Source organism: Phragmites australis, chromosome 11 (assembly GCF_958298935.1).
Source record: "Phragmites australis chromosome 11, lpPhrAust1.1, whole genome shotgun sequence".
Lineage (NCBI taxonomy): Eukaryota > Viridiplantae > Streptophyta > Magnoliopsida > Poales > Poaceae > Phragmites > Phragmites australis.
The window spans coordinates 24,929,164-25,001,252 of record NC_084931.1 but is presented as its reverse complement, the minus strand read 5'-3'; the positions used below and the strand labels follow the sequence as shown (position 1 = coordinate 25,001,252).

General features: G+C 43.8%; 2 protein-coding genes across 2 annotated transcripts; both read left to right on the top strand.

Moving 5' to 3' along the window:
- Positions 1–23,241: 23,241 nt before the first annotated feature.
- LOC133884845 (potassium channel AKT2-like) lies at positions 23,242–29,231 on the top strand. The gene is made up of 9 exons (XM_062324419.1): positions 23,242–23,749; positions 23,869–24,087; positions 26,349–26,565; positions 26,643–26,960; positions 27,053–27,292; positions 27,406–27,723; positions 27,823–28,005; positions 28,111–28,777; positions 28,869–29,231. Exons 1-9 carry the CDS (start codon positions 23,559–23,561, stop codon positions 29,027–29,029), a joined length of 2,514 nt encoding a protein of 837 aa, XP_062180403.1. The 5' UTR covers positions 23,242–23,558; the 3' UTR covers positions 29,030–29,231.
- Positions 29,232–55,809: 26,578 nt separating this feature from the next.
- Positions 55,810–58,568, top strand: LOC133883975 (uncharacterized). Its single transcript, XM_062323387.1, has 3 exons — positions 55,810–56,322; positions 57,227–57,345; positions 58,048–58,568. Exons 1-3 carry the CDS (start codon positions 55,915–55,917, stop codon positions 58,193–58,195), a joined length of 675 nt encoding a protein of 224 aa, XP_062179371.1. The 5' UTR covers positions 55,810–55,914; the 3' UTR covers positions 58,196–58,568.
- The last annotated feature ends 13,521 nt before the right edge of the window (positions 58,569–72,089 follow it).

The window sequence follows — 72,089 nt, the reverse complement described above, 5'->3', positions numbered from 1 at the left end:
AGGATGCACTACTCATACCTGCCACCAACATTGGTAGACGTGAATTAGCCAAACATTGCCTCTTCCATTGACAGAACCTAAAAAAGTAGAGTGAGTACGAAGGTACTTGCAGGACTTAATCCATATAGAGCACATATAAATAGGTCGGCTCCAAGGATTATGCATTGAACCAATAGCAAGAATAAAGGCCACAAGGTTAAGTAAATTTTTTATGCGATCGCAATATAGACATCTATGTGTGAGCATCTAACTTAACCAAACTACCATTCTAACCTACAATTCCCCACATGAACATGCATGCAACTGAAACCATAATAACCATGACTGTAAATAGAACCATCTCAACCAACTCCCACATACCAAACCCCAATCCACAACTCGTGACTCTACAACTGCTGTAAATGGACAGAAGCATGTTTATAACCGAGAGCGTAACAATTCGAATTGTTCTGACACACCGTAGGGGGTACATCTTTACCCACATGAAACAAGGATCATTCGGCTTGTGCTACTCTCTAAAGTACACACAAGGGGTACTCGTGACAGCCTTTCTCATACTCGGAACCACCACTAGCACATGCCCCTATAGCACCGGGGTTACCGCGCGTAAGTCCCGCCATGCTCCGGCTCCCCGACACCTTGCTTCTCCTCATTCTTTTTCTCTTACGCATCATAGGGCTGCAAGGCAAGTGTCAGCATGACGTATGATAATCGGCTTACCTTACTATTAGATAAACATGTGTTTAGTACAGAAAGTGCTGGAGCCAACTACAACAACGATCGATGCTTAAACGACGCAAGTGATCTATGGTGTCCGAGCTCTTCTTCCGACCTACTTAGGGGAACTCCACATCCGAGCAGGAGAAACACCCCTAACACCACCCACATATCTCCTCATCATCACAACTCATCCATCTTAACCTTGTAACCATTATTGTAAACAGTAAGTAAACCCTAGGCTCGCGAACAACGGATGCACCGTCGCTCGACTTCTACCGAGGACCTAAGCAGTGCTAAGCATTTCAATTACCTTTGAAACTAGACACCAATTACATAAAGGCTACAAGGATATGGATGAACAACAACTCAAGGTAGAGGCAAAGCAATCAACTTAGGTTCTACCCATACAAACCTGACATCGACTCACTGATCATGCAATATACATAGAGCATAATTTATCAAATTAAACTCCATTCAATTTGAACCAAAGGGTGCAATATGCTTAGATGCTTGTTTTTTTGCTCTGGTGCCTATCTGACGCTACCCGCACAACACTTGCAAAATTCTGATAGTTCAGCGTTGTCCTTGATCGCGCCCGCGTCATGCTCTGGTCCTTCTGTCACTAATGAAGAATGTGTGCAATGATGAGCATGAATGAAGTGCAAAGATGGATGCTCCACAGTGCATGACAAAGTGGAGATGCAATGCATTGTGACATGAAATTAAAGCATTAAGGATTTCCTTAATTTATATTATTGTTAAACATTCAAAATTCATGGATTTGATTAAGCTTGAACTAAGTTTAAAACAAATTATAAGGTTAACTATGTTTAACATGAGTGTGAGAATTTCTAATGAATATGGCACAAAATAATGAGATTAACAAAATTGACCTCATCAATTTTGGGGTTACCAACAATGAATTATGGATTAATAAAGCTTAAACCTATTTTATTAACCAATGAAATTCCAGTACATATTTAATAGCTTCTAGTATTTTTAACATTTAGATTATGATCATACAAACCTAACAAAATTGGCTTCACAAATTTTGGAGCAACTTTCAATTTTCTATGCAATTTGGAGTGTTTCAGCCGATTAAACAATACAAAATTAAACCTATTTTGATTTTTCTCTGAATTTCTGAATTAAACAAATAAATAAAAGGGCTAAAACCCTTTTTCACCCTAGGTCTGCTAGCCCCTAAGATGAGCAGTGGGACCGGTGCTTGACTCGGGTCAAAATCGGCCAGCGCCTTACCGGCGGCGAGGGATGACCATCAACTCGGCCAAGGTCACCAACAGGACCAGCACAACCACGTGGACACAACGGCGTGACTCGTGGCCAACAGGCCTGGTTGGTAGGTGGCCGGTGGCAGCTCGGTTGCCACGGAAAGCCGAACCAACGACGCACCGCAAGGGAAAATGTGCATGCACTAGACTCCTTGGGGGATGTGGAAGCTCACCATGTCTTGGTTGGACCGGAGAAGTAGCGGTCCGGTAGGTCGACGATGAACGACGGAAGGAGCAGCGCTAGTGACCCCTTCCTTAGCTCCTCGTTCCTCAAGCTCGAAGCTCACCGGGGCACACGGGATTTGGGTCGGTGGCCACTGTGCCATGCACTGCGCTCTATGTTGTGCTTGTCCGGGAGGAGCAAAAGAGTGAGGGAGATAGAGAGCAACAAGAGAGAGGGGAGAGATAAGGGTGTGGGCGCTCTGTCTGGAAGGTGCCCGGGTGTGACTCGATGGCGTGATGGACTGGTCGGCCTCCAAAGTCCACAAAGTCGGTGGACAGAGAGCGCTGAGAGGTAGGGATGGGCGCGATGAACAATAGCCAACCAAGGAAAATGTCCTCTCAATTTGCTCCATCCAAGAGAAAGCCTTCCCAAGCTCCAAATTTTTTTGTGTGAAACTAGAATCCATGTGCAATCCATTTTAACTTGATTACCCCAAAAATCTTGAGCCAAATTTGAACTAAAATTCTTCAAACATTCAACCTTTCCTAAGTTTTTGTAATTTTTATGCCTTCAAAATAACTCCCAAATATTTGGGAAAAATTACTAATATTCCTCACTTATAATGGACTAATTTCTAAAATTGTTTCCAACCCTATGTTGTATAGAAATATTGTGAGTTGCTTCACAAGACATGAATTATTATTTAACTTAACCATTTTGGGTAAGCTTTAATTGAATTAATTACATGCTCAACACTTCAATTATGATGTTAATGGTGCTCAATTACGTGCTTACAATCTTTGGTATGTCACACAAACACTCAAGATCCCAGGCCCCAAAGGTGTCATAACTGTCAAAGGGGATCAGCGTGTCGTGGTCAAATGTGATAAGTAGAGCTTGGATATAGTCATGCACTTCTGTTGGACAACAACTACTTCAAAATGTGCGGAGTCGAAGCGCCAGAAGCATCAAGCCATTGTTGAGGTTGTGGATTCTAAGTTTGTAAGTCTTGCTGGCACTTCCAAGTCCAACGAGGCTGCCAAAGGAGATTACAACGACGGTGATAGGGACAAGAAGATTGATGATAGTGTCAAGGCAATACCCGTCGACCCGTCTGAATTAGCCAGGATGATCAAGATAGTGGTTGACCTTAATCCAAAATAGGAACTCTAGCTCATAACTTTCCTCCGGGTGAACTAAGATGTGTTTGCATAGCAATCTTCCGATATGCCCGGGGTCCCTAGGGAGGTGATTGAGCATCGACTAGCTGTCAAAACCCGACGCCAAACCCGTGTTGTAGAAGCAATGAAGGTTTGCAGAGGATAGGAAGCAAGCTATCCAGAATGAGCTCGGTAAACTCCTAAAAGCGGGCTTCTTTGGAGAGGTCCATCATCCTACATTGCTCACAAATCCCGTCCTCATGAAGAAACCCAATGGTAGGTGGAGAATGTGTGTCGATTGTATCGACCTCAACAAAGTCTGTCCCAAGGATTCTTCTCCTCTTCCTCGCATCGACTAGATCATTAGCTCTACAATGTGCCCTACTGTGTTTTCTAGATGCCTATTCTAGGTATCACCAAATTAGCATGGGGGTGGAGGATGAGGAGAAAACTGCTTTTCTTACTCCCTTCAGTGTATTTTGTTATGTAAAGATGCATTTTGGTTTAAAAAATACTGATGCTACTTACCAATGGTGTATTCAAAACTACTTACAGGCCCAGACCAGGCACAATATTGAAGCTTATGTCGACGATATTGTAGTCAAGTCTAGAACCAAAGACTCATTAATTAACGACCTCAAGGAGACATTCAACAACCTCAGGAAGTATCGTATGATGCTCAATCGCGAGAAGTGCTTGTTTGGCGTTCTGTTCGGCAAGCTTCTCAGCTTCATGGTGTCAAGTCGAGGAATCAAGGCTAATCCACGTAAAATTGAGGCGCTCAACCAAATGCGGTCACCTCGAACACTAAAAGAAGTTCAAAAATTGACATGATGCATAGCAGCCCTTAGTTGATTCATCTCCAGGATGGGCGAGTGAGGGATGCCTTTCTTCAAGTTGCTGAAGAAACACGACCAGTTCAAGTGGACAGAAGAAGTGGAGAACGCCTTCTAGGATTTAAAAAGTTAAGTATCATATTCGTTAATTCTAACATCGCCTAATGAAAAAGAGGTTTTATTTTTGTATATTGTGGTGACCCCACAAGTGGTAAGCACTGTCCGGGTGGTCGAGCGGGAATGTCCCAAGAAAAAGGCCAAGGTCTAGAAACCTGTTTACTACATGAGCGAAGTTCTACACAACGCTATGCTGCGGTACCCGCAAGTGCAAATGTTGCTATATGCAGTCTTGATGTCTTCCTGGAAGGTACAACACTATTTCTAGGCGCACAAGGTCACTGTTGTGACAATGTATCCACTGAAGGATGTCATACACAACAGGGAGGCTACTGGACAAATCGCATAATGGGCGGTCGAGGTCAATGAGTTTGACATACACTACGCACCGCGAACAAGCGTTAAGTCAGGAGTACTAGCGGAATTCTTTGTTGAATGGACAAGCATCGAAGAAACAAAGACAAGTATGGTTGAGGACCACTGGACGCTCTTCTTCGATAGATCACTCATGCTTCAGGGCTGGCATTGTACTTAAATCTCCAACGGGCGATGAACTCAGGTACGTTGTTCGATTAAATTTTAAAGCTTCCAACAATGTTGCAGAATACGAAAGACTGGTAAACGGGCTCTGCATAGTTTCATCACTTGGAATCAGTGACTTCTCATGAAAGGGGAACTCATAGCTAGTCGTAAACCAGGTGCAAAAGGAGAACCATTTCTCGGACGACAACATGGCAGCTTACCTGAATGAGGTGTGAAATCTTAAGGAAAAGTTTGAAGAGCTAGAAGTACCACACATTAGAAGGAGTGATAACTTTAGTGCGGATAAACTTGCTAGACTCACTTCTTCTCGAGCACCAGTGCCCATGGGAGTTTTTGTTGAGAAACTCCTCAAACCATATGTCCCGACAATTTGGCGAACGGATGTTGCTCAACTCACCAGTAGTCTGGTCAGGTCAGCGAGACAGAACTTGTAGACACGGTAGTTACGCTACTTGAACGTGAGCTGACTTGGATAACCCCATTCTGAGCCTATCTTGAAGGTCGAGAGGTCTTTGATGATGATGCGTTTACAGAGAAAATTGCTCATAAGTCCATGCTATATGCTTTGGTAGACGACAAGCTCTACCAAAAGGGGAGTAATATAATCTTGATGAAGTGCATCACTCAGGAGGTAATAAAATATTGCTTGATATCCACGGAGGCATGTGTGATAATCATGCGTTTTACCGCACCTTGGCCGGAAAATCTTTCCGCTAGGGATTCTATTGGATGACTGCCCTCCCATATGCTTCTGAGCTGGTCAAAAAGTGCTAAAGCTGCCAATATTTTGGAAGGCATACCACTCGGCCAACCCAAGCTCTGCAAACAATTCCTCTTTCTTGAACTTTCTCCGTCTGGGGTTTGAATATCCTGGGACTGGGGTTTGAATATCCTGGGACCGTTCCAAGGGTCCAAGGTAGTTATAAGTTCCTATTCGTGGCTATCGACATGTTCACTAAGTGAATTGAGGTCGAAACCATGGGGAAGATAACCACAGAAGCGACTAAGAAGTTCATGAGGAGCGTAATTACTCGATTCAGAATTCCGCATTAGATAATTACAGACAATGGTAGCCAGTTCAAAAGTGGGACCTTGTTTTGGTTCTGCGAAGAATTTGGCATAAGAACTTGTTTCTCTTCAGTAGCTCACTCTCAAAGTAATGGTCAGGTTGAGCGCGCCAATGGTATAGTCTTGCAGGGTATCAAAAGTCTACTCGAAATGATGGGTGAAAGAGCTTCCCTCGGTACTATGGGTCGTTCGCACTTCTACTAATAGGGCCACCGGTGAAACTCCTTTCTTCTTAATCTACGGAGCAGAAGCAGTGCTCCCGACCGAGTTAAAGTATGGATAGCCTTGAGTGGAAAGTTACTCGGAAGAAGAGTAAGAGCAATCACGAGCGAACAATATCAATTTACTCGGGGATCATGATAGAGCATCCATTCGAGTGGCTAAGTATCAACAAGCATTGCGTAGATATCATAATCAAAAAGTCCAACTCAGGACACTCGCTGCTGGGGACCTTGTTTTACAAAAGGTGCAGAAACAAGCTCAACGTCATAAGTTATCACCTAAGTGGGAAGGGCCCTATATAGTAGTCGAAGTAACTCGACCTGGATCAGTAAGGCTATCTACTCCAAACGGTGAGATACTTGAAAGCTCATGGCACATTGACCAACTCCGTCAATTCCATCCGTAGATAAGGTAAGCCAAAGGTAAGTTCATTACATTCTGATCAGACTGACTGCCCTATTACATATTGTTAACAGAAAGGATTCGCCTAGCTTTTGCAAATAGTGAAGATCCACCACCTCCAAGAGTTTAGAAGTATGTGGACCCCTACTTGCCCTTAAACAAGTCGAGGAATCTCTTTTGTTCCTCCGTAGAGTAGTACTGATTGTCCTAGGGATCAGTCATAAACCAGCGTAAGGGCCAGGGAAGGTGGCCGAGGTGAAGACCCTGCTGGAGCTATTGATCGGTGCTAACGATGCCGAGTGGCCCTTCGCGGGATGCGAAGATGATCTGTCGGTTGTTGATGGAGAAGATGACTGCATTTTCTTCACAACCGGAGGTTTGGCGGTTCCATCACCGAAGACCTCATTGGTTGCCAGGTCGATGATCATATCAAGATCACCACCATCTCCATCTCCCTCCTGTGCAGCTCCCGTCGCTGGCTACTATGCGGGTTGCGGGTGAAGAGTCGATGACCTCTGACGGATATTTTGTTCCTTCTCCTCTTAGGCCTTTCGATAAAGATTCCTCCTTGTAGGAGGAAGCAATGATGACACCGGGTGGAACCATGGCGAGAGGCTTTGAGGCTAGAGATCCTACTCCTTCTATTTCTGAACATGACTCGGGTGATGACTATAGAGGGGAAGCCATAGTTTCAAGCTCTACAAGTTTCTACTGGGCAATGGGCAGGGAGAAAGGAAGAAGACATGGTGAAAATAGACAGCCTTGGATGTACCTATTTATAGCTGTGGAAATGGGTCATAATGCGTAAATGGTGATGTCAAGATCCTATAGAATTTGGCATGATGACGAGGCCACCTTGGTCGTGTGACGGGTTGGGCGGAAGTCGAGGCGCTGCTGAGGCGTTATGACTTGTCTAATCTCTGCAAAGATGGGTGTGGTGTCATTATGACACGTTAAAATCAAAGGTTAAGGTGAAAACGAGCACAAACGGGAGTGGGTTTTTAATGCTCACATACATGAATATTTGATTTTCACTCAATGACCATAATATAATTGATGTCGTACGCCCGGGGGCCCATACCCTCGAGCATGTGGTCGAGAAGAATGAGTCGATGCTTATGCTATACTCTCTGCTTGATCCGGTCATTAGCAAAGAGTCGGGGGGTTACATCATGTATTTTTTATGCTTATAATTCACTCTCTATTTAACTATCGCGTTAACTAGAGAGTTGGGAGTTACATTATTTGATGAGTGTGCTTGTGCTCCATTTTCTACTCAAACTGAGTTATTGAGCGAAGAGTCAGTGGCCACATCGAGTATATTATAATTATATAGCTCTACTCTCTGTCTTGATTATCACATCAAATAGAGAGTCGGGGGCTACATCGCATACTTTTGATGCTACAGCTTTACTCTCCGGTCGATCTAATCATCGAGCAGAGAGTTAAGGGCTACATCGTATATTTTCGATGGTATAGGTATGTTATTTCTTACTCTATGATCGAGTATGTTTTCCTCCATAACCAAAGAGTAGAGGGATACATAGTATTACCATATTTATTCAATAAGGATGTACTTTTTGCAAAAGTTTATTTGGTTTTTCATCGACTGCATTGGATAGAACCAGCAGAGGCATATGTTGGGTTGATGACGGACAACTACACCTTATAAGGCATAACAGCACAAGTGATTGTCAGACATCTCACGCCTAACGGCTAACAATGTTCTAAAGTTCTAGTCAATTCTATGTATGTCTCTATCGAGTTCATGTCTGTGCGCTGGTCAAAGTGCAAGCCGGTGAAAATTTGCAAAAAGTACATCATGTTATTCCTGTTTCTAGTGTTATACTAGTCTTTTTCTCATTATTATGGTTGCTTTGCGTTGTTACTCGAAGGCCAACACATCTAATCATCTATCTAGTTGAGTTTTCAGGTGTTAATGGATATTTGGTCAACTAAACGCGATGATGGTTACAACATTTACTAATTAGTATTTGCATCTACTTGTGCTAACTCTGTCTCATCAATAAGGAAATAGTAGGCAATAGCATAATAGACAAACAAAATACAGTAATGTTTACAGACATCCCCAAGTCACGGAACAAGATTCAAATGTTTCAAGATAAGTTAGTTAGAATGGGGAACATTGAATCCACATCAAAAAAAGGATTCAAAACCATGATCTCGTAGTTGAATCGGCAACATGGGAATTCCTCACCAGATGTAGGCCTCTAGTCAACCAAATCATGATGAGGCACTATCCCTTCAACCTTAAGCTCCTTTAGCCTTGATTCTTGCATTGACGAAATCGCTCAAACTTCAATCAAGTGCTTCATCTCGTCTATCTTCTCGGGGGAGGCGCGAGCAATTTTCACGTCGGGCTGCTTCTTCGACGAAGAAGGAGCAGAGGTCTTCGCAGGGGAGCCAGAATCCATGAGTCTAAGTTTTCCAACAGTGACGTGTGTTTGGGTGGAGAAAGATGGAGGCTTGTGAGAGAAGGTTGAGGGTGAGAGCGATGAAAAATTACCACAGTTAAGGTTTGTACAGATAAATAGCCAAAAAAAAAATCACCTTTTTGGTAACCACCCCGTCTCTGTGGTGCCTTGATTGACGTGAAAGGCGGGATGATGGCGTTGTGCGAATCTCTTCACTCCCATCTACGCACATTAAATGCTTCTATACCCAACGTTTCAAATTTTGATGGTTTTTTTACTCTACTTAGCGTCAGGTTCAATTAGTCGAGTTTAGTGCTTTTTTTTTGCGTTTGAGTGCAGTTAACAGTAGGGCGCTTGACCCAATTACGTATCCACTCGATATTCAGAACATGATCTATTTCTTCTCAATTCTTTTGACTGCAAGCCTAATCTACCTTACTTGACCAAGTTTAGACTTGCCAATACTCGAGTGGACACTTGTAGAAATCTTTCCTCCTGAGTAGAGTTAAGGGGCTACTATCGAATATCTAACTATAGGGTAAAGAGTACATTATATATGGACAGGGTATATCATGCACATGTATAACAACTCCGGATACTATGAAACTGAATCTGCGGTACCTGATACAGCCAGAAATCTAGAAGACGCATACTAGGAAGGTCTCGATTGGTTTCCCAACTTGAAAAATGACTAGTATCGAAGTCAGATTTATCTGCTTTGTTGTGGTAGACAAGATGAAGGATTCTCTATCGACTACGGCTAGATAGGAGATGGCATATTAGCCCTATATAAAGCGGGGACCCAGACCCCCAGAGGGCAACAGAGAAAACTTAGGCATCTGCAACTCGACGCAAGCACTAAGGCCATAGGAGATACTCGGTGACATCATCCTTAGATTAGTTTAGATCCAATCTATTCCCTGTAATAGGTCTAGACATATTGCTAGTATTCGAGAGAATATATACACACCACCATCCATATAAGATATAAGGTATTACTCTAACCGAGGACCTGAACTTGTCTAAATCGTGTGTCTCGATTCATGTTCAATCCCTAATCTCGAAGGTACCCCAGCCAATTATGGATGTATTATCAGGGACAAATCTTTGACACTTACAGTAAAGAAAAAGGGATTGAACTGCATTTTTAGATAATGGGAAAGAAAATCCTAGCCTCCGCTTCAGTGAAGTATTATTGCGGCTGGGTCGGGCGTTCGACCCCCGACTCTCGCACGCCCTTGTAGAGGGGACAGATTTATTCTTGAATGGATTTCTTTCGAAGAGCCTCAAGTGCATGTGGATCACAATGAGAGCCTGTGTTATGTGTGGTGTGAGTTCAGATGCTACAACTTGTATCAAGCGTTGAGGCTGAAAAAAAGTAAATTTTAAAAATCTACAATTATTTTGACATATGTTATAGAAAATTATAACTTCTTGTACCTATTTCAAAAACCTACAACTATTTTAACGTATGTTGTAAAAATTATAATTTTCTCATTATGTACCCAACTATCATGCTCTATATCATGTAATATGAGGATTAACTATATGTCCACCTGTTGCCAGAGGATGACTGATGAGCCCGCGATGAAACAGTTATAATTTTTTATAACATATATCAAAATAGTTATAGGTTTTCGAAATAAGCATTAAAAGTTATAGTTTTTTATAACATATGTAGAAATAGTTATAGGTTTTTAAAATTTATATAAAAAAATACCACAGGTAACCTTCAAGCCAGTAGCGAAAAGCCTGCGGGATTTCTTGGCTAATGTTCGGTCAACTGTCTCATTCTGCTGTTTGAAAGTCAATCTCAGCCGTCAAATCTCATTTTTATTCTGGCACTGCAGATTAATTCGCTTTACCTTCTTGCGTTTCGGCGAACCAATCTTATCGTGCACCGAACGTGTCAATCTGATAGTGAAATCTATCGCTTTGTAAAGCTGGAAAGGAAAAATTTTAATACTCGTAGCTGAAAACCAAAATTTTTCAGGGACGACAAACTCTTGTGTGTGTATATATACTCAGGCTCGATATATAGTTAATCTCATTACAACTAAAGTATATACTACATTTTAATATGTATATACTGCCTTTTAAGATGTAAATACTATTTTCTTATATATGTATACTTTTTTATAAGTGAAATTTATATTTTCTAATATGTATATACTACTTTTAAGATGTATATATTTATTTCTGAACATCTATAAGAGAGGAAGTATGTATAACTGGAGTACAGAAAAGACTTCCTTATAACTCTTATTTAACTTGAATTTTTTTACACAATCGGAAAAAGCTAGAAAAACCATCCTGCAATTGGAAAATATAGTAATTTTACTCCTACTACTGAAAAAAATAGAAAGTGGGCTATCCTGCTAGCGTTTAAATAGTGGTTATCTTCTTCTCTCCCCTGTAATCCCTCATAAACCACTGCAGATCTCTAGATCCGATTTTGTAGCCAATGCCGGTGAGGGCGATTTGAGAGGGTTGTAAATCCCTCTATCTCGTTGAACTTTCTCCCCGATGTTCACCGATGAGCCGAGATGGCATCCATCGGTGCAAATGCTCTCTCCAGTCTCCACCATCGACCAAATCGACGTACTCGACGGCGGAGGCATCGTGGGTGCATGCGCTATTCGCCCGTGTTCGCGCACCTAGACCTCGGCGGGCACTGCCATGGCGGCACAACCCACGATTCTTGTAGTGCTTGATGGGCAAAGTGGCGGCATGATGGTTATCATTCCCTCATCATCTCCTTCAATCGGAGTGTTGGATTTCTTTTGTATATAATTTTGATATTGAGTTAATGTGATATGCTAAGAGAATATTTCTGAAATCGTTTCTAGTACAGAAAGAGATCTGTGAATCACATTTTATGATACTTTTTTACATTTATTTAGTTCAATTTTGTTTTGACATATCATTCAATTCATATTCTCCCCGTACCTTTTATCTTCATATTCTTTACTCAACCGAAAACCATAATCGTCAAAACCAAAAATCTATAAGTAAAAGATGAATATTGCAAACATGAAACGATAATTGTTATAACCGGAAAAGTAACAAGAAAATACTGAAATATTTCTGTTGTACATGGAAATCGTCTTTTACTCAACTGGAAAAGATAATCATCAAAACCGAAAAATGATGAAAATGATCATCAAAACATGGAAAACAAGTGATTTCACGCATCACATATATGTTTACTTGATCATTTTTACCTAATTTTCCTTTCCTTATTACCCAGAGATTATTTCACTGATTACGTGAGTAATTTCCTTATTTAGAGAGAAAATCTCGCAGGTTCTTATCTCTTCCCTTGATTGCCTAAGATTGTTTTCTAACTACATGATTAGTTTCCTTGTTTAGAAAGAAAATCTTGCATGTTGTTATCCCTTTACTTAATTACCTAAAGATTGTTTCCTAATTACATGATTAGTTTCCTTATTTGGAGAGGAAATATCGTAGGTTGTTATTCCCTTGTATTCCATATACGGCGCTGCTGCCAGCAACTACTTTCCAGTTTCTTAATAGGTTTTTTTTTTCTGTTCTATTACATGTGTTTTTCAGCATCCCTGTTTTATAATGCATGTTTTCCCGTTCTATATCGTATGTTTTCAGTTTTCTGGTTTCTTAATAGGTGTTTTCTATTTTATAACCTGTGTTTTTGGCTATCCGGTTTCTTAATAGGTGTTTTCCAGTTTCTTAATAGACTATTTCCAATTTTTTCCATATGCGGACCTGTTTGGTCGCTCTAGTGGGTTCTGATTAGTCCGAATGCGGTGTGTGGAATAATATTTAACGCACAGACTATTAAATAGTGTGGCCTATATATATATATGCATGACATATGGTTTATTTTTCTATCTGTTCTGTTATTGATTCCTTCTTGATTCACGTGTTCATGTGATTTCATAATTTAAGTTTTGAGTGATGTTACATGTTTCTAATTCATGTCTCCATGATGAGCCTTTCATATCGTTTGTTCTATGGAGTGTTTTGATCCATGGATATGTTGTTGATTCTTATCATGTGATGGCATAGTTTGCTTGCGGTTTGGTTGTGCTTTCTTGATCATTCCCAATTATATTTGTATTTCTTGGTGTTTATTGTATGAAGTTTCATGGACATGTTTCTATCCAAAAATTAAGGTTTCAAGTGGTTCCTTTACATTCCATTCAAGTGCCGTTGGTTCTAGAGATGTAATTTGGTTCTTACGTTCAGGAGCCTGTAAGTAAGTATTGGCCCTACTTACTTGGTTTTACTGATAAATGTTAAGGATGTACTCATGTCTATCTGTTTCAAGAGAAAATTACTGTTCCATTGCTATTTTGAAGAAAAAGAAAAAATTCTATCATTTCTCGTTCTTCATGGATTTTAATGTTGTGCGTGTTCTTTTAGGTTTTACTCTGGACTTGCTGAGTGTTTTTGCTGATTAATGACAATATAGTCAATGGGACTAAAATGTTTATCAAGAATATATATTAGTAGGTCTCATGGATACAATACATAAAGAAGCCATCATATCCGGGACAAACTTTGGTTGAATTAAAGAAATCCCAGGAGATTTGTTCTCACCGGATGGTCCGGTGTACTGAAGGCTATAATCACCAGAGTATTCTCAGCAGAGGAGAAAAAGGCACCGGATAGTCCGGTGTTAAGACCCATGTACTCATTGAAGTGTTTTTGCTCAGAAGGCAAAATGGAACAACCCATTGGATGGTACGGTAATCAGTAGAAGATATACACCGGAGCAGTTGTTACAGAGAGGGTTGCAAGTGCTAAAGAGCGATGATTAGTTGACCGGATGGTATGGCGTTTGGCTTGTGCACACCGGATGATCTCACCGGAGCATTCCTATCAGAGAGGATGCAGCTGTTGAAGAAGAAGGATGAAGTCACCAGATAGTACAGTGATCACAAAGATAGTTGCACCGAGAATTTTCAGGGAAAAGAAAAGAAGGTTTAACTCACTGGATGGTCCAGTGTGAATGGAATGAACACCGGATGAATGTACCTAAGAATTTTATATAGAGAGGCTGCAAAGACGCAGTTTGGATCAGGATAACTCACCGGATGTTTCGGTGATGAAATGATGCACACCGAAGGCTTCACCGGAGCAATTTACACAGAGAAGATGTAAAGGCTCAGATGGCTCAAGATAACTCATCGGAAGGTTCGGTGATGGATTTGAGTATACACCAGAGAATCTGGTGTTCAGAAGAAGTTTAAATGGAGTTCTAACAGCTAGTATCCACTGATGTACACACTAGATGGTTCAGTGCTTGTACTATTGTTATCACCGGATCATCCAGTGTTCATAGTAATGTGGAGCCGTTGGAGTAACGATTAGTCCGTGAGTTTGAGGCTATAAATATCCATCCACTCAGTCATTTGACGGTGTGGCATGCTGATGGAGTCTAGAGAATCCCATATATACTTGAGAAGACATCAAAGCCACCAAAGTGCTTAAAGTGTTCATCTAAGGAAATTTAGCACACCACTAGAGAGTGATTAGTGCTATTAGTCCCAGAGAGAAGTGTTGCTAGGTGCTGCAACCTAGAGAGTGGATTAAAGAGTGATCCAACCATGTACCAAGAGGTACGCCGACGCCTTGGATTCTTTGCGACTCGCTGGCAACTTGTTGACCCTCTGACTTGGTGTGGAGCGGCGGTAAGACACGTGTACGAGGATGCAGAGACCCTTTCTTTAGTGGCTCAAGCTTCGAATTGATCACGATGGCAAGGGACCAGAATATATGCTTGTGTTGAGGCCTTATCTTGGTGGCTTGGCGGCTCATCCGGGTTGAGACCTAGTCTTTGTGACTTGGTGGTTCAATAGCTGTAACCGGGTGCCAACCAGGAGCATATTCTTAGTGGATCTCCAACATAGACTAGGGATAGCATTTTTGTCATTGATACCACATGAAAAAAATTTGTGTCAAGTTTGCTTTCTCTACCTTATTTATATTTCTGTATTTACTTACTTGCAATTTACCTTCTTAGATAGGTTGCAAGCGCTTTGAACAATAGAGTAGACACACTAAATAAATCTAGATCAAATTTAGATAGAAATTGAGATAGTTTTATCTTGTGAAGTCTTTAGGGACGACTAGTTTCTAAGTGTCCTAATTCACCCCCCTCTTATGACGTCATCGATTCTCACAATTGGTATCAGAGTCGGATCTCACACCTTTCATAAGGACACGCCATTCAAGTAGCATTTGAGACCCCGTCTCATTTTGATCGGTTAGGCTTCACCGCCTAGTGAGTTGTGACATCCAGGGTTGGGATGAATACCTATAGTGTTTCACTTTTCGATGGCAAAAATTTTCTGCATTGGAAAATTCTAATGTTTTGTTATTTGCAAGCTAAAGGTCTAGATGTTTGGAGGGTCACCGAGGAAGGGATGTGACCTCGCATCATCAACAAGTAGAGACAATTAGATGCATTGGTGAAGATTATCATTTTATCATCTTTAAATATTGATGCATTTAATCATGTTTATTCTCTCACTAATGCACATAATATTTGGACTAACCTCATTGAAATACATGAAGGCACAAAGGATGTGCGCAATGAGAAATATCATGTGCTTGTTACTAAGCTCAATGATATCAAGCAACTACCCTATGAAAGTGCTAAAGACATGTACTCACATTTGAATATTCTTGTCAATAAGATCAATAGGTTAGGTTTAACGCCAATTGAAGATGATCAAGTAGTGAGAAGAATACTTCAAGATCTTCTTTCAAAGTATAAGTTAATAGTATCCATAATTTACGATAACATTGATATCAAGAAGATGACTCTAGGTCAAGTGCTCAGTAAGATCACCGCCTATAAGATGACAATGAACATGGAAGTGCAAGCTTTCACCTCATCCAACACCAAAAATCTTGCCCTCGTAAGCAAGCAAGCTCAATACTCACACATGAATGCGAAGATGAGGAGACAAGAGCAAGAGTCAAGCTCAAGTGAAGATGATGGTGATCAAGATAAAAAGAGCAATGAAGAGGATGATCAAAGAACATCAAGTGACAATGAAATTGATCCCAAGATGGCCAAGATCTTCTCAAAGATAGAGAATAATATGAAGAGGATTAATGCCAAGATTGATCATCCTATCTCTATTGAAGATTTGGTCAACACAATTGATCATATCAAGAAGGAGAAGTAGAACAAGAACAAGAGGGAAACAAGGGGAAGAGCTAAGGCATTCGCAAGCTTAGGAAGATGGGTGAGCGATGATGAAGATTCAAACTCAAGTGATGAAAGCTTCACCATCCTCCCCTCTAAGAAGAGCTCTTCCTTAAAGTCATTATCACACAAGTCGACACGCAAGCCATCTCACAAGTGTCTTATGGTCAAAGGTATGAATAGCGATGCAAGTGATGATGAATCTGATGAGGATTCTTCTTCCAATGATGAACTTCTTCATTTGATCAATGGGCAACAAATGGCCATTAAGAAACAACCAAAAGAGCTTAAGAAATTCAATACACTTAATAACATTCATGCTACCTTTGTTTCTAATTATAAACAATTATTGAGCAAATTCAATTTGCTAAACAAGGAGCATGATAAGCTTAAAGCTAAATTTGAGTGCATTGAATCTCAAACTAAGGTCACTTTGGAGCAATCTACCTCACTATCTATGTTCAATTGTAAGGTAGATGCTTCTACTTCTTGCAATGATTTAATTAATATATCATGTTCACCACTTTACAATGAGAAATGCATTAAGAATGTTTCTGTAGAACCATCTAATGACCTCATTGCACAAGAAAATGATAAGCTTATGCAAGGAGTCAAAAAGCTCAAGGACTTGGCAAGATTAAAAGCCAAGAACCATATCTAACCTCCTTAAGATAATCATGCTACTATGGTGAAGAAGCTTACGGATGCGTCAACCGTGATATGCTTCAAATGCCATCAAGATGACCATAAGTCCTTCCAATGCAAGCAAGCCAAGGAGGAGGCCAAGTAGAAGAAGAAGATGACGAGCCTCTCCAACAAAACCTCCAACATCTACACCAAGCCCAACTACAATATTAAGACCAAGAGTAACCAATACAAGCTTAAGAAGAAGGAAAATGGCAAGGTGGTTGCACAGATGGTTGGAAGAAATGATTGGAGGTAGAACCAACCAATTTGGGTGCCAAGAAAGTCATCACCAATATGAAGAGTTCCCAATCAATTTGGGTTCCAAATAAGACTTGAAGCCCGAAGCGGCCATAGGGATTCAGAGGCTTGGCTTACAAAATAAAGTGAATATTCAAGTAAAGAAGCTAAGTATACAAGATGGACGCATTGATGAAGATAATGATTATCACATACCCAAATCCTCATCCATAGGTAAAAGAGGTAAGTGTAGCTAGATTATTATTCATGCATTTTGTTTTGCTTTTAGCTCATTTACCTTGTCTAGGATTGCATATGCTTATTTCAATTTATTGCAATGCCTAGTGTAGGTTTTTATACAGTAGGTTGCTTGTGTTTATTTCTAACTATGAGCAACCTACATGGTTTATCAGTTATAGGTCTCTTACATGGCACTAGTTTTACATTTAGTATCTTTTATGTGCTATGATCTAATCTATAGGATAAATCTCCATTGTTATCGATAACAAATTCATATGCCTCACAAGTATTCAACATTTATATGCACATATTTAATGCGAGTATATCATATAGGTTGTGATTTTGAGACTAATATGCGTTGCAAGTTATATCTTTTATAATTTCATAGAGCAATCTACAAGTTTCCGGGGTATGCAATGCTTAAATGATTCAATTGGTATCATTGTCAAATCATTTTATTCATTTAAAAGCTACCTCATGCATAATATAGTTTAAACTTCTTATCTTAATATATTATCTAGTTGTGCATATGTTTCTTTATTACCATATGTATGAACAAATATAGGAGGAGTTTAGACTATATTATGCGAGTTTCATGAATTGTGATCTATTTCTTTTCATTTCAATTGGTATCATTTTTATTGGATCACGATTTGTGAAGCTCCCTCCCATATACTCTAACATTTTTCCCTTAAGTTCAACATATGCTTATAGTCTTCTTAGGAGATTGTTGATAAAGGGGGAGAATTTTAATGACCAAAGCAAGATGAACAATGTGAGGGACATTATAGCAACAAAAAAGATGTATAGGAATGTCGAAATTGACAAAGGGAGAGAAGGAGAATATACTAGAAACAACATAAGGCGTCTAGATTGACAAAAGAGAAGCTTTTGCATAGGTAGATCAAGGTAGATAGTGGCATTATAGAAAGGAGGAGCCACAACAAAGGGGGACTATGTGGTAAGAACATGTATTAAAGCAATGTGGTAAGATTTTGTGCTCTTTTATGATCTTATGAATTGGTATCATTTATCGTTTGCCACTTGCTTTGGTTGTGTTATCATCAATCACCAAAAATGGGGAGATTGTAGTGAAAATAGTCATATTAGTCCATGATTGTGATTTTGGTGATTAATGATAACATGTCAATGAGACTAATATGTTTACCAAGAATATATGTTAGTAGGTCTCATGAATGCAATATATGAAGAAGTCACCGCAGCTAGGACAAAGTTTGATTGAATTGGAGAAGTCCCAGGAGATTTGTTCTCACCGGATGGTCCGGTGTACTGAAGGCTATAATCATCAGAGTATTCTCAGCAAAGGAGAAATAAGGCACCATATAGTCTGATGTTAAGACCCATGTACTCACCGGAGTGTTTCTGCTCAAAAGGCAAAATGGAACAACCCACCAGATGATATGTGATCAGTAGAAGATATATATCGGAGTAATTCTTACAGAGAGGGTCGCAAATACTAAAGAGCAGTGATTAGTTGACCGAATGTTACAATGTTTGGCTTGTGCACACCGAATAATCTCACCGGAGCATTCCTACCAAAGAGGGTGTAGCTATTGAAGAAGAAGGATGAAGTTACCGGACAGTTTGTTGATCACAGAGATAGTTGCGCTGGAGTATTTCTAGGAAAAAGAAGAGAAAGTTTAAATCACTGGATGGTCCGGTATGAATGGAATAAATACCGGATGAATGCACCGGAGCATTTTACACAGAGAGGCTGCAAATACGCGGTTTGGCTCATGATAACTCACTGGATGGTCCAGTAATGAAGAGATGCACACCGGAGGCTTCACCGGAGCAATTTACATAGGGAAGATACAAATGCTCGGATGGCTCAAGATAACTTACCAGAATGTCCGGTGATGTATTTGAGTATACGCCAGAGAATCCGGTATTCAAAAGAAGTTTGAGTGGAATTCCAACGGCTAATATCCACTGATGCACACACTGGATGATCTGATGCTTGTACTACTGTTGTTACCGGATCATCCGGTGTTTACAATAAAGTTGAGCCATTGAAGCAACTACTAGCGAGTTTGAAGCTATAAATACCCCCTCCACTTAGTTATTTGAAGGTGTGGCATGCTGCTGAAGTCTAGAGAATCTCATATACACTTGAGAAGACATCTAAGCCACTAAAGAGCTTAAAGTGTTCATCCAAGGCAATTTAGCACACCATTAGAGTGATTAGTGTTATTAGACATAGAGAGAAGTGTTGCTAGGTGCTGCAATCTAGAGAGTGGATCAAAGAGTGATCCAACCGTGTACCGAGATATACGTCGGCGCCTTGAAGCCTTTGTGACTCGCCGGTAACTTATTGACCCTCCGACTTGGCGTGGAGCGACGACAAGACATGTGTACGGGGACGCGGAGACCCTTATCTTGATGGCTCAAGCTCTGAAGTGATGACGGCGGTAAAGGACCGGAAGAGATACTTGTGGCAAGACTTTGCCTTGGTGGCTTGACAGCTCATCCGGATTGAGGTCTTGTCTTTGTGATTTGGTAGCTCAATAGCCGTGACCGAATACCGACCAGGAGCATATCCTTGGTAGAGCTCTAATGTGGACTAGATACCATGGGAAAAATCATTGTGTCGAATTTACTCTCTCTATCTTATTTATGTTTCTGTATTTATTTACTTGCAATTTACCTTCTTAGATAGGTTTAAGTGTTTTGATTGGTAGAGTAGACACACTAGATAAACATAAAATATATTTAGATAGAAATTAAGATAAATTTATCTTATAAAGCCTTTAGAGCCGAATTATTTGTAAGTATCATAATTCATCCCTTCTTAAAACGTTATCAATCCTCACAATATGGAATGAGTGTAGCATCACGTTTTAGCACACTTATAAACATAGTTAGTTATTTCAGTAATGTTTTAGACCATAGCTACTAGTTTGGTCAATTTAATCACTGGGGTTTGAGTTGTATGGAGTTCTAGTTTTGGCTTAATGTTTACTTCTTATCTATAAATATTATGTCGTGGAGTTCGTGGGTTTTTACTTGTCCAGGAGAGGCAATGACAGTGGAGACTATCGAAATTTTTAGGAAGTTCTATATTTAATAGTATTTAGATGTTAGATAGTGACCTCTGGTTATGTGAATACCTCAGACGTTACAATTGGTAACATATATACCCGGACAATTTATTTAATCGGCTAATTGTTGTGTCAGAGAGATCATGATAAACGTGGAGAACCAAAACTGCTTTGCGTACATTGTCCTCAAGAGACTGCACTGTCTGCCTGTCACCATTCACCAATGAATTCTACTCAAAGGCAAAACTCCAAATCGAAAAAGGACATGAGGCCCGAGGGCATCTCCAGAGATAGAGCCAACTTGGCAACTTGCTAGCTCTAAGACTGTACACGTCATCTATAGCAAACTTGTATATCACCTCTTCAACAATCTGGCTCTTGACGTGCTACCCAAAGTTATCAGGGGACCCCTAGTCAGCACTTTTATTTAGTAACAATCCTCCATCTCTCTCTTCCCTCATCCGCCGGCCTTTCCCCAGACCCGCCGGCAGCCGGCTCCTTCCTCCCCACCGAGCTCTCTCTCACCGCCCATGCCAGCTTCCCTCTCTCTCACTGCCCATGCCACGTCCGGCTTCGCACCGCCGCATCCAGATCCCTCGCGAGGTCCCTGCCCTCCTTAGATCAGCTCCAGCAGAGACGACAGTGACCACCACATCACTGTGCCAATCCGGATGCCGTCTCTACTGCTCTGTATCATCCTCCAGTAGAGATCGGATCGTGTGCTACAGTGACGTGGATGGTAAGAGTTAGCTGTAAATTTGCGGACGGCAAAGTTAGCCGTATCACTATTTATAGAAGATGACTGTGAATTTAAAAGGAAGAGAAGAGTAATAAAAGATAGAAAGTATGATGGCTGCTTAAGATAAAAAATATAGAAAGTACTATAATAATGTTAAAAAGATGCTATAATAATATTATAAAAATAAAATTTTAAAATATATATTGAAAATAGCATTATCACACCGGCCTCTTCCAGACCCGCATCCATCAGCTTTTTCGATAGAGAGAGGAGAGAAAGAAATAGGCGAGGCCCGCGTGGGTGCTTAGAGGCTTAGAACTAAGGCCCCGTTTGGTTGCAAGAAATATTTCAGATTCTCTGTTGATTCTCTAGAATTTCTACCAAACGCACCAAAACGTGAAACGTTTCACCTTAAATCACCTGAAACGTTTCTTATTTTTAACACTACAAGGAGAGTCATCCAAAATGCTGTTTCACCCATTTCGAGAATCACTCAGGTCATTTTTCTTCAAGAATCCGAATCCAGAATTCCTGCCAAACATTTTCAAAAAATTAAGAGTGATTTACCAGAGAAACGTTTTCAGAAAGAATCTGAAACTGAAACGTTTCTAGAAGAATTTAAAGCCCTGCTAAACGAGCCCTAACTCTCGATAAAGAGCTAGCATTCAAGATTCCCACCCTTTTTTTCCCTCCACGTCTGCAGGAATCTGACTCAGCTAGCTATATCGACCATTGATGGAGTGCCCTAAGCGATTAGCATGCAAGTGTGCTTGGTGCAAGAGGCAGACAGGCAGTGGCGGGCACACTTGAGGGCATGAATGTACATATGTACACTAAATTATTGTATAAAACGTTGACTATGTATTGTATGTAATAGTTATATATATTAGTAGTTGTTAAAAATTTATAATTACATATTTATTCTAACTTAACAGATTATTTATATTTTTTTAAGCCTTTTATCACTACCGTACTCCATCTCTAAACCTAATTAGCTTTCTTGAGAGTGAAAATAGATCAGATTCAGACGCATAATGCTTTTACTATATTCGCATCCATTTCTTTTTGTTAAATTTATAGTAGAAGTAGATATTTGATACAGATTGTTTCAAAGTCAAACAGAGTGAAATCGGACAAAAAATAGACTAAAATAGTCAGATATTACACGCACATATGGTCGTGCAAGCAACAAATAACGTGATAACAATCATGCCCATTAGTGTTAGGGCCATGTGGGTTTGGTCTGCATTCTAAAGTTATCCATCATCTTCACTAGAATAAGCTTTCGTGAGTATACAGATTCATATGTATAGCTAAAATCTTATTCAGACTATTGTCACCCGTCATAAATGTTTTTTTTCAGGAAGCGATGATGCGCTAAAGGAGTAAAAAAATTAGGTAAGTAGATATAAAACAAGATATGTATATCACATAGTTCGTTACAAGAAAAAGAAACCGAGAGTTATTTCTATTTCTTCCACGCAAGCAAGAGACATTCACATTAGCATATAGAAATACTACAGATTTTATTAAATAAGCATAATATAGCAGGTAATAGCTAAAAGCATAATTCAAAATGTTACATTGTATAGATAGATAGAATCTATACTCTATTTCATAGATAGTAGTTAGTATTGGTCTAAGTCATAGGCAATGTGTCCAGTAAAATACGGATATTCCGATCTAAAAATTGGATAATATGTATTAATCAGATTTTTGCAATACTATATTCATATCCATATAAAACTATCAGTAATATTCGTATCTGTATCTGTACGGATATCTTAAAAAAGTTTACTATACCTGTATTTGTATCCGCACGGATCAAATAAAAAACTATCTGTTCCGCTTTACTTCCGGTGACCCAAATGTGCAAGTACCTTGTAATCGAGCAAATTGTTTTAGCAATATCCATCCATTATTAAAATGTTGAACCCGCCACTGCAAACGGTACATGCATGGACCCAAGCATCAGTCTACGTCTATGAACATTCCGTATGCTAGGTGCCCACCAAGTAGCGATCGTACTGTGCACCCAACAGTGCCTGAAAATCGCGGTGAATCCTCTCAGCCACTACTAACTACCAGTCTCTCTACTCTACGCACATATGTGGTTCATTGCCATATCGATCCACACATCTGCGGCTTCAGAGATGAGCAGCTGTGCCCGGTGGCCGGTGGTCACTGTCGTCCCGGACAATATCCCCTAGTTTACCCTCCTCCATTATTGATGTGCGGATGCTGCTTCCATTATTTCGAAGCCTCTGATCTGATTCTCTCTTTGCTTTTGCCTTTCTTGGCTGGAGCTCTACCTCTGCCTTATCCTTGATCTCCCTGCTGGCTGCAGTAGCACACTAGCACATGCACGTCTTATCTTAGCTAGTTTGTTAGTAGGCAACTGCGGAAAGATAGCTTTGATGCGCCGCGGCGCGCAATGAAGAGCACGAGCAGAAGCAGCGCCGGCGGCCCCGGCTCCGGCTCCGGCTCCGGCGATGGCTCCAGTTCCTTTAACCTCAGGAACCTGTCCAAGGTTATCCTGCCTCCCCTCGGCGTGCCGGCCGGCCACAGCCAGTGCCATGGCGGCTCCGACAAGTGGGTCATCTCGCCGCTCGACTCCAGATACAGGTGAGTAGGTGACGAACTGACGGTCTGCCATGAACCCATGATTAAGCTCATAGTGATCTTTGCATGTTACATGACATCTGAACTTGACATGCATATGTGATGGCTGTTCCATCGATCAGGTGCTGGGAGACGTTCATGGTGATCCTGGTGGCGTACTCGGCATGGGTGTACCCGTTCGAGGTGGCCTTCATGGACGCCTCCCCCAAGGGTGGCCTGGAGGTGGCCGACATCGTGGTCGACCTCTTCTTCGCCGTCGACATCGTGCTCACCTTCTTCCTCGCCTACATCGACCCCAGGACCCAGCTCCTCGTCCGCAACAGGAAGAAGATAACCATCAGGTGCGCACACAACGCGGCACCGCGGGCTTACGTTTCATCATCTCACTTTACGTCGCAGATGTTATTTTGGTCGCATCGCAATGGTTTAAAAGTCGTGTGGTATAGCTAAATATGAAACTAGACTCTTGTAATGACCAGAGCGACGTTGTGAATCTTGCTCTTGCACCGTCTCTCTCGGTGCAAGTTTTCTCCATCTCCTTTCTTCCATCTCGTCTTTGCATGCATCCGGCCGGCAGAAAATGGCAAGGTTAGTTCCGGGTGTTAGATCACTAGATGTTAGTTCAGCTGCCGAAGAATTCCATTCTGGTCATTCACTGCCTGATGGGGATATAAGCAATGGCCAAGTCATGGGTGACGATGTCAATGTTACCCATAAGACCATAATTGTCACATCATCAAGTCTCTATGAGAAATCCTGTGGTCAAATTGTTCGTCGTGACAAATGCGATGGAAGTTTCACGAAATATGAATACCTTTACTTGGCCACACTTTAGTTAAGAAACCAAACTAAAATAGTAATAGTACTACAAAGAAGGTCATATGAAACTTAGACCATCTCTAGCAGAGGTAGCAGTACTGTTGCACACTGTAGCTGTACTGTTCACAAAGACTGACAGCGGGTCCGAAGAGAGAAAAAGAGGAGTAGAAAGTAGAATATAGGTAGCTGCTGAAGATAAAAAAATAAGGGATGCTGTAATAGTGATATGAGATACTGTAATAGTATTTTTAAGAATGAAAATTTAAAATAATTTCTGGAGATAGCCTTACGCTGTAAAGGACGGGACACAGACCAAACTGCATTATTGATTGTCAGCTTACAGTCATGCATATTAGTAGGGACCTACACCGTACACATCGTGACTGGTGAAGTTCTGGTGCAAAACGCTATTAGCACACAGAAATTGTGGGTTCTAGGACAGGCCAAATGGACCACATAGTCACCAAATTGTGGTAGGTGGCTTTTGTTACTTTATTTGGATATGATGGATTCGGTATTCTAGAATCTAGATGTAACATTCCTATCTAAAAAATGATCACGTTAATAACGTGATTATCATCTCTACAATATTTTATTATAATAACTTTTGATTAAAAATTACTCTCTTTAGGTTTTTTATGAGTTTAGTGTCATTTAGTTATAAAACGTAAAATTAGAAGAAGAGATAAAAAAAATATGTTAGAGAAAGAGAAAATTATTTATACTCCAAACTTATGACTTGAATCGTATATATGTATTGGTTTGATTCGTATATATTTTGATCAACTTTAAAAATCGCACGTCAGGTGTAGGCAGTCTAATCAAAATCAGAATAAGTTTAGCCTTGCTTACATGTTGTGCCTTGCTTGTTGCTGGCTTGATGCGATGATATTGAGCTACACGATTGTTCTTAATCTATTATCTTAATAAGAAATTTATTTTTTTATTTTTTATTATAAATTTTAGGTATTGATTAATTGTATTTTACATGATCTCTTTATTTAGGTATTTGATTTTTATAATAATTTGATTTTTGACTATATTTAATATGGATCCTTATTTTTTCTATTATAACCCCAATTTTCATTATTTTATTTTATTTGGACTCTTTATTTAGATATTTTGCTTCCCAAACCGTATGAAAACCGAACTACTAATTTTCTATATTTTTAATTCTAAATTTAGATATTTACTAATTGTATTTACATTAGTTTTTTATTTAATTTAGACTATTATATGTTCATAATAATGAGTGATGTAGATCATTTTTTCGATTAGCGTAATAATTTTGTGACCTTAAGAATGAACGTGGTGGTTCATTTTAATATTTAAATAATAATATAATAGATACAAACAAAAAGAAGGATTTAAGTTGCCACGTCCAGAAATATGTGTTAATCTTAGGTTAAATCATTCACAGGGTTTGAGAAAAGGCAAAAAAGAAAAGAAAAGAAAACGCAGAGCCTAGCTAGGCTTAGCTTATTAGGCCATGGTCCATGGTAGTGGCGGACTCAGAGGGTAGTTCAGGTGGGTCTAGGACTATCTTAGGATCTGATCTAAGTTTGATTCAGTATGTGATCTAGCTATAGTTCATCTTAAAAAAAAAAGAAAAGCCTAATCGGATACCTACCCAACGCTGGATCCGCCACTGGTCCATGGCCTATGGGTCTTCGCCCAGAGCGCGCTGAGCCCACGATGGACCGGGTCTTGAGCCCTTGATTGAATGTTGATCCATGAATAAGCAATTGACGCTGCAAACTTCTACTGTGCGCTGCGCGCGTAGGTACCTGTCGACGTTCTTCATCATGGACGTCGCGTCGACGATCCCGTTCCAGGGCCTGGCCTACCTCATCACCGGCGAGGTCAGGGAGGGCGTCGCGTACAGCCTGCTCGGCGTCCTCCGGCTCTGGCGTCTCCGCAAGGTCAAGCAGTTCTTCACCAGGCTCGAGAAGGACATCAGGTTCAGCTACTTCTGGATCCGCTGCGCGCGCCTCGTCGCGGTACGTCAAGTGTGCTGGTCTGCATGCATGCGCACGTTTTCTTCTGAAATTTGAAGGCGTCTTTCTTCTCGGTTCAGGTGACTCTGTTCCTGGTGCACTGTGCCGGGTGCCTGTACTACCTCATCGCGGACCGGTACCCGCACCGGGAGAAGACGTGGATCGGCGCGGTGATCCCCAACTTCCGGCAGGCGAGCCTGCGGATCCGCTACATCTCCTCCATCTACTGGTCCATCACCACCATGACCACCGTCGGGTACGGCGACCTGCACGCCGAGAACACCGTCGAGATGATCTTCAACATCTTCTACATGCTCTTCAACCTCGGCCTCACCGCCTACCTCATCGGCAACATGACCAACCTCGTCGTCGAGGGCACCCGCCGCACCATGGAGTTCGTAAGCACTATCTGCTTGTGCCTTCACGACTTCGCGTCGCGCTAGCAGGATTAGATCTCTTGCAAATTGAATGACACCATTGGCATATGCAGAGGAACAGCATCAGGGCTGCGTCGAGCTTCGTGGGCCGGAACCACCTGCCGCCGCGGCTGAAGCAACAGATACTGGCTTACATGTGCCTCAAGTTCAGGGCGGAGAGCCTGAACCAGCAGCAGCTCATGGACCAGCTGCCCAAGTCCATCTGCAAGAGCATCTGCGAGCACCTCTTCCTCCCGGTCATCAAGGACGTCTACCTCTTCAAGGGGGTCTCAAGAGAAGTACTCCTATGCCTGGTAATCACGTCGTATTAATTAATTCATCTGTTCAATTCAACAACCTGCTGGAGTACGTAATTCTTGCCATTAGTACCAGTGACTCAAATTTCAGTGTACGCGCGCGCATGCAGGTTACAAAGATGAAGCCGGAGTACATTCCGCCGAGGGAGGACGTGATCATGCAGAATGAGGCACCGGACGACGTGTACGTCGTCGTCTCAGGCGAGGTGGATGTCATATTCTTTGACGGGAACAGCGAGAAGGTGATGGCAACGCTGGGGACGCGGGACATCTTCGGCGAGGTGAGCGCGCTGAGCGACAGGGCCCAGAGCTTCACGTTCCGGACGAGGACGCTGAGCCAGCTGCTGCGTCTGAAGCAGGCCACGCTCAAGGAGGCCATGCAGAGTAGGCCCGAGGACAGCGTCGTCGTCATCCGGAACTTTGTCAAGGTGACTGGCTCATGGCCTCACAGCTCTCTGATGTACAAACTGCACCGTGATGTGTGCTGGAGACGATTGAAACCTTGTTTGGATTGGTGTCGCTTGCAGCATCAGGTTGAGATGCATGGCATGAAGGTCGAGGACCTGCTGGGAGAGAGTACCGGGGACGGGGAGCACGACGACGGCAATCTGATGACGGTCGCCGCGATGGGGAACAGAGGCTTCCTCGAGGACCTCCTCAGGGCAGGGAGGGACCCTGACGTCGGTGACGCCAAGGGTAGAACTGCGTTGGTAAGTGAACACACATAATTCAAGTCATCACAGCATTTGCATGCACAACCATTTTTTTTTTCCTACTGATCATTTGGAGTCTGTTCTTGCCAATGCCACCCACAGCACATCGCAGCATCGAAGGGATACGAGGACTGCGTGCTGGTGCTGCTCAAGCACGCGTGCAACGTAAACATCAAAGATGCGCAGGGAAACACGGCGCTGTGGCACGCCATCGCGGCGAGGCACCACAAGATCTTCAACATCCTGTACCACTTCGCGCGCGTGTCCAACCCGCACGCCGGCGGCGACGTCCTCTGCCTCGCCGCGCGCCGCAACGACCTCGACACGCTCCGGGAGCTCCTGAAGCACGGCGTTGACGTCGACTCGGAGGACCATGACGGCGCCACCGCCCTGCGCGTCGCGCTGTCCGAGGGCCACGCCGACGCGGCCAGGTTCCTGATCATGAACGGAGCCAACGTGGACAGGGTGAACCTCGACGACGGCTCCGGCGCTGCGCGGTCGACGGTGTCGCCGGCCGAGCTGCGCGAGCTCCTGCAGAAGCGGGAGGTCGGCCACCCGATAACCATCCTTGACGCGCCGGCGGTGGTCCTGGACGGCGGCTCGTCGGGGAACGATCGTCAAGGTATGTTCCTGAGCGCAAGATCGGACAACGTGCGTTGGCCTCGCGTCAGCATATACAAGGGTCATCCCTTTGTCAGAAACCACAGCTCAGAAGCCGGTAAGCTGATCAATCTGCCCGGCACGATGCAAGAATTCAAAGCCATCATCGGTAGGCGCAAAAATCACAATTCATTTTGGTTGCGATGGCAACGTAGCTGTGCAAACTGAACATGTCCTTATGCTTACTCTCTTTTTTTCAGGAGAGAAACTGAAAGTTGATGCAGAGAACGCTCTTATCATGAACGATGGAGCTGCGGAAATCGACTCGATCGACGTGATCCGGGACAACGACAAGCTGTTTGTAGTCACTGAAGATCATCTGAGGAGATTGGCAACAATGGACTCGATGGCTGCATCATAGCATACGTAGATTCAGGCGTTCAGTAGTACGTGTTATGGTAGTTGTGTAGCTAAGAGTTAGTTGAATAAGCGAGTTCTCTCTATGCATGCCACCGTCTCAGGGAACCTGAGAAGTGTCGTTCGCGTGATTTGTGATGTTTCATTGATACTTTGAAACTAGAGACAGAGTGCATGGGTATATTGGTTCAAACCGCATTTGGAAATCGGCCTCAAATAGATTTTGCTGATTGTATGTATCATAAAACAAAGTTAAAAATCAAACAAAATGTGACAAAATATTTAGATTCATTTGGTATTGTGGTGGCTTTTGAAAAGATTTCCCTATCGTATTTTGAAACTTTGAAATCGGATTTTCCTTTTGATTTTTCAAATTTATTCCTTTAGTAATTGTATTAGACGTGGAGTCTTTACGTAACAATACTTTGAGGGGAATCATTACTTTTCAGAATTTTTTAATTCAATTTATTAGCACAGTGTCAAAATAATTCTTTATTGGTCCAAAATTTGAAATATAAGCATATGCTTGTGTAGTGATTAACTGGCAGAGTTATATTAGATTTTAGACATGGAGTCTTTTTCTACAATTTTGCTAGAATTGTACATCTGACCCAACCATATAATGATAGCTATTTCTTTTTGGACTATGTGACAATTTAGCTATTTTATTTTTGGAGTAGTCACCTTAGGAAAAAAAAAGTCAGAGATGGTAATATGAAACTCACAACTTGATTACCAAACTAGCTCCACAAAATACAAAAATTCAAACAAGATAAACTGAAATGAAGCATAACTAGGGATGCAAGTGAATACTTAATGGGTAGTTCTGTGTCACTATTTAGTTTATTTTTTTCTTAATTTAATTAGGTAGAAGTAAATCTTTAGTTCATTCTTTTAGTTTTGGACAGATCTAATGATCTAGAAAATATAAAGCTTGTATTTTTAGATCATCTTCAATAGATACTCTAAAAATTCATTTCCTATAATATTATTATAGCATTCTATAATACTATTACAATACTATCTATTTTGTCTATATCTAACCGCTACTCTATTTCCTACATTTTATTATTCTTCTCCTCCCTTCGAGCTCAGAGTCATCCTCTGTAAACAGTGTTGCCACATCTTCATCCCCTCCGCAAATATGTTATTCCTCTCTCCTCCCTTATGAGTCTGCTGGATGCCAAATGCGGAGCGAGAGGGAGCGGCATTTGCATTGTAGCACTGGAGATGGTCTTAAGCATAGCACAAAAGAGCCGAGAGAGTCCTGACTCATGAACATAGTAATCAGGCGCTTCCATGTGTTTCGAACATTTGCACCTTGTGACTTCCAGTAGAGCAGAAACTGTCATTTGGTAAGACTCTCTGGTGAATTGCCCGTAAGAGAAAAAGAGATTTACTGCTGAATTATCATTTTCAGCGTAGAAAAGCACAAACATGTGAAGCCAAGATCCTTCACCACCGCCCCAGTTTCACGCTGCAATTCGTACTGCGTCGACCATTGCTGCAGAAAGAGCTGACTAGAGATCATTACTACGGCAAGTACGATCTGGCATTTCAGGCACGGTTCACCACGCGCGCACTGAACCGACAGTCCGACCGACGCAGATGTGTAAATTAAAATTTTAATGAATTTTGTGAATTTCGTAAATTTTAGAGAGAAATAAAATATCTAATTCTAGAATTTTAAATAACTAAATTTTCAATAAATTTTCAAATTTTGATCTTTTCGTCGGTGAAAAAAAAAGTAAAACGAAATTGAATTATTTACTTCTAGTACAACTAGAGCCACATGTGTGTGCCGTGTTTAATCCTAGCAATGTCTGATTTGGTCCCAATTAGTACGACTATAATCAAATCAGCACATTTCAGTTGTTCTAAGAGACTAGTACAGTGATCTGTATACGTGATCTTTACCGTGTCTTCTTAATGCAGAAGATACTTAGTTCGCCTAAAAGTTTGAAGAAAACGAACCGAATTGGCACGATACAATGAGGGTCCTGCAGGTGTTTCTTTACTCGAGTCTAGATGAGGGTGGCTCTGACATGAGTTGTTCTGCGTCGGTGGCTGAGATGACTGAACCTTCACAGGTCGTTGGATCGTTTCCGTCGTTCGCTGTTTGGACTATAGATGCTTCGTCGTTATTCCGTTCTTTTTCCCTGTTTGCTCACAGCTCACGTGACCATATATATATATATATATATATGAACCTAGCTGCTACAAATCATAGAGCAAATGAACAAACAAATGACCCACGTACGTGCACGGCGGCTCATTGCATTGCATTGCCCTGCACTGCAATCAGTACCCACGAGCCACGGGTTTTTGTTTTTTTGCCAAATGTGACCTTAGGTGGCATCTTATTTGCCACGCTACCTCACATGCATAGACTCAGGATGACCTACATGTCATCATCAGCAGTAATTATCAATTTCTGAGGATGGCAACTGAGCAATTATCCCCCACGAGCCACGGGTCCATCTCATGTTGTTCCGCAGCATCACATTGCGTCACCACATATACGCATGTTGCTGCGATGAGGTTTTCAGGAAACCAGTGGCGAGGCCCGCAGGCGCGGTTAGTATCAAGAATTTAACTATGCATGTATTGTTTTATTATCAATTTGTATTTTGTCTTACCATATATAGTTCTTCTTTCTGCCAGTGCTATGCCTAATTCGAACATAGGCTTGTCATAACAGTATTTTCATCTTTTCGGGTATCGTATCATTATCTCTTTGTTTTATTTCATATTGATTCTACTCTGTATGAACTTATTCTTGTTTTTAATTTACTATTCCAACCGAATAACTTTAGTTTGAGTTGGAAGGTCACGCTTTATCATCTACGCAATCTATAGACGGCATCTTTTCCTATTGCCTTCCTAATGTCGTAACCTTGAGCTACATGGCTCAAGCCCAGTGCAGCGGATCCTGTATCCTCCTGTACTATTTTCACTCTCGTATCCTGCTATGCAGATCAATGGCTTCATTGGCGTTTCTTGTCACCGCAAGATGTTATGGTTCCATCATTAGCGATCTTCGGTCAACTCTTGCTCTACCGCCTAGCTAACATCGCGATCTAGATCTACAAGGTCCAAGCCCGGTATAACAGTGTATGCATCCTCCCCTATAATGATTCTTGTCTCCCTCGATATGGGTGGTCGTACCGACCACTTCTCTTTTTCATTGCATTTGCCTTGATCATACACCATTGGATACGCGGTTTGAGCCCATCTTCCACTAGCCTGCCTACATCGTCCGGTTCATCATCCAGGAGGGAGAGATAATATATTACATTTTTTTCCTTAAGCGGATGCTTGTTTTTTCTACGATCTGAATTGATTGGTCATCCTCTTGTATTATGTATTATTGTTGGTCAAAGAAACAGTTTTCCATGAATAAGGTGTTGTGAGAATCAATCTCACTAGAGAGACTCAAGTTTGGAGAAGTAGTTGAGAGGAAAAGGATGCCTACGATAGTTCTTCAAGAATTTTTTAGGGTTGGAACCGTGTGCCCATGGTTGGTATTTATATTGCCTTCCTAAGCGTATGATTATAGACATGCTCCTACCAGTGGTAGAGATATGAGCTACTACTTGTACCACTGAGTTACAAGGTTAGTTTAGTACTACATTGCCTAAGCAAGAGGCCAAAATAACAACACGCTGATGACATCACCCAACTGTGGCAATCACTATGGCGGTGAGCAGCCACTGTGCTTGGTCGGTTGCCAAATATGATGCCAGACTTGTCCTGCGTGCCAGGACGACCACCACTTATAGCAGCGTGTCAGGGTGACCGCCACTTGATGGGCATTAAATGCCAATCACATCGTGACAGATACCACATGGTCGACGGGCCCAACCTTGCTGGTCCTACTTGGTGGCCCTTGCCCCAAGCTGTCAGAGATCCATGGCCCCAGGTGGTTAGCGGCCTCCGGACCTCCGAAAGGCTCCGAAGGCTTGGGTCACCAAGGCCACTCTGGAGCTCAGGGGTTCCAGAGGGATCCTGAGCTTGATGGTCTTCGGTCATAAGTGGGTCGAGTCAAGGGGCGACGGGGGTCCTTGATGGATACCCCCCAACAGTAGCCTCTCGCAAGAATGGCGAGCGGAGCATCCATCCCCACGGTTCCCGGAACAGGGCCTTCGATAATCCTTGATTCCGTTGCTATGGGCCCCACTACCCTTCGTTTGTTTTGAGCCGTTTAAAGTGCCCACCCAATGGTCGAGCCGAACACCTAGCTTCACCTGCGAGAGAGGGCATTTAAATGCAACATGCGATTAGTGGTGTTGTCGTGTCCTGGCGTCGGTAGTGGGACATGTGGTGTCCCGACATTGGAGGGTCGTGGGGGCAGTTACGCTTCCCCATGATTGTGGGTGATGGGATGGGTCGTGCGCATGCACCCCAAGGAGGCAGTTACCTCACCCCCCCCCTCTTTAGCTTTATAAGGCAAGGATCTCGGACAAGCTGTGGCCTAATCCGGCGCTCCTGTTTTCCAGCTGTCTTTGTTTTAGTGAGTGCATGCCTGCTAGACACTGTGCTCCCATCTTCCCTCACCGACGAGTGCCCTCACCACCTCCAAGGATCCTTCATGGCTCGCTCTGGTGCTCGCGGCGGAGTCGGTTCCCTAGTGGTGGGCCGCGCGACATCAAGGGACCCCACCACCGTGTCACCAACTTTGGCCACCACTTCTCGCCGCACAGAAGCGGCATCCATTGTCGTTGGCCTGAGGGAGCCGACGATGAGCAGGGCCACTGACGTGTGCATGCCAACGGAGACCATGGCTGCATCGGTTCCTCCACCGCTACCTAGGCTACCGCTGGGCGCAGAGCTCCACCATGCTAGCAAGATGTATCCCTAGCAGACCAGTGCGCTGGGGGTGTCCACCGTCACTGAGGCCGAGCTTGACTGGATGGTTGAGGAGGGGAAGACCTCCTCAAGATCTGTCACTCGGGACCCATGGGGGGGAATGGTTTCGGTGTTGTGAGGCCACGAGACCATGGTCTTCGAGACCTTCTTCGACAACGGCCTTGGTTTCCCAATCGTGCCGCTCCTTAAAGAGGTGCTTCGACACTTTTACGTGGAGATCCCCCAACTCTTGGCCAATGTTATCACCCTCCTGGCCATCTTCGAATGGACCATGCGGGCGGAGGGTTGTGAGGGACGAGAGGAGTTTTTTGCTGTCATCCATGAGGCCAGCTATCAGCTAAAGACCCGGACGGAGGACAGAGAGACAAGGACCCTCCACTTCAGTAGCTTGACCTTTCAACTCCGGTAGGAGTACCAAGTAGCATTCCAATCGAAGGCTATCAATGAACGGTGATACACTGGGTGGTTGAAGGGGTGGTTCTATTGTGATGTAGGCTCCGAGTCCCCCCTCCACTCTACCAACCGAGACATCCATTACGTTCGGACCCCGGTGGGGGACATTTCTAAGGCTCAGCTGGCCTCGAGGGTTGCTCTCCTCACGTAGGCCCCTCTGGGCAGATTGGGATCATGCCTTCGAGCAAGGTGAGGAGGGCGAGCCAAGCGTGTACTCTGGGCCCATCATCCACTCTGGTGAGTCCTCTCTACAGTCTAGCTTCGAATCCGTAGATGTAAGACGCCTCTTAATTTCAGGGAATTATCTCATGCTAGATCAAGTGACCAAGATTGTGGAAAAATTACTCGACCAACCCTCCGTTGGTGCATGACCACCGTATGGAGTTGGTGAGGAGCTAGGAGCGGCATAATCATGTTTGATCCCACCTCGGACTGTTCGCTCCGACCTAGCAAGATCAAGCAGAGTCTCGTGTCACCAAAAGGTGAGGGCTCCTGGTTGTTAGTGCTACGGCCTCCCCGATTCTTGCAATCCCGCTCCAAGCCCGAGCTCCACCCGGTCCTGCAGGCTCGTGTGCCAGTTCGGCGGCCAAGCCATTTGAGGCTGTGTTGGATTGGATGAAGCGCTAGAGGCTTGCAGTGGACATTGTGTTTGTGGACCACGCAGCTGACGACGAGGCCCAGTCTGGTGGTGGTGACAAGGGGAGGGCTCCGGTCCCTCTGGACCTAGCTGGCCATGGCCAGATGGGAGAAGGGGGCAAGGTGTCCCTCGATGACTATATGGCGTAGGAGTTTGTCGATCCCTTCGATGTTGAAGATGTCACGGGCCCCACTAATGTTATAACAAGTGGCACGGGTAAGGCATAACCCTAGTTCACCCTCTATTTTTGTCCCGTTGCACTGGTGCTTGTGGATACTGACTTTTTGTGTTTCTTCTAGTATTCAGAGGCTACTGAAATGGGCCTAGCCTCAACCCCTGCTCCTGAGGTTATGGCAACCTACGAGAACATGATGACCACCACGGAGGTGCTTGCGACAACTACTCCAAAGGCGATGGCTCTGATGCCTCGAGGCATCGCACCAGACAACGGCTTGGCCCTTGCGGTGGGTGCAGGGGGAGCCGAACCCTCTGTGGCGACACCTCTGTACTCTTAGGGAGGAGTTTGGGCTTTGAGGCCCAGACTCTGGATGATTTCTCTCTCCGCTCGGAGGCATTGAGCGCCTTTGCCTCAGGCTCATCTCTCCTCAGGAGTAGAGAGATCAAGATATCTCTTGCTCAGAGGCCCCTAGAGGAGGTGGCAGCGCGCCTAGAAGCCTAGAAGTGGCAGTTTGGTAAGTATGTCCTAGAGGCAGGTCTTTTTTAGCTTCGAGCCTTGGGCTGCCATCTTATCGATCCTTCTTTGTGTTTTGCAGCAATTATTGCTAGCGAAGGCGCTGGGCTGCACGCAGCACCAGGCCCTTGCGGCGGCCCTAGACACTGCTCAGGAGGAAGAGGCAGGGCTCTAGCAAGCCCTGGAGGGGCGTGAAGCGAGCATAATCGACGGAGAGTCATCTTCATGAAGAGGTGATGCGCCAGGAGCGTGCAAAGATCACAGCCTGAGAGGTTACCGAAGCCCACAGGGTTATGGCAGAGGCCATTAATGAGTCCATCACAGGTCACGTGGCTGTCAAAGGCAAAGCCCGGGACCTCCAGATAACGGTGGTTGTGGCTCAACAAGAGCTGAGGGAGGCACGTACAGTGGAGGATGCGCTGTGTGCGGAGTGCCAAGGGCTAGCTGACCGTGCTACGAAGGTAGCTCATTCCATTGAAAGTTCCTTGGGCGGCCTCAGGGCTAAGGGCCCACCATTTCCCTCTGGCTCGGATGTCCTAGTCTCGACGCTCCATTGGCTCTAGTTCACGGTAGGGGTGGTGACCAGTGCCACCCGAGGCCTACACTAGCTCAAGCGTTTGTGTGTCCTTGGCGCTCTAGCTGGGGTTCTACATCTAGTGGGGGTTCGCCAGTTTGGCGTGCTGGAGCAGCCGAACCTAAGATTCGCGGTCGAGAATGTCTGGTGTGAGACACCTTCGGTGTAAATTTGAGTTGTCTTGGACGGCTTCCACCAGGGAGTATGAGTGAGGAATGACTAGCCTACGACACTATGTTTCATAGCAGAACGCATGAAGTCGGGTGCCCGAGGGGTCCCCATTCGGGAGCTCAAGCTTTGCATCCAGTCACCTCCTCTGATGCACTGTCGCCACCTAGACAGCCTCCTTGTTCGGATATCACTTCGCAAGAATAGTCACCGCATGTGGGCGATGCTCCGCAAGATTGTCCATCGGAGGTGTAGCCCTGAGTAAGCTTTATCTTTTGTTTTTCTTCGTTTTATGTAGGAGGTAGGACGCTAGCATGTTAATTTGTCCCTCCTGCTTCGTGTATCTTGATTGCGCTCGCCGAACTTATGGAGCTATGTCCCCTTCAAGCTTTTATCAGCTTATCTGTATATGGTACTAGAATGTGCTTGCCATACGGCTAACTTTTGAGCAGGATTTGTGCATTCAAGTTTGGCTACCTGAGGCAATGGGAACGTTTCCAAGTGCTCGACCCGCCGCTTCCATAGAAGAGCCTAGCATGCCCTAATCCTACAGGCCTACGCTATCTTCCTTGCGACAAGAGCGCTTCGTCCTTCCTTGCAATTCCCAAGGACTCATGGACCTAGAGCTGGTCACTGATATCTTGGTTAAAGTGGAGCGGAGGATCCTCCCACTTCTACTTCAGAGGCTGGCCCAAGCTCCAGAGGGGTAGACGAATGGTGGAGGATCATTGAGGCTACCAGCCTAGGTGACTCTCGGTGTTTTGTTCTCCCACGGGACCCCGACAGATTGGTGCCAGTAGGTATCCTTGAGAATGTCATGGCTCGGATCAAGACGGAGGATGCGGAGGCATCTCCATTATTGGAGGAGCTAGATTTTACAGCCTTCGACTCCCACCCTTTCCAGGCGAAACCTTCGTTGCCTCAAGTTCAGTGAGATTCTATCTTTGACAGTTAGTCTTCACGCCGAGGGTACCTGCATCATCACTCCGTGCGCCGCTACTGGCGTGTGGCAGGAGGCTCCAGTGAGCAGAGATGTACCTCTGCGGTTGTTCTTCGGGGAGGCGTGGTAGCTTAGCGCACTTGTTAGGCCTGGATTGATTATAAGGTGTATTTCTGAGTACTTCTGTACCCATGATACAAGAATAAGATTGTTTATATTTTGGCTTCGCTTTCCTTTCCCTCACACCAACGCTCCGGCTACCTCCCATTTCCCACCCCCCTCGCATGTTGTGGTCGTTAGCAACTAGAGGGTGCGACTAGATGTACACTTAGGTGTCTTAGGTGCGACTAGGGGGAGTAGGAATTACATCGATAATTGAATACATTTATACTCCAATGAGCCTTGATGTGATCGAGGTGGACGCCTTCAAGGTGCAGACAGTTTGGGACCTCAATGTATGTGGTTGAGGGTTTGGACCTTGACGCGACCGAGGGTTTGACCTCGACTCGACTAAGGCTGATGCCTTTGAGGTGTGAAGGGTTTTGGACCTCAACGCATATGGCGGAGGGTTTGGCCTCGATGCAACCAAGGTTGATGCCTTTGAGGTGCGTAGGGTTTGGACCTCAACACCTATGATGGAGGGTTTGGCCTCGATATGATTGAGGATGATGCCTTTGAGGTGCGTAGGCTTTGGACCTCGATGCCTATGGTGGAAGGTTTGGCCTCAACACAACCGAGGTCAATGCCTTAGAGGTGCAGAGAATTTTGGACCTCGACACCTGTGGCAGAGGGTTTGGACCTCAATGCCTATGACGGAGGGTTTCACCTTGACACAATTTAGGCTGATGCCTTTGAGGTGTAGAGGATTTTGGACCTCGACGCATGTGGTGGAGGGTTTAGACCTTGATGCATATGGAGGAGGGTATGACCTCAACATGATGGAGGCCGATGCCTTCGAGGTGTGGATGGTTTTTGACCTCGATGCCTGTGGTAGAGGGTTTGAACCTCGACGCGTATGACGAAGGGTTCAACACGACCGAGGCTGATGCCTTCGAGGTGTGAAGGGTTTTGGACCTCAACGCCTATGGTGGAGGGTTTGGACCTCACGCGTATGGCAGAGGGTTTGACCTTGACGTGATCGAGGCTGATGCCTCCGTGGTGTGGAGGGTTTTGGACCTCAACGCCTATGGTGGAAGGTTTGGACCTTGACACATATAGCAGAGGGTTTGACCTTGAAGTGATCGAGGCTGATGCCTTTGAGGTGCGGAGGGTTTTGGACCTCTATGCCTGTGTTGGAGGGTTTAGACCTCGACGCGTATAGTAGAGGGTTCGACCTTGACGCGACCGAGGCTCATGCATTTGAGGTGCAGAGGGTTTTGGACCTCGATGCCTGTGGTGGAGTGTTTAGACCTCAACACGTATGGTGAAGGGTTTGACCTCGACATGACCAAGGCTGATGCCTTCGAGGTGCAGAGGAATTTGGACCTCGACGCCTGTGGTGGAGTGTTTAGACCTCAACACGTATGGCGAAGGGTTTGACCTCGACATGACCAAGGCTGATGCCTTCGAGGTGCGGAGGAATTTGGACCTCGACGCCTGTGGTGGTGGGTTTGGACCTCGATGCTTATGGTGGAGGGTTTGACCTCGAGGCGACCGAGCCTGATGTCTTCGAGATGTGGAGGGTTTAGGACCTCGATGTCTGTGACGGAGGGTTTCGACCTCAACACACATGGTGGAGGGTTTGACCTTGACACGACCAAAACTAATGCCTTCGAGGTGTGGAGGATTTTGGACCTCGACGCCTATGGTATGGGGGTTGACCTCAACCCAACCGAGGTCGATGCCCTCGAGGTGCGTAAGGACATGATGACGCAAAATAATGGTAGCACATTTGACACCAGTGATATTTTCCCTCATACCGGCCCCACGACGTGGTCGCTGTTATGTGGGCTGGCCTACCACGAGCCCCACATGCCCCACATCACGGGGTCTATGCTAGAGGAAACGCTGCCGCTTGACTCCTGGGGTCTTGCGCTTGCTCGTGTGTGCAAAAAACTAGGTCATGGCCATAGGATGTAGGCACGTGTATGCGGGGCTGACTAAAGTATTGCCACGTGTCCCGGAGTAGTAAATGAAAAATCCGCAGAACTCTCCCAATGACTGACCAAGCCAGTGGGCTTTAGAACCAAAGTTTTACCTTAGTAGCCATCTAGTTTGAGTAAGAGAGCGATTCTCCTTATTTTGATCATGGCGTCTCCTTCCACTTCAGGATCAGGTGATCCGGTCAGGGCTGGGTCACCCTTGATGCCGATGCCAATGCTAGCAGGTGCCCCAAAGGGCCCATGTCTAGGATATGATCTGGCTCGCCTCTTCGTGCTTCCATCCTTGCAGAGGGGGGGGGGGTGCCTCCGACCGTTCCACCCTTATCTCCAACCCAAGCGGTCCCTTCAGTAGAATTCATCGACATCTCTGACGATGAAGAGGAGATTGACTGGGATCTCCTAGAGAAGGAGGTCGATGAGGAGGAGAAGGGGGAAGAGGAGGCAAAGGAGGAGTCCCTTGGTTTGTCTTCGTCTTCGTCCTCTGATGGCTACGATGTCTCAAGGGCCAGCTACTACATGAGCCTCTAAGGCAGGACACATCTGAAGCGGCTGCGTCACCTTTTGGGCCTCGTAGCTTTTTTGAAAGCCAGGACCTCGGAGGGTTGACCTGCTTATGTTAGCATCCTCTGGATGCACAAACCAATATGTGGTGATTTCTATGATCTTTTGTCCATATCCTTTTGATAATTTCTCTCTGGAACACTTGTTTTCTACCGTGTGGTAGACATATATTAGTTCCTCGGTTATGTACCTCGACCGCTAATCTTAGCACACGCCAACCTAACTTTTAGTATGCTATGAAAAGGTCAAAATTAAACAGCGATGCTAAACTGGAGAATTTAACGGTGGGGCGTACCTTGAGTCATGCCATGCACATTGCATGTCCTAGTTTCCTAGGTGGGGGGGGGGGGGGGGTTGGAGCCTAAACGCGACCGAGGCCTGAGGCTTTAGAGGTCAAGGTATCTGGGAAAGACTTGGGTATTGTTCCATGTTTTACAAAATGCGGTCAAGGGTTTGGCCCGGATATATTGTTGCTTCCACATATCAGCTCCCATATTACATATATTAGGGGAGGTTTCTACATGTAGTATTTGCGGAGTACCTCCACATTCCAAGTGTGCTCGAGGGGGTCCCTTTTGTGTCCACCAAGCGATAGGAGCCAGGACTGTTGGATTCAAGGACGAGGTAGGAGCCTTCCCATTTGTTGTGCAATTTGCCTACAACCAGTGTGTGCCGGAGGACCAAGTCTCCGGGCACGAAGGTTTGCGGCGTGACCTTGGGATTATACCATGCCTTTGTCTCAGCAATGTAGTGGTCGAGGTTCTGGATAGCATGGAGCCTTGTTCTTTCGACAAGGTCAAGGGAGAGTTCCTTTTCTCTGGTGATCTCTGGGAGTTGTACCTGGAGGGAGCGTCTGTTGATTTCTGTTGGAGTTATGGCTTTGTCGCCAAATAAGAGGTGGAAGGGGGTGAAGATGGTGGGATGTGTGACCGTGGTGCGAAGGGACCACAAGACCTTTGGTAGCTCCTCAATCCATAGGCCTTTAGCGAGGCCGACGAGAAGCCAGTTAAGGCCTGAGAGGATGTTGCCGTTGGCGCACTCAATGGCCCCATTGGACTGCAGGTGGTGAACCGATGCGAAGCATAGTTCGATACCGAGTTCGGTGCAGTCAAATTGTGTCACATTGTCGACAGTGAATTGACACGGAATGCCGAAGCGACATATGATATTTTTTTAGAAGATTTTCTGGATGTGATTGCCGTGAGGGGTTCGGCCTCGATCCATTTGGACAAGTACTCCGGGGCTACCACAACATACCGCATGTTTCTCGTGGTATGGGGGAATGTGCCTATCAAGTCCATTCCCCAACGTGACAGGGGCCAGACGAGAGTGATTGGCTATAGATGAAACGGAGGCTGAAGGCTTTGGTGCCCCATCCACATGCATCCTTGGCAGGTGCAGATGAGTTCCTCCACATCAATCATGATAGTGGGCTAGTATAGCCTCTAGTGGAGTGCCTTGTTAGCGAGGGCTCGAGGTGTGAGGTGGCTGCTGCAAAGGCCTTTGTGGATCTATCAAAGGAGGTCGGCCCCCTACTCCTTATCAACTCTAGCCTTATAGAGGGCTCCATCAATCAGGAGGTAGCCCCTGGCATGTTGCCTAGTGCAGCGAAGCTCAATAGGGTCGTCGGGCACCTATGCTCCATTTAGGAAAGAGAGGAGTGTGGCCCTCTAGTTTGGGAGTGTAATGGGGAGGATAGTGGCAGTAGCCTCATCAGGGGTACCCGTCGCTGAGTTGTGGAGGACTTCGAGGAAGGCTCCCTCTGGAAGGGCTCCGCTCCCAGCAATAGCTTTGCTAGGGCCTCAGCCTCTTGGTTATCCATGCGTGGTATGCTTGCATTGAGATACCATGGAAGGATACCTCGGCTTTGTGTATGGCCTCGAGGTACTTCACCAGGTCCAGATGCCGAGCCTAGAAGCTCTTGTCAACGTGCCCGATGACAATCTGAGAGTCTATCATGATGAGGAGCCTGGAGGCTACTAAGGTTCAAGCCTTCCGAAGGCCCAAGAGGATGGACTCGTATTCAGCAATGTCATTGGTTGTCTTGAATTCCATGCGGGTGGCGAATGCGGCTTGCTAGCTGATCAGGGTGATAAGGACAGCTCTGGCTCCCGCGTCGGTGGATTCATATGGGTCGTCGGTGTATATCATCCATATATCTTGGGGAGGGGTTGCTAGGGGGCTTGTGCTGGGGGGAGTCCATTCAGTGATGAAGTCAACTAGGATCAACGACTTGATGGCCGATAGAGTCACAAACTTCACCGCGAAGGGTTCTAATTTCATAGCCCACTTGCCTATACATTCCATCGCCTCGTGATTACATTACATGTTGCCTAGCGGGTACGAGGTTGGTATTGTGATGTCATGGGCGAGGAAGTACTGTTAGAGCTTGTGCGAGGCTATCATGAGTGCATATGACATCTTCTCAAGCTCTGTAGCCCATTTTGGCCCCAGCTAGGGCATTTGAAATATAGTAAACCACCCTTTTCCCAGAGCGGCCCACACTCTCCTCCTCCCGTAAGAGTACTGCACTTACAGCAGAGGTAGAGGCGGATAAGTATAACAGGAACTCTTCGTTGAGAAGGGGTATAACTAGTGTTTTGAGGTCGAAGACGTGAGCCTTGAGGGCCTCGGTGCCTCGGTGTCGCCCTCGATCACTCCCGCGTCACTTTCCGGTTCGTCTTCACTAAAAGAACGCATGCAATGATGATCATGAATGTTGTGTAGAGAAAGATGCTTCGCAGTGTATGACAACCACGGAGATGCAATGTATCAGGATATGAGTTTTAAAGCATCAAAACTTCAACTTGGATTATTGTTAAGCTTCTCATCATTTCCTGGATTATTTAAGCTTAACACAAAGCCTAAACCTAATTAGAAAATTTACTATGTTTAACATGAGTGTGAGTATTTTTTTACTTAACAGCGCATAAACTAACAAGATTAACAAATTTGGTTTCACTATTTTTGGAACAATATTCAATTTTTCTACGCATTTTTGAGTGTTTCAGCTAATTTTACAATGCAACAACAAGCCTATTTCATAATTTTTGATTTAACCGAATATTAAATGAGCCGAAACACTTTTGCATCTGGGAAAACCGTATCCTCTCTCTTGACCAGTGGGGCCAGGCCGGCTTGACTCTGGTCAAAATGACCAGAGGCCATGGTGCATGGCTGCACAACACCAAGGCTGGCTGGCCAGCTCGGCCGACTCCCACCGGCTACGAGCGGCGACCCCAGCGGCCTGGCCAAGGGCACCCACAGCAACACTGTGGCGCAAGGAACTCGTCTAGGGGGATATCTACCAACATGCCTAGCCGGAACAAGGCCAGCGATGAGCACCGAGCGGCGGCGGCGATGGCTTACGTGGGCGGCCACGTCGGCGACGTGTTAAACATGAGCAGGCGTGCACACAAGCTTCTACGACGGACAAAGAATCTCACCACAGTTTCGGTTGGGGAGGAGGAAGCTTGGAGGTGGTGGCTCATCGGCGAGGTGGCGGGACGGGCAGGCTGACACCGAAGAAGAACGCCCTCACGCCTGAATCCGGCCAGGGAAAGGACAGGCCTCGCGCAGGAAAGGCTTGGGGAGGACTGGAGGATCTCCTCACACTCTTCCCGTAGCTCGGCTTGGGGCGGAATGGCTCAAACTTCAGCGGCTTTAGCGGCGGTGGCTGAGCGCTGAGCTACACGCTGCTCTGTTCTTGTGGCCGACAGAGAGAAAAGAGAGAGAGCTAGGGGGAGGAAATAAAGGCGTCAACGCTTCCACTCAAAGGTCAGAGCTGTAGTTGGCTTCTTCATGATGTAGCATCGGTGGTCGGCCTCCATGGTCAAAGAAAGCGGCGCGCAGAGCATGTATGGGTTATGAACAGTAGTTGTCTGGTGAAAAATATCTCTCCACCTCTCTCAACCATTTGGAGATTTTCCCGGGGTCCAAAATTCCTGGGACAATTTTTGTGTGAAATTATAATTCATGTGCAATCCATTTTAACTTTTTAACCCCAATAGCCTGAGCCAATTTCCAATTAAAAGTCTCCAAAGATGCAAGCTTTTCTAACTTGTGGTAATTTTTATGCCTTCAAAGTAATTCCCAAAAATTTAGAAAAATTCATTTATATTCTTCACATGGCATAGAATAATTTCTAGAATTATTTCCAGCCCTATGTTTCATAGCAACTTTTGTGAGATGCTTCAAAATTGCACTAATTAATATTGATTTTAATAGTTTATGTTTAATTTGAATTTCATGTCAAAACTTGCTCAAACAATAAACATGATGCTAATGATGTTCATTAATACTTAATGACCTAATTAACAACTTTAGGCCGTCACAAAACTTCCCCCCTTAAAAAGAATCTCGTCCTGAGATTCGGGTAGAGTGCAGGGGACTAGGGGCCTTGGGAAAACTCTAAGGTTTTGGAGAGCCATATTCACCTAGACAAGCAAATCCCTCAACAAGGATTCCACAAGAAAATAGTGGATATTGTGTAAGCGATGATGGGGCCATCATCCTTTCTCATCTCAGTTCACTCACACGACAAAGTAACAAATTCCACTTATACTCACGAGAGAACAAAGGCGGGGTGGTCTCCTTGGGAACATGATGGTGATTGTGCACATATATAAGAAAAACAGAAATACAAGAACCCTACTAAACCACGGGTGGTGTGGGCAGGATGATGGAACTTTCATCTACTCAAAAGTGAATGCATCTCAACATCATGCAGGGTGTTTCATGACATTTATATTACTTTAGCACCATTTAACCATGCTGTGAGGAATAGAAACTAATGCAACACTCGCAATTTAGAGAAAAACTCGGGATAATCGGCGCGAAGCCAATCCCCACGTTCCCACATCGCTTCGCCTTCTGAGTGATTACTCCATTGAACCTTGAGAAACTTAATTGACTTGCATTGTGTCTTCCGTTCGGCTTCATCAAGAATACGAATTGGATGTTCACAATATGAGAGATCCGGCTGCAATTCTTGGTTTGCAACTTCAATGACTTCGGTTGGGACTCGAAGGCATTTCTTCAATTGAGAGACATGGAAGATATTGTCTGTGGTGGAAAGGAATGGATGCAAGTCCAATTGATAGGCCACCTCTCCACGCCGAGCAACAATTTGAAATGGACCAACATAGCGAGGTGCTAGCTTCCCTCTGACTTTAAAGCATTGAACCCCTTTGAGAGGTGATACCTTAAGATAGACGAAATGCCTAATCTCAAACACAAGATCTTGTTTGCGGCGATTTGCATAGCTCTTTTGTCGGGACTGAGCCATGAGGAGACACTTGCAGATCGTCAGAACTTGCTCTTCTACCTCCTTGACCAAATATGGGCCGAGAAAAGCCCTTTTGCCGGATTCAGACCAATTCAACAGTGTTCGGTAGCGTCGGCCATACAAAGCTTCAAATGGTGACATCTCAATGCTCGCTTCATAACTGTTGTTATAGGAGAACTCCACAAATGGCAAGCAGATTTCCCACTTCTTCCCATATGTGAAGACACAGGCCCTCAACATATCTTCTAACATTTGATTCACCCTCTCGATTTGATCGTCGGTCTGAGGATGATATGCAGTGCTATGAAAGAGCTCGGTTCCCATAGCTTCATGAAGGCCCTTCTAGAAATGGGAAGTGAATTGAGTGCCTCGATCAGAAATTATATTCTTCGGAATCCCATGGAGGCAAACAATCCGAGTGAGGTACAGCTCCATGTACTGCTTGATCGAAAAGGTGGTCTTGACATACAAGAAATGAGCGGACTTCGTCAACCGGTCCACAATGAACCAAATTGAGTCGTACCCACGAGAGGTCTTCGGCAACCCGATAATGAAATCCATGCTGATCTCCTCCCACTTTCAGGTGGGAATGGGCAAAGGTTGAAGCGTACCGGTTGGTTTAAGATGCTCGGCCTTCACTCTTTGGCTGACGTCACACTCAACTACATATCGAGCGATCTCTCGCTTCATACAAGTCCACCAAAATCTGGGCTTAAGATCCTAGTACATCTTAATACTCCCTAGGTGAATGGATAGCAAGGAATCATGAGCTTCATCCAGGATCTTCTTTCTCAACTCCAGAACTTTAGGGACCACTAATCTCTTCTCAAACCACAGGACAGCCTCATCATCCAGGGTAAAGCACTTGGCTTGCCCTTCCTTGGTCTTATCACGAATCCTTTCCATGCCCTTGTCCTTCTTCTGAGCCTCCTTAATTTGGTCAAATGAGAACGGATTTCACCTTTAAGTTGGAAAGGTAACCCTACGAAACCATCTCAAGTCCAAGTCTTCGGAAATCATCACAGAGGGTGGAATCCTTGGGCGAGATCATAAGATAATGACAATGAGCCTTTCGGCTTAAGGCATCGGTGACCACATTCGCTTTATCGGGATGATAATGTACTTCCAACTCATAATCCTTGATTAGCTCGAGCCATCTTCTCTGCCTCATATTCAGATCGGCCTGAGTAAAAATGTACTTGAGACTTTTGTGATCCGTATAGATATGGCAGAGATTTTCCAATAGATAATGGCATCAGATGTTCAAGGCATGGACAACTACTGTGAGCTCTAAATCATGGGTTGGGTAGTTCTCCTCATGGCGCTTCAACTGACATGAGGCATAAGCAATAACTCGGCCCTCTTGCATGAGGACACATCCGAGGCCTATGCTGGAAGCATCGCAAAAGACATCGAAACCGTTGTCCACTTCTGGCTGAGCGAGAATAGGAGCGATCGTGAGTAGTTTCTTCAAGGTTTGGAAAGCTGACTCGCATTCACTAGACCACTCGAACACGCTGCCTTGCTTCAACAGCTCAGTCATGGACTTGGCAATCTTGGAGAAATTCTCGATGAACCGACGATAATTGTCCGTGAGTCCGAGAAAACTCTGAATGTCAGTGACATTCTTAGGCTGAACTCAATTGAGCACATCCCGCACCTTGCTCGTGTCAACCCCAGAAAAGCAACCTCTTTGAGCTAGAACTCACACTTGCTGAACTTGGCATATAGTTGATGATCTTGAAGTCGGCCAACAACAACACGGAGGTGCTCAGAATGTTCCTCTTCGGTCTTCAAGTATATAAGAATGTCGTCGATGAAAACCACAAGAAACTTTTCAAGTTCTTCCATGAATACAGTGTTCATCAAATACATGAAGAATGTTGGTGCATTGGTCAGGCCAAAAAACATGACAGTAAACTCATAAATCCCATAGCGGGTGGAGAAAGCTGTCTTCAGAATATCCTCTGGTCAGACCTTTATTTGATGCTAGCCCAACCTCAAGTCAATCTCCGAGAAAACTCAGGCACTGGTCAACTAATTGAATAGAATATCGATCCTAGGAAGTAGATATTTATTCTTGATATTGACCTCATTTAGAGGATAGTAATCAACACACATCCGTAGGGTGCCATCCTTCTTCTTGACAAAGAGCGTTGGGCATCCTCAGGGTGAGGAGCTCGAACGAATGAAGCCCTTTGCAAGCAACTTTGAATTTGCTTCTTCAGTTCCACTAACTCGTTCGACGGCATCTTATACAACTTCTTCGAAATTGGGGGCCATTCCAGGCACAAGATCAATATAGAATTCTACTGCTCTGTCGGGTGGCATTCCTGGCAGTTCTTCTGGGAAAACATTAGGAAATTCACAAACCATAGTAATATTCAGGAGATCTGTGGCTGTGACAACCTTCAGAGCATATAGGTGGAGACCTCCCTCTCCAAGGTGAAGAGAAACACGTTCACCCCTTGGGCTTTTGAGAGAAACGACTCTCTTGGAACAATCAAGTCGAGCACTATATTAGGCTAACCAATTCATTCCTAAAATTACGTCCATTCCTCTAGTATCCAGCAAGATCAAATTTGCAGAAAACTAAATTCCCTCAATGAGAATCTTGGCCTTAGGAACAACTTGATTGGTTATTAACTTAGTCTCGGGTGCATCAATATGGTAGGCAGAAGGCAGGTTCTCGATAACTATATTGTGTCTCAAAGCATGACCCTCCTTGATGCATTAATGGGATGCACCAGAATCAAAATGAACAACTACGGGATGAGAATTCATAAGTAGTGTACCGACGAGCACGCTGTCGTCCTCCTGAACCCCTTCGTTGGTGATGTGGCGCACTCGGCCACGCTTGGGGACTTGCGTTGCCTGGGAGGCTTGCGAAGTAGGTTGAGCGGGTGGTGGCCTTGGAGCGATCGCCATGGCTCTCGGCTTCGGGTAGGGGCAATCTCGAGCATAGTGGATGACACGTCCACAGTTGTAGCACGGGCCACAGGGACCACCTGTCACACTACCCTGAGATGCGGTAGGTCTTGGAGGCTGCCCTTATGGAGCGAAGGAAGATGGGAGCCGCACTATCCACATCGGTCCTGGAGCACTCGAGGCCAACGTGTGAGATGATGGAGGCTGACTCTCCGTGTAGGTGCGTTGAGAACCCCCGTCCATGGAAGGCGACGGGACCCTCTTGCGCTTCTTCTCCTCCTGGTGGTTCTTCAACTTGAAATCCACCGTGAGAGAGGTGCTCATCAACTTGTTAGAGTCGGCGAACTTATGTGCAGATAGCCGGTCTTGCATCTTCAAAGTGAGGCCATTCATAAAGTGGTATTACTTCCACTCGTCGGTGTTGACCTCATCCGGCACTTATTGGGCAAGGTGGTTGAACACCTGCATATACTTCATGACAGTTCTGCCTCCTTACTTGAGGTCCAAAAACTCTTGCCTTTTGATCTCCATTATCCCCTTGGGGATATGATAATCACAGAATGCCTAGCGGAACTCCGCCCAAGACACCCGGTGGTTGGTGGAGTGCATGGCCAAGTAGTTGGTCCATCACGCGCCCGCAGGACTCTGAAGTTGATGGGCGGTGACAAGCGCCTTCTCATGGTCTTCACATCTGAGGAGAGCGAGTTTCTACTTGATAGTACGAAGCCAGTGGTCAGTATCGAGAGGATCCTCAGCCCGCGTGAAGGTGAGCGGTTGAGTTCCTAAGAAATCGGCGAAGTCATCTTAGCGTTCGGCTCTACCTCCTCCTTGAGGGGTCATCTTACACACGAGAGCTTCAAGGAGTGCCTTGTGAGCATGACGGTTCTGCTCAATTTGCATGAGCACATCCACCATGTTCGGCGGTGGAGGCGGCAGAGGGTTGTTCTCATTAGAACCCTCAGGAAGATCTCTGAGACTATGGTGGGTTCTCATCCAGTTGCAACGATAAGACGAAGAGGGGATGCGTTCCTTGCCTTCTTACCTTTTTTGTCGATTACGTCGATGCAATATAAATCACAAAGACATCATACTATGGAACAACATAATGCGGAAACAACCAACATAAGTACACCAACCAACAATGTATTATACTTAGGGGCATAGTATAGCAAGTTCATAGGTATTGGGAAGAGGAGGCATAAAAGAAACTTTAGTGGGTTGGGTTAGTGGAGTTGACACACTTTACTAACCCACGTCTTAAGTGTCTTAGGCTACTTCCTTAAACTAAGCTCTGATACCACGCTGTGAGAAACCGTCCAAATAGTATTCTAATTAATCATTAGGAGGATCATTATTTATAATCACAACCTCAATGATTAACTAGAGAACCATCCCGGTAGTCCTGGTACGTGTTTTATACTCAAGATTGGAACACATGTCTTTCCAACATGTACATCACAACATAGTTAAGAAAGAGTGAGTAATAAAAGTCATATTACAAGTTCTTAAGCATGATCATTTACAACAGTTTGCGACAAAAGAGAAAGTACGCAGCGGAAGATTAAAACCTTAACAACAACAAAAGGAGAGTGGAGCCATATGCCCTTAGACTTCACCCCAAAAGCTATACCTCACCAGAGTAGGATGCACTACTCTTGTCCACCATCTGCATCAGCGGGCACGAAGTAGCCAAACACCACATCACCCTCACCAGTAGAACCTGAAAGAACAGCGTGAGTATGAAGGTACTCGCAAGACTTAATCCATATATGGCACATATAAATAGCCCGACTACAAGAATCATGCATTGAGCTATTAGCAAGAATAAGGCCACAGTGTTAAGTAAAACATATGTGGTAAGCAACCTGGACACCTACGTGTGAGCATCTATACTTAACCGACATACTAGTGTACCTTGCAATCCACAACTTGAGCATGTATGTATAGGAACCATAGTATCTCATCAACAATATCCACCAACCTTTTCCATCATACCATATCCTTATCCCACATTCACAAACTCTACACTGATGCAAATGAACAAAAGCATACTCATGACCGAGAGTGCAACATTTCAAAATATTTTTACACCCTGCAGGGGGTACAACTTTACCCACACGACTCGAGGACCATTCGGCCTTGCTACTTGAAAAAGTACACACAAGGGGGTACTCGTGTCAACCTTTCTCATACCAGGAACCACCACTTGCAATGCTCCTATGGTACCGGGGTTACTGTGAGCAAGTCCCAGCCATGCTTCGGTCCCTCGACACCTTGCTTCTCATTTTCTTTTTCTCTTACACGTCATAGAGCTGCAAGGCAAGTGTCGGCACGGCATATGATAATCAGCTTACCTTACCATTAGATTAGCATGTTGTGAGTATGGAAAGTGCTAGAGCCAATTGCACCGGCGAACGGCCTTAAACGATGCAAAGCGGTCTATGACATCCAGGCTCCTCTCCCGAACTACCCAGAGGACTCCTCCTAGGCAGAAGATACTTCTAACACCGCCCACATCTCACCTCAATCTCACATCTCAACCATCATCTCAACCTCATCTTTGTATTTGTGAATAGTGATTAAGGCCTAGGCTCGCGAACAGCGGCAGCACCATCGCTCGGCTTCTAACCAGGACCTAAGCATTGCTAAGCATTTCGAATAATCCTTGAAGGTAGACACCAACTATATCATCAAGGCTACAAGGATAAGGATTCATCAATAAGTCGAGGTAGAGACAATGCATCAACATAGGTTCTACCCATATAAGCCCGACACTGGACTCAACACATGTAAACATACATAAAGTATAATTTATCAATTTAGATTCCATTCAATTTGAACAAAGGGTACAATATGCTTAGATGCTTGTCTTGCTGCTTCGAGATCTGTCTAACGCTACTTACACAGAATTCGTAGAAGTGGTGTGCCTCGGTGTCACCGTCGATCATTCTCGCATCACTTTCCAGTTCTTCGTTCACTAAAAGAACGCATGCAATGATGAGCATGAATTCTATACAGAGAAAGATGCTTCACAGTGTATGACAACCGAGGAGATGCAATGTATCAGGATATGAGTTTTAAAGCATCAAAACTTCTTATACTTGGATTATTGTTAAGCATCTCATCATTTTCTGGATTATTTAAGCTTAACACAAAGCTTAAACCTAATTAGAAAATTTACTATGTTTAACATGAGTGTGAATATTTTTTACTTAACAGGGCATAAACTAACAAGATTAACAAAATTGGTTTCACTATTTCTAGAACAATATTCGATTTTTATATGCATTTTTTAGTGTTTCAGCCAATTTTACAACAACAGCAAGCCTATTTCATAATTTCTGATTTAACTGAATAATAAATGAGCCAAAACACTTTTGCACCGGGGAAAACCCTAGCCTCTCTCTTGACCGGTGGGGCCAGGCCAGCTTGACTCTAGTCAAAATGACTAGAGGCCACGCCGCATTGCTACACAGCGCCAAGGCTGGCCGGCCGGCTCCCTAGCGGCGAGCAGCGACCCCAATGGCCCGACCGAGGGAATCCACAGCAACGCTGTGCCACGAGGAACTCGTCTAGCGGGATATCGACCGGCGTGCCGAATCGGAACAGGGCCGGCGACGAGCATCGAGCGGCCGTGGCGGGCAGCCGGGCCGGCGACGTGCCAAACATGAGCGGGTGTGCACACAAGCTTCTACGGGGGACAGAGAATCTCACCACAATGCCAATTGGGGAGGAGGGATCTCGGAGGTGGTTTGTCGGCGAGGTGGCAAGACGAGCGGGCTGGTGCCAAAGAAGAACGCCCTCGCGCCTGAATCCAGTCGGGGAAAGGACGGGGCTCGCGCGGGAAAGGCTCAGGGAGGACCGGAGGATCTCCCCCACACTCTTCTCATGGTTCGTCTTGGGGGCAGAACGGGTCAGACTACGGCGGATTTAGCAGCAACGACCAGGCGCTGAGCTATGCGCTGCTCTATTCTTGTGGCCGGGGGAGAGAAAAGAGAGAGGGTGAGCAGAGAGAGAGAGCGAGGGGGAGGTGATAAGGGCGACGATGCTTCCACTCGAAGGCTCAGAGCCATGGCCGGCTTCTCCGACAACATGGCATCGGCGGTCGGCCTCCACAGTCAAAGAAAGTGGCGGGCAGAAAGGGTATGTGTGATGAACAGTATCTGTCATGTGAAACTCCACCTCTCTCAACCATTTGGAGATTTTCCCGGGGTCCAAAATTCATAGGACAATTTTTGTGTGAAACTGCAATTCACGTGCAATCCATTTTAACTTGTTTGACCCCAATAGCTTGAGCCAATTTCCAATTAAAATTCTCCAAAGATGCAAGCTTTTCTAACTTGTGGTAATTTTTATCCCTTCAAAGTAATTCCCAAAAATTTGGGAAATTCATTTATATTCTTCACATGGCATGGACTAATTTCTAAAATTATTTCCAGTCCTATGTTTCATAGCAACTTTGTGAGATGCTTCACAATGCACCAATTAATATTGATTTTAACAATTTATGTTTAATTTGAATTTCATGTCAAAACTTGCTCAAACAATAAACATGATGCTAATGATGTTCATTAATTCTTAATGACCTAATTGATGACTTTAGGCCGTCACAAAAACTTTCAAAAAGCTTCCACAATTTCTACAGCCATGAGCCCTTATTTCCTTTGAATTCATAGAATGTGTCCTATCCAAATTACCAATTGCATAAATGCTATTCTTATGTTTTCTTAAGTGTCTTAATGGGGCATAGGCAAATTTCCAGTTAGAAGAAGCAACCAGCTATTTATGGCACTAATTGTTAGTAACATGTATATGATCTATATCAAAGAAGATTATTTGAATATTAACTTGGTATTCAAATTTGTTTCTATTATTTCAATCATTGGTCTGCATTGTGAATTACTTGTCTAATTCATTCTTGTCAAATACATGATACGGAGCATGGAAGAAAACTCCAATGAAAATATGGTATTAGGTAAAATATAACTTGCTATCCAGATTCTTCAATTTTCAAATGATGAATTAATCATTACAAAATTATGGCTGGTCGATTTCTTGATTCAAACATCATAGTATGTATGCATATTGGTCTGAAAAATGCTCATTTGAATCTCCATATCGATTTCTTGATTCAATCAGCTTTCTAAAAACTTGGTTATAGCAGACTAGGAACTTTCCATTTTCTATTTTACATTTTCTTTTTTGTAATGTTTAGATTTATTGTCACTTATTATTGTTTTAGTTTATGAATCAGATCGTTTCAGTTCATTGATGCATGCAATAACTCATATAAAGTAAGAAATCTCATCCATTTCTTCTTGCAAACCCCCTCAGAAGAAAAAAAACCACTATGCTTGTGCGGTGGGTGGGGCTGATGGTGGGTGCAAAACATCATCAAACATAGCAGCACCAGCGGAGTCGAGCGAGGAGTTGGAAAGGAAGAGAGGGGGATAGGTTAAGGTTTCTTGAGCTCTTCTTTCCCTCCATGCCTAATTTCTGTTTGATTGCTTACTTAGTTATACAGTGATTTGCCACTGGGAAGTAGGGGCCTGTTTGGAAGAGAGGGATTGGTCTAGGAATTTTTAGAAATTAGTTCAATTTTTTACAAATTCCTAGGAATTTGGGTCACAAAACCACATTTCAAAAAAGGAGACTTCTCAACTTGGTCATTGTGTTAGCCTGGAACAATTAGGTAATTTGGCTCTTCTTTTATTACCTTTGTTGCTTGACACATACTCCTGCCTGTTGTTGAGTTGAGTTACCATGTACCCTAATTTGATTTGGCCCAGTTCGATAGCTTCAGATTGCACAATCTATAGTATTTTATATCTGTTTTATTCATTTTTTTCCATGTAGTTTTCTATGTCATATTGGATCAGTTATGTTCTAGTAACATTTACTGAAAACTATGACCTTGGGTTCAGCTTGCACCTGCAGGGGAAAGTTGTTTTCAGGTTGAGTGGAATAAAAAATTGACTATTGTATTCACATCCTCTGCTGCAAGGTACTTTGACTCCAATCAAATCTGAATTCTATTAGAATTGTAGTTGATGTCTCTTTATTTGACTTACAACATTAAAGATATGACATCCTTTATATTTCATTGGAAAATTGTGTCAGATATCTAATTTGTATGCTAATCTAAATTGGAATTTCCATCCTATTTACTTAGTTGTTATGGCGATGAAAGGAGCAGAGGAAACATGCTAGAGCAGAGATATCTCACCAGATATTGCGGCCGTAGTGGAGATGCTGAAAGAGAGTACAAACACCGGCAGACAATGTTTCCGCATAAACCAAACTGAAGCGGATAGATGTCGTTCAACTGCAGCAAATTTTTAGCAAAAATAAATCTAAAATACGGCTGAAGTTCATGAGTTGTAGAGTTGGAGTGTCCGAACAGGATATGGCGATGAAAGGAGCTGAGAAAACATGCAACAGCTGGGAAAACTCACCAACTGTTGCGGCAGCAGTAGAGATGCTGAAAGAGAGGACAAACACCAAAGACAATGTTTTGGCTAAAACCGAACTGAAGTACGCAGACAATCTTTTTTTTTGGCAGATAATGTACGCAGGTGTTTTATGAGTAGTAGAGTTGGACATATATATTGCTTGTGCCAATAAACGTGTCCAAACAGGACACAAAAAAGTTGGAGATATTTATTGTGTCCGAACAGAATACAAAAGCACGAACGTGGTGTATGCTTTTCTTTCTAATTTTTATCCAAATCGAACAGATATCTTTTAATCGTTTATATGGAATCTATGGTTAAATATAGGCCGTTAGACGTTCACAACGATGAGTAGTTTAGATCTTTTTATTTTTTTATTAATATGATAATTTTGTGATCTTTAGAATAAACGTAACGTTTCTTTTTCTCCTCGATATTAAGATAATAGATGCTAAAATTAGGGCAATATTATACAATATGTCTCTGTTTTTACGTCTCCCTTCAGTCGACAATCAACGGTTGTGAGCCGTTGGACCTTTCTTCTTCCTCTGCGTATTTTAGTCGTTGCTATCTCTCTCTTGTTCTTCGACAAAGCCAACGAATCTCCACTGCGCCACTCTTCTCCGCCCGTCTCTAGTGGCATCTAACACTGTGGAATCTACAATCATCACCCTCCGTCGCGCTAACTAGTCTAATTTTTCACTCCAAAGGCACCAACCCAATCAACGGCACTCTGCCTCTCACAGCTGGCAACACCCCTACTCCTGTGCTCGCCATCGCAGTCGGGCCATCTTTCCTCCCATAGACCTCCCTCTAGGCCTGGTGACATCCGAAACCCCCAAAACCCCGAACCCCTCCTCCCTAACCTCACCGATGGAATCAAATTGCCGTCGACTGTAAGACTCCAAAATTTCAGGCGCATGTTGTGTAGAAAGTGTGAAAAAATATGATAGACAATTTTATCTTCTACCAATCTAATCGTATGATTTTCACGTGCAATTTTTTATGGGCATGATCCAAGTTTAAAATGTTGACCGTACTTACGCCAGCAAAACATCTGACTTAGACAGGACGTATATTAACTCTTGCATGTGCCTGCCTCCACTTTAAAACAAGAAAGAACGTTACATCACGCACACACGCGCACCAAAGCCCAACACCCGACACCACCACAGCGCGCACACGCACCGAGCCGCGTACTGCATTGCACAAGCAGCGGGGAGATCGATGGGGACTAGCGGGGGCAGCAGCGAGCACTTCCTACGGCAGCTGAGCTCGAGCGACGGTGGCAGCGCGACGCACCAGCTCCAGGAGTGGGAGGACTGCGGCGGCGGCGGCGGCAGGCGGGGGTCGCGCCGGTGGTCCAAGAAGAAGGCGAGGACACGTGGCCACCGCCGCGGCGGCGGGTTCTGCAGGACGGAGGAGGTCGCGGCCGGGCGGAAGCGTGTGATGGTGGTTGTGGACCAGAGCTCCGGTACCAAGCACGCCATGATGTGGGCGCTCACCCACGTCGCCAACAAGGGCGACTTCCTCACCCTGCTCCACGTCCTGCCGCCGAGCGGAAGCCGCGGAGGAGAGGACGCCTCCGCGCTCGCCAACTCGCTCGGCTCGCTCTGCAAGGCCTGCAAGCCTGAGGTGCGTGTGTTTTCAGTTGTTCATGCGTGCACAAGTTGCGGTGATTTGCAGCTTGTTTCTACAACCTGTAGTTACAGTTTTGTACAGTAAGCAGATAAGGTAGGTTCATGACATTTGGTTTTAGAACCTTCAATCGTACAGAGTTTAGGTGTTTCACATTCTCCTTTAGGACCTTCAGTTAATTAGGTAGCAGATATGTGTCTTGGAGTTCGTTTTAGGATCAGTTCAAGCATACCGCGAGGTGTTTTACAGTGTGCATTATGACCTTAATTCTCACCAACAGGCAACAGTAGTAAGTTACAACTTTCAAGATCACAAGTCACAGAGTGATCACCAAGGAAAAGAGTGCTAGTTTTACTTAGTCAGACGATGCCTCTTTAGGTAGTTCATGCAGTGAAATTTTCTACTTATTAGAGAGTTATGGTTTGTTCTGTGTGGCTTCCCTTAGATCAAGTGCTTTTGGGTCTTGGGCCACTGACTGCCTGAAGGCAAGAGTTATGCAAGTAGGTGGATAGATCAGATCGGAACATTCATGAAAAGAGATAGGGGATCATAGCCAACCTTTTATTTTGGATCATGGCAGGCCTAAAGCTAAAAAGGCCTCAACCTTGATAAAAGCGAGGTTAAAAAAGGAGGAATTGTGGGTTCCCTCCTAGATGCTCAGAATAATAGTCTGATCTCCATAACAATTTAGAATGCCCTTGAGTCACTGTCGAACACCTTTCTTTTGCTTGTCAGTTGGCTAGAAAACTAGCATTTCAGTGCACTTGAATCACTGTGCTTAGCAGTGGATGCATGTGTTATCCCTCGTCTTTTAGCCTGTGAAAAGGGAGGAGCGCTCATGCATGCATCACAGCATCTCGTGCGATGTCATGCGAAATTGGTTTGCTTCGGTGAATGCTAGGTGGAGGTGGAAGCGCTTGTGATCCAGGGGCCCAAGCTGTCCACCGTCCTCAGCCAGGTGAAGAAGCTGGAGGCGTCCGTGCTGGTGCTCAGCCAACGCAAGCCGTCGCCTTTCTGCTGGTAAGCACACAGCATGCATGTCCTGTGCATGCACCACGTTCACATCCGTATCCCTTGTCACGGATAAGCTCTGTGCAAAGGTGAAAGCGAGAATAGAATCTAACACAGCTGGCACAACCTATCACACTGTTTTCCTTGTCCATTGTTCTTCAGATTTCAGGAACGAACGCTCAGAGTTGTCCATGCCTAAAATTCCCAAATGAATATATTGAGCAGGTAAAGTATTCTTTGTAGCAAAAACTGTTTTGAAAAGCAGACAATTATAGGAAGAACAGAAACTTTACCAGAGAGCTGAGCAGAGCAGGAATGGGGGCTCTGCCAGTCTGCCTTGGGTCAAAAACTAGCAGACAGCAAGAGCCATGTGCCATCCATAATCCGGAGATGCATTTCCTTGTCCTTCCAGTTTAAATTCGATCTCCCAAATGCAGCAACCAGCAAGAACCATAGGGGTACTGTGAGCCCCTGCCATCGCTGCCCCCCTTTTGCTGTTGCACTCTTGTGAAAGTAACATCTGAAAGTTTTATACCTCACGAAAAAGCTTACAGCGTCAGAGAAGTTACAACGGGAAAGTTACCTTTTCACCATGCATGTAATCAAACTGTCATGTTTATGCAGTTAGCACTAATGTACTATGCTGGATTGTTAATTTGCTACTCCTTGACACAAGCAAACGCTTGTTTCTGCGTATCTTTGCGACTGCAGCTTCATGCGGAGCAGCGGCGAGGAGTTGGTGGAGGAGTGCGTCAACCGGGCGGACTGCCTGACGCTGGCGGTGCGGCGGCAGAGCAAGGGCGTCGGCGGCTACCTCATCAGCACCCGGTGGCAGAAGAACTTCTGGCTCCTCGCTTGACGCTGACAGGCCTCCTGGGATCGAAACTTTACTGCCAAGGCTTAGCTTTTACAAGATCAATAAGTAACTGTATCAATAACCTCCACTGCCCGTAGTGTGTGCCGTGTGCGTGTGCCTGATCTCTATGTGTGTGTGAAGCTGTGATATGCTGCTGTATTCTATCCTCTTGGTTAGCTTTAGCCCTCGGCTCCTCACTTTGCTGTTGTAAAGCCAAAAGCTGACCCGGCCGCTCCGTGTAGCTTGTCTGCTCTCTGGCTGTCTGCTTGTTCGTAGAGCAGGAGTGCAGGACGGACGTTGCATAAACTACAATTTGTATTTGTGCGATGTGTTTGTTTGCTTGCTAAGTACCATATAACCTGAGGTGTTTGACGAACTGTCTGTTGTCTCTTAGGTAATTGTTCCACCAGGCTCCGGTCAAGTTCGCAAACAGACGAACAGAGGGCTCAAGTATTTCACAGATCACTATTGGTCTGAAAACGTACTGCAACAAACAAGCTTCAATCGTATCCCTGACAAAGTTATGTTTGGTACAGTTGAAACTTATGAGTTTTAGCTGAAAATGATTTTTTGCTGAAAGCTACTTATGGTTTTTACGAGAAACAGCTGAAACTTATAAGCTTTTGCTGAAAGGTGGTTTTTGCTGAAAGCTGCTCATGCCTTTTATGAGAAATTTTTAAGTTCTCAAACACATTAGTTTTTTTAAAAAAACACTCTCAACTAGTTTATTAGTTTTAGTTTATTTCATCAAAAATTAGTTTTTCAAATACCAGCAATAAATCAGTATATTTGTTTTAGGTTATAGTTTCTGATAAGTAGAAACTAACAATAAGTTGTCACAAATAAGCCTAGAAACCGGCATTTAGCTGGCAGAACTGTAGAAGCACTATCAACCTATAGTGACGATAGGACGAGTTCATGTAAACCCCTGCCCGGACCTAAGCAAAAATAAATGAACGTTTACAATGCACGGCACGATTGGTTCAGGTTCCCGGGGGCTCCAACCCTTACTGCTTCGTAACCCATCGAAGCCTCCAATAATCTTTTTGTCATAAATGAGAGAGAAGAAAATAGAGAGGACGAGAAAGAGGAAGAAGTAGAGAGAGAAGGAAGAACAACTTCTATCTGATTCCTTCGCATCCACCACTGCAGGTTTCTAACAAGTATGGTTGTCACCACCGGCATAGTGTCGGTGTCCCCGTTCCAAGATCTGAGAAGAACCCGGCCGGGCTCTGCCCAGCGGCCGCCGATGGAACAGTCGGTCGATCAACATGACGACAAATCCGGTAGGGGAGTCAGGGACCATGGCTAGCCTTGAATCATCCCCTTCACTGCCGCAAAGGGGAAAGCCGGTGCGGCACCATTATGGCCGCGGAAATGGCAGAGCTGGCGGAAGCTGCTCGAGCCATCGGCGCTAAGATGGTAGTACGTACCGGGCGACTGTTGCGGTGAGGACAGTAAGTCGACGAAGGCATGGGCAGGCTTTTGCTACCACGGGTGCAGGCGGCCTCATCATGGATCATGATTCCCGAGTGTTCAAGGCTAGCTCTCAACCGCTTCAGTGTAGACCGATTCAACCCGGTATCCTACCTGATTGCGGCAGTTACGTTTCTAGTTTCATGATGTTGTAAGGGGAACTTTTAAGGTTTACCTGATTTTTCTTTTCAGTTTCATGGACGCACGAGCGAAACAGAGGAGATAATAAGCACATGTTTAAGATGAAAAGTTCAAATCTGAGAAAATTTAAGTAGCATGGAGGCTATGAAAAGTTACAAGGCCATGTTAAATCTCATTCAGTGACACTAATAAAGCTTGAGCAGAAAGCTCAAAATTTAGCAAAAACGGAAATCATCCTTCAACCCCACAAACATTGTCTTCCTATCAAAAGTGTTTTTTAGATATCAACACAGATCTAACAAAAGTGTTTTTAGATGGAAAGTAAATCTCATTAACCGTTGAGTCCAGCTAGATCGTTAGAAGGCAAGGCATAAACAAAGTCTGGCGCCTGATCCTGCCATAGCAGTTTAGCACGGGATCATGCGGCATCGAGCTTCCTCCGAAGGTAGCTAAGGACGTGTTGATCAGTCGCCCATTCATACGTCCCAACACTGACTATTGTTGTGGCACCAAACTCGCTGGTTTTCAACTGTGCGATAATAAGGTGTTGTTTTTCTAGCATGTGATAGATTTAAAAAAAATAAAAATGTCACTCTTTTAACAAGCGACAAGTTAAAAAATAAAAAATAAAACACTACATTCTATTACTTTAAAATTGAAAACACTATCGAAATAGTCATTAAAAATCTAAAAAGAAAAGTATATTATAGATGATGCTATAATATATATTTATAAAAAATAAACTCAAACAATTACTTTTACAATAAAAACAAAAAAATAAATTTTATTGTACATAATCTGTATTTTTGTTTCTCATCATACCGGTCATATTTTTGTCTGAAATTTTTTAAAGCTAAATCATAGTATCCTTTAAAAAACATATTTTTTTTAGATTTTTAAATGACTATTTCGATATTGTTTTTAATTTTAAGAGAAATAGAATGTAATGGTTTTTGATTTTTTAACCTGTCATCTATTGGAAGGGCTCCATTCCTACCATCAAATTAGAATGAGGTATATCGATTTTCCAACGGGTGATAGTAGTCTATTTTTTAAAAAAAAATCAAAATAGATGTCTCATTTTTCAATTTTTTATTTTCGAAATATAAAAAATAAAAAAATCGCGTGCCGCGTGCAGAATCAGGAGGCCGGGCGCCCGGCCACTGCCCACTGGGCAAACAAACCGGCGTGCGGACCGCCCGGGCAGGGCGCACGGCGCGAGGGTTTGGTTCGCGGGCGTGGTTGGCTCCGCTTGTCCCACGTGGGATCGTCCGGTCATGGGATGGTGGCGCGAGCGTGACCAGATTCCGCAACGATTCGGCATTCGGCCCGTGTTCCGCCTGACGGGCCGTGGCAGCCGAAACGAGGCCGATTTCACTCAGATTTTGGGTGTTCGGCTCACCGTGTCGGTTTGGCCCAACCAGCGCTTCTGGATCGTGTGCACCTCGTTGGCAGCTGAGTACAGGGTACCGTGTGACCTGATCCTGCCGTCCAGTTTAAAAAGTGGTCATAATGTAACAAAATATGGCTCCAATCCTGAACCCCGATCGTGCGACCTGATCGCTGAAGCGAGATCGAGGCATGCCAGCGGCGTTAGACCATTGGTGAGTGAGATATCTCACAATGAGATAGCTAGCATACTACTAAAACAACGTTGGATTTGAGATAATTTTAATTATCATCAGCTTATTTATGTGTATTTTTATTTATAGCTAACTAAAGTTTGAATTGAAGTTGATTGTTTCAAAGTTCAAAAAAAATATCTCACCGAAATATCCGGCATGTGGGTTTTAACCACACCAGATAATTTGATGGTACGGTGAAGTCAGCACCAGATCATTTTTAGTGCTGAAGAAAAAATAGGTGCAAACACCGGATAGTCTATCGTTTCAGTGTGAGTAACGGAGGATATCGTCGAACCTTTTGATGCAGAGAGGTTGGTGAAAGGTGGTTCGGTGGATTTGTACACGCTGGATTATCCGGTGATAGGTATAGGATCACCGAAAGCTTTCACTGGACCTTTTCTTATAGAGAGCAAAAATTTTCTAAGATAGATAGTGCTACACTTATCGGATGGTTTGGTGTTCAGAGGCAAAACACGCCGGATCATCCGGTATCCGGTGTTCACGTTTTCAGCATAATGTATTTTGAACTAAGGATTTGTGATTTTAGTTTTAAACTAACTTGCTTTGGAGTTGGAGAAACATGTTTGCTTATCTCATGGTATGCAGGTGATGGATACAATTTAGCGGTCGACGGCGGGATGATCGGGGCCAAACGGGAGGCTTAGTGTCGGACGATCAAGGAGGCTGAACGAAGTCAAGAGTGATACTAGCTATACATGTGAAGGTCAAACAAAGCATGAAACGGAAGATAAAGACAGTATGTTGATAAAGTCAAGTGAAGGGGATACCGATGCAAATGACAAGGTGGTCCGAGGGATCGAGAGTGAGAGAGACTTACCGGCAGTCAAGATCGCAAGACGGAGGACACGCGTCATAATCGGAGCACTCATTTTAGGTGAAAGAAAGTGGCGACTAGTCACGCTTTGAGAAGCGTGTTAGGGTTTTACGGTTTGGCCTTAAAACCGTGGGAGGACTGGAGGAGTACATGGCACCATCGCGAAGCTTGCGTCGAGGCGAAGTTAAGTCGTGAAGGAGTCGCGATTGCCCGATGAACGGAATAGAAAATTGATCAAAATACCCTCGGTGGTAGATAGGAGTGTACTACAATAAATATGTATTTTGAGAAAAAACTAGGAAACTTAGTGATTCAGTTTCCTAGCCCTATAAATAGAGAGGTAGGGCTATGGGGGGACTTGAGTCAGCCACTTGAGCTCCTTGTGCCATCCATATGAGAGCCTTGTGCTAGGGTTTTAGAGCAGAGGAAAATGAGTGTTTAGCCTATGTATTAGGTGAGAGTTTTATGAGAAAAAATCTTTATAATCTGTCTAAAATAGGGCTGACCTCTGTTGCAATGAAGTTTATTTTTCTTTATATTATTGTGCTCACTTCCTTCTAGTTTTCCTTTGTTGGTTCCCTTGCAAGTTTGTAAGTTTTTTGTTTCTGGATTTGATTTTTGTTTTGTTTCTTGGCTGAAATTTTAGCACCTTGTGAGGTCATTCTTCTTGTTGCTAGAGGTATAAAATTCGCATACATACGCTTATGTGATAAGGTTTTTTTCTTGCCTTTATACAATCATTTGAAGAGTTTCGTTGCTCGGTGTTCATATTTTCTTGTTTCTTTGCAAGTTGTGATCTTTCGAGTGCTAAGACGTATGGATTGATCTTAAATGAAAACTATTATTTATATATCATCCGTAGATTCGTGTTACCTCAATTTTTTCTTGTTAAAACATTTCTCTATTTTTTTCCACTTGAGTTTTGAAGTGCATTGGGTGATACAGATAGGAGAAGGCCATCGATTTTGCAAAAAATTTGTTGAGGAAGCTATTCACCCCCTCTAGTCATCAATCTCGGTCCTACAATTGGTATCAGAGCCGATTTGATTACTTGTTGACCTTAATCGACTTTGTGATCCGCATGCAACAATGGAGAGAAGTGGGAAAATTCCGTTTTTCGATGGTCGAGATTTTTTTAACCAAAAGGTGCATATGAAGGTTTATCTCCTAAGCCAAGGAAGTGCAATATAAGAGATTATGGACTCCAACTATGTGATTCCTGTTGCTTGTTCTTCTCCGCCCAGATTGAATAATATGAGGCTAACAACAAGGCTCGCAATATATTATTCACTAGCTTGAGTCGTAATGAGTTTGACAGAGTTCAGCACCTCTGTACTGCTCGTGAGATCTAGTCGACTCTTGGTGTCTTTCATGAGGGTACTAATCAGATTAAGATCAGACACCAAAGCACTTTACAACCAATAGTATCAAATATTTGTGCAAGGGTCCGGTAAATCTTTGGATGCTATGTTTGCTTGTTTTGATGGAATTATGAGCAACCTTAGATCCACTAGTGTTTTGCTCTACTTTGTCATTGAGAGGATGATCAAGCTTCTATATGCTCTTGAGCGTAGCATATAGGAAGTGAAGATCTCGAGCATTGAAGAGTCACCAAATTATGACATGTTAACTTATGATGAACTCTTCAGCAAGATCAAGTCTATCGAGATAACCAAGTCGGCTCGAATTAGCCTCGGAAATCTCGTGTCTCAAAACATGGCGTTGGTTTTCGGACCAAATGGTGGAAATCAGGCTGGAGCTAGCTTTTCTTGTACTAACATCTCACCGAGTGGTTTTGCTTTTTTTCTTCCTTGGTTTCTATCATAGAGGAGCAGGTAGATACATTGGAGGATGAGAATCCTACTCTCATTGTGAAGAAGTTCACCCACTTCTACAGCAACAGGAGAGACTGGAGGAGAGGGGGTTCTCGTGCTTGTTTTGAGTGTGGTGATACCACTCACTTCGAGGCGGACTGTCCCAAGTTCAAGAAGAGGGAGGACAGCGACCACGACTACCACAAGCATAAGAAGAAGAATAAGAAGCCTTTCTTAAAAAAGAATGGCAATAAGATGGACAAGAAGGCGTAAAGACGACTTCTAGGATGTTCGTGGCAGCTCTTAGCGACATTGACACCTCATCAAGTGAGAAGAAGAGCTTAGAGGAGGAGGAACCGCAAGTGAAGAACAAGAAAAATGCCAAAGACTTCACTGGCCTCTGCTTCATGGCGGACGACAACAACGACAGTAATTCCGAGCTTGATCCCTTTGAGGTACTACCTTCCTATGATCAGCTTTCTATCAAGTTGATACGTTAAATGATGCTCTCATTAGCCAGGATGTGTTACTTAAGAAAGTTATGTGTGAGTTGAAGGAGCTTAGGTCTAAGTATGAGACTGTTTCTTCTGAGTTTGAGTTGCTTAGGTCTAGGGCCAAGGTTGAGGATGAGGATTGTGAAAGTTGCTTGGTTTTCATGAGTGAGCTTGCCGAGCTTCAAACTGTATATGCTCAAGTCATCAGTCGACTTGAGACTTCCGAGAAGAAGCTCTTTGAGGAGGAGTCTAGACCCACTATTTTAGGCGCTTGCAAGAATTACCCTTTTCTTTCAAAGGTCACTAAAGTGAAAAGCAAGCGTATAAAGGAGCTAGAGTCTAGATTGGAAAGTGCTGAGAGTTTTACAGATGTGTAGCCTAAGTGTCCCACCTATATGATCCTTAAGAACAAGCTTAATTGGGTTAGAGAGTAAATTGGAAAGCTCATGGCTAATAATGAATACCTTCTTTCTCTTATGGAGAAGTGCTCAGAAGGTGAGGGCAAAATGGATTTGATCTTGGTCAAGACCAAGATGTGTGCTAATAAGGTTGGGTTAGCTTTGGATTTAGGCTTTGAGAGAGTTACTTACACCAGTTCTAACAAGACTGTATTCACCACACCTAATACCCTAGAGTTGGAGAAAACCAAGATCAATGCCTTACAATCCATATCAGAAAAGAACAAGCATACATCTCAACCTACAAAGAAGAAACGCACACCCAAGAGAGCTCCACAGCCTAAGATGAGGGCATCTGTGAGAGAGCCTAGAGTGACTGGCAGTTGAGTTCCCGAGAGACGCTATCACTGCACCTACTGCCAAAGAGAGAGTCACCTTGTTGGGTTTCGCTTTTGCCGTAGGAAAGATGAGAGGTGTGAGTGGGACTAGAGTACCTGAGACATGTATTGTCCATCTATTGGTGTACATGAGCCTTTTCCCCGCTCTTACCCATGAGTCTCTAGCGTTTTTCAGTCTTTTTCTATAGGCGTTTTTCAGCGTGGATTTTACCATGACTTATATGGTTTTGGTCCACATGTGAGAGGCTTTAAGTCCCAATGCTTAGGCAGATGACATTTTCCTTATCGTGGTACTCGCCCCTAGCGTATTGGTGTTAAGTTGCATGCACCTACTATTTCTACTTCAGGGCGGATGACCTAGTATTGGATTCCCATAAGATTTTTGACTAACCCCAGCACTGAGCCATCCACCTCTTATTCTTCTAGGTCGAGGCCTGGAGAACAAGTGACTCATTGACTCCGATTGTTCATGCCACATGACCGGAGATTCATCATAGTTCTCCAACCTCATCGTGACAAAGCATTACGAGTACATCACTTTCGAGGTGATTGGAAAGGTAGAGTGAAGAACGATAAAGGTAAATGAGAGTTTTAGTCTCAAAGATACGGCTTTGGTTGAGCATCTGGGATACAACCTGCTTTTTGTATCTCAGTTGCTAGATGAGGACATGGAAGTACGTTTCAAACGCGATACTTCTCGAGTTCTTGATTCTTTTGGTGCTTTGATTTGCCAAATTTACATAGTTCGGAGAGTTTTTGGAGCTAATTTTTTCGATTCTCTTGGTTCTACTCATTGTTAGATTGCACAACCTTCTTCTGAGCTTTGGATGTAGCATAGGAGACTAGAGCACATGAGCTTTAATTTGCTTACTCGTTTGAGTACCCTAGGTTTAATCCGAGGATTGCCCAAGCTCAAGTTTGAGAATAACCTTATTTGTGCTTCTTGTCGGTATGGCAAGATGGTTGCCGCTCCTCACCCACCAGTCAATCTGGTGATGACTGACGATCGGGAGAACTTCTCTATATGGACATTGTTGGTCCTTCCCGGGTTCGTTCGACGGGCGAAAAGTGGTATGTTCTTGTCATTGTTGATGACGTCTCTCGCTATTCTTGGGTCTTCTTTATTGTGAGCAACGATGAAGTGTTTTCACACTTTTGGAGCTTGGCTTTGAGAGTGTTCAAAGAACTCCTTGATGCATTGAAAGCAATTCACAACGATAATGGTACCAAGTTCAAGAACTATCTCTTTGATGCTTTCTGTCTTGAGTATGGTATTGAGCATCAATTTTCTGCCCCACGCGTTCCTCAACATAATGACATGATTGAGAGGAAAAATCGCACTTTGGTGGAGATGGCTAGAACGATGCTCGATGAGCATATGACTCCTAGAAAGTTTTGGGTTGAGGCCATTAGCATGGCGTGCTACATCTCCAATCAATTTTTTTTGCACTCGATCTTGAATTTGACTTCTTATGAGTTGCGTTTTGGGAGGAAGCTGAAGGTTTTGCATTTGAGAGTTCTTGGGCGTCGGTGCTTCATCCTAAAACGTGACAATCTTGACAAGTTTGAGTCATGTTCTTTCGATGGAATTTTCTTAGGGTATTATTTTCATGATCATTCTTACAGGTTCTTTAATTTTGACACTAACATCATTATAGAGTCATGTAATGTGACCTTTGATGAATCAACCTCTTGTGATAGCCCTGTCTTTGAGTGTGCAGGTGATCAGGAGATGAGCGAAAGCATCTTTGTAGGTGGCGACCTTCTAGCTCTTGGTGATGAAGAGGATAATCCACTACTTCCCTCGACCACACTTGCTCCAAAGCTGGCTCCTGCTTTTTCTACTCCAGCAGAGGGTCCTGCAGCCTCTGCTTCCACTTCAGCTGCTCTCGAGCCTGCACTAGCTGTGTTTGAGGGGGAGGTTCTCTCAAGGCGTGAGGCCACTCAACACATTCAACGGCGACACCCTCCACAGACAATGATCGGTGACATTAATGAGAGGGTAACAAGGTCCAAATCTGCTTCTTATGCTCATTTTACTGATTCTACATTCGTTGCTTCCTTTGAGCCCCATGATATTGGACATGATTTATCTGATTTAAATTAGGTCAATACCATGCATGAAGAGCTTAAAATTTTAAGAGAAATCAAGTTTGGGTCTTTGTAGAGCCATCCATAATGTTCACACCATAGGTACAAAATGGATTTTAAAAAATAAAACTATGAGAGAATGGGTATGTAGTGAGAAACAAGGTTAGACAAGTGGCCCAGGGTTTTACTCAAATTGAGGGGATAAACTTTGGAGAGACCTTTGCACCGGTAGCTAGGCTAAAAGTCATTAGGATCCTCCTAACATTTGTGGCATCCTAGGGTTTCAAGATGTATCAAATGGATGCCAAGAGTGCTTTCCTTAATGGTTTCATATAGGAAGAGGTCTATGTCAAGCAACCCCTAGGCTTTAAGCACCCTAAATATCGTAGACACTAACATCATCACAGAGTATGCAAGCTTCAGAAAACTTTGTATGAGCTTAAGAAAGCACCTAGGGTTTGGTATGATAGACTTATGTCTTTCTTATTAGAGCATGGGTATGTCATGAGGTTGGTTGATAAAACTTTATTCACTCTCAAGCTTGGCAATGATTTCCTACTTGTTCAGATTTACGTGGATGATATTAATTTTTATGGCTCTTCTCATGCACTTGTGGCCAAGTTTGTAGAAACTATGAGCAGTGAGTTTCAGATGTTGATAATGAGCGAGCTCAACTTCTTCTTTGGACTTCAAATCAAGTAATGCAAGCAGGGTACATTTGTCCACCAGACAAAGTACACCAAGGAGTTACTAAAGAAATTCGATATGAGCGACGCGAAGCCCTTGGTGACACCGATGGCTACCTCGACTATGCTTGATCCGGATGAAGATGGCGAAGCGGTGGACCAGCAGGAATTCAGGAACATGATTGGCTCCCTCCTGTACCTGACATCGACAAGACCGGATATCCACTTTGTTGTCTGATTCTGCGCGTGCTTTCAAGCTTCATTGAGGACGTCTCACCGTCAAGTGGTGAAACACATTCTGAGGTACCACAAGCGCACTCTCGATTATGGACTTTGATTTTCTGCTGCCTCTTCGCTTTCTCTTCGAGGTTTTTTCGATGCGAATTTTGCTAGTTGTAGAATTAACAGGAAGAGTACCTCTAGTACTTGTCATTTTTCGAGTACTTCTCTTGTGTGTTGGTCTTCTCGTAAACAATCTAGCGTTGCTCACAGATTTCATAGATGGTTGCTATCTTGAGGGACTTTGGGTTAGATTTCAAGAGTGTGCCACTTTTATGTGACAACATCAGTGCCATAAGTCTAGCCAATAATTCAGTCCAGCACTCCAGAATCAAACACATAGATGCGAGATTCCACTTTCTGAGAGACCACAATGAGAAGGGGGACATATACTTAAAATACATTGATACCCAACACCAGCTAGCCGATATCTTCACTAAGCCTCTAGATGCTACTAGATTTATCTATTTGAGGGAAGAGCTTAGTGTGTGACATCCCTATGACATTGTGTGATGGGAGTTGCCTTTATATATACTCTATCTTACTTTTGTTGCATTTGTATTACATCACAACATGTAAGATAATCATAGTTGTTGAGTTTTGACTTATATGTCTTTAGCATTTTTACTTGCTAGACTTGAATTTAGACTAAGTTGAGTAGTTGTGCAGGGCAATCTTTTCATCTTAGTCTCTTTTTAATGCTTTGACATGAAATATTTCAAGGAAGTTAGCTTTCTTTAAGATAAAATTTGGTAATTTTATGAATCATGTTGGCTATAAAATGATACACTCTTGATCATCATGTTTGTAATTGCTAAGGCTTAGTTAATGTTTGTGTTAAGACTAGTTTGATGAATATCTTGCTCTAAGACTTCTTGGTTTAAGACGGTAGATTAGGGAACATTACACTATGTTTTCTATCTTTGTCAAATATTTAGCTCATGATAGAACCTTGAGGGAACATGCGTTCCTTCTATCGCAAATGCACTACTTAACTTGATCATGTGAAAAACTTGATAAATTGTGAAAATTGAATTCTTTTAATAAATCAAGTCTTTTGTGCTAAAATGGAATCTAATATGGTTATCTTGAAGCCTCAAGGTGTTTGTCGTACCCAGTCGCGTGGCGCTTGGATAAGAGGTAACTTGAGGATAAGATGAAAATAACATAAATGTGTCTCAATGTTAATTCTTTTTAATCATTTGATCAATCTAAGTCTTGATTTCATATGTAAATATTTATAAAACCTACTGTCATGAATGCTTGTTTGCCTAGTTTGAGATTGAAGTTAGCTAGTTCTTAATACTTGTATTGCCTCGGTATGAGTGGATGCTTATGTGGTGGTCGCTTTGAACATGATTCGGATATGTAAAATTAAATGTGCCAACCAATTTTTCGGGTTTAGATTGTGACGCTTCATGTTTTTGTGTCACTATCTTTTTTTGAGCCTTTGTGTAATTGTGAGCTTCATCCTCTACCTTTTGTAGCCCTTTGATTTTTCTAGCATTTGCAAATGCTTTGTGGTATACTTATAAAAATTTATTAGGTTTGCATGTTCATGCATTGTATAATATTTTATCCTTGATATTTGCATTGCTGAAGGGGAGAAATGAATAAAAAAGGGGAGAAATAAAAAATATATACCAAATCACAAAGAAGAATCTTGTATAAACGAAAAATGTGCATTTATCAAAGGGGGCACTTGATTTTGTATTTTTGAGCTTTTATTGCTCTTTTGAGATTTTTGGATTGTCTTTGTCTTTATTAGGTCTTATGTAATTTTTCTTATGCTAAGTGACATATTTTGCTCTTTCTTGAGTTTTTGGTCACTTGAATGTGCTTCATATCTTCAAATCAAAATCTTTGTATTTTGAGGGTTGTCAAGCACTCATCAAGGAGGAGGTTGAGATACCAAATTGAAATGTGCTTTGGTTTACGTATGATGAGTCACTGACAACATTGGATTTGAGATGATTTTAGTTGGCATGAGTTTGCTTGTATGTGTTCTTATTTATGGCTAACCAAAGTTTGAATTGGAGCAGACTATTTTAGAGTCCAGAAAAAATATCTCACCGGAACATCCAATGTGTGGGTTCTTGACCACACCGGATAGTCCGGTGGTACGGTGAAGTGAGCACCAGAGCATTTTCAGTGCTGAAAAAGAAATATGAGCAAATACCGGATAGTTCGGTGTTTCAGTGTGAGCACCGGAGGATATCACCGGACCTTTTATTGCAGAGAGGTTACAGAAGGGTGTTTCGTTGGATTTGCACACGTCGGATTATCCGGTGATCGGCATGAGGTCACCGAAAGCTTCCACCGGACATTTTCTTGTAGAGAGCAAAATTTTCCTAGGACAGATAGTGCTACACTCACAGGATGGTCCGGTGTTTAGAGGCAAAAAATGTCAGATCATCTGATGTTCACGTTTTCAGTACAATGTATTTTGAACTAAGGATTTATGATTTTTGTTTTGAACTAACTTGGTTTGGAGTTAGAGAAACATATTTCCTTGTCTTATGGTATACATGTGGTGGATGCAATTTAGCGGTCGACAGCAGGATGATCGGAGCTAAGTGGAAGGCTTGGTATCGAACGATCAAGGAGGCCGAACAGAGTCAAGGGTGATCCTAGTTATACACGTGGAGGTCAAGCAAAACATGAAACAAAGGATAAAGGCTGCATGTTGAAAAAGTCAAGCGAAAGGGATGCCAGTACAAGTGACAAGGTGGCCCGAGGGATCGAGAGCGGAAGAGACTTACCGGCGGTCAAGATCGTAAAACGGAGAACATACGTCATCATCGGAGCGCTCGCTTCAGGTGGAAGCAAGTGGCGACTACTCATGTTTTGAGAAGCGCACTAGGGTTTCGCTGTTTGGTCTCAAAACTGTGGGAGGATAGGAGGAGTACGTGACACCATCACAAAGCTTGCGTCGAGTCGAAACTAAATCGTGAAGATGCTGCGGCTGTCCGATGAATGAAGTAAAAAATAAACCAAAATACCCTCGGTGATAGGTAGGAGTATACTACAAGAGGGGGATATTTTGAAAAAAAAGCTTGGAAACTTAGGGGTTAAGTTTTTTAGTCCTATAAATAGAGGAGTATGATTATGAGAGGACTTGAGCCAACCACTTGAGCCCCTTGTACTATCCATATGAGAGCATTGTACTAAGGTTTTAGAGCAGATGAAGAGAAGTGCTTAGCCTATGTATTAGGTGAGAGCTTTGTGAGTACTTTTTTTAATCTGTCTAAATAGGGTTAACTTCTACTGTAATAAAGTTTATTTTTCTTCATGTTATTGTGCTCACCTCCTTCTAGTTTCCCTCTATTGTTTCATTTGCAAGTTTACAAATTCTTCAGTTTTCGAATTTGATTTTCATTTCGTTTTTTGGCTAAAATTTTAACACCTTGTAAGATCATTTTTTTATTGCTAGATATATAAAATTCGCATGCATACGTTTATGTAAATGGGTCTTGAATTCCCTTGCCTCTAGCCAATTAATTTGGAGAGTTTCGTTGCTCGGTGTTTATTTTTTCTTATTTTTTTTTAAATCGTGATATTTCGAGTGCTAAGACACATGGTTTGCTCTTAAATAGAACATATGGTTCATATATCATCCGTAGAGTTATGCTACATCGATTTTTTCTTATTAAGACTTCT

What these genes read in the sequence shown, in the direction of transcription:
- LOC133883975 (XM_062323387.1), top strand. Translation starts at nt 55,915, where the DNA reads ATGGGGACTAGCGGGGGCAGCAGCGAGCACTTCCTACGGCAGCTGAGC. An exon ending in GCAAGGCCTGCAAGCCTGAG is followed by an intron (nt 56,323 to 57,226) that starts GTGCGTGTGTTT and finishes GGTGAATGCTAG; the next exon opens with GTGGAGGTGGAAGCGCTTGT. An exon ending in AAGCCGTCGCCTTTCTGCTG is followed by an intron (nt 57,346 to 58,047) that starts GTAAGCACACAG and finishes TTGCGACTGCAG; the next exon opens with CTTCATGCGGAGCAGCGGCG.
- LOC133884845 (XM_062324419.1), top strand. Translation starts at nt 23,559, where the DNA reads ATGAAGAGCACGAGCAGAAGCAGCGCCGGCGGCCCCGGCTCCGGCTCC. An exon ending in AGGAAGAAGATAACCATCAG is followed by an intron (nt 24,088 to 26,348) that starts GTGCGCACACAA and finishes CTGCGCGCGTAG; the next exon opens with GTACCTGTCGACGTTCTTCA. An exon ending in AGAATTCAAAGCCATCATCG is followed by an intron (nt 28,778 to 28,868) that starts GTAGGCGCAAAA and finishes TCTTTTTTTCAG; the next exon opens with GAGAGAAACTGAAAGTTGAT.